We start from the raw sequence: 72089 nt of genomic DNA on the forward strand, positions 1-72089 counted from the left end.
TAGAAAATATAACAAAACATTTTAAAAAATAAATAAGTAAACTTCTAATATTTTCTTTCAAATAAAATCCGCGCATTGCGTGGATACTATACTAATCTAAAAGAAATTTAAAAGTGTCCTACATTGGTTATAAATTTGTGATTCGAAAGTTTCACCAATTAATAAAAGATTAAAAGCTTTTGGATATGCCAAAAGGGCCAATTGAGCTAAGCATCGTGATTCATGAGAAACTATTTAATATATCAATTAGAAGTTGTCTTTCGAAAATAATCTTTTTATTTTTATAATATAATGATAAAATCTACGTATATTCTATTATTTTCAAATCTCACTTGAAGAATTTCATTAAATATAATGTTATTGTTGTTGTTGATTACGTAAACATCTACAAAAACTTTGGCATAAATAAGTTAACTTATTGTAAAATTGCTAAGGTTTTCTTTTAGGCAAATGAGCATAATAAAATTACAAAGAAGGTATACACTTTTATTAGTTTCTTGACATGTGTATCAATATCATGTAATATACTCTATTACATAATGTAGAGGGTTAATTATCATTTTTTTCTATTCTTTTTTAATTTACAGAAATTTCTTAATTTGAATACATTAATTCAGTAATTTGGATATATTAATTCAGTAATTCGGATACATTAATTAGGTTTTATGTATCCGGAGATAACACTTAAAGCATGATACATTGAACATAGAGATAATTTATGAATCAAAATTAATGTATTCGGATTATTGAATTAATGTATCTGAATGGAAAAAAAAAAATTTTGAAATTTTTTGGAAATGAATGAAAGTAATGAAAAATATGATAAATAAAAGAGTGTAATTAGATAATTTTTTTTATTTGTATAATAATATTAATATTATTAAAATAGAATTACAAGTAAATAATTAGATACGAAAGAATAAAGCATGAGTTTATGCGAATGATTAATGTGGAGTGTTTATAATAACTTATAAATCACTTTTTTAAGAAATAAAATCATGCAATCATTATTTATTTAATGGAGTAACATAGTTTTATTTTACTGATACATTTTGTGTTTGGTTTATATCAATTAATGATGTATCATAAAAATGACTTATATATCAAATTGCAATGTATCAACATCATTCGTATATATCAAAAATCTGATTTTTTTTTAATAATTACCAAAAAAGTCAACATAAATTATAATTAAACTTTTTCATTATGAAATTTAAGTAAATTTTTTTTATATAGACAAAATCTTGAAAGTACACCAAGTAAATTCGCTACTATTCAATAACTTATATAAATCACACGAATAAAATAAATTACATTAAGTAAATTCGATGAGATAAGCTTAATTAGAAGGCCTTGACAAAAAATAATGGATGTCTAATTTTTTTAACGTCACACATGTTGCATCAACTCAGTCACCGATGCGACCGAGCCATGAGCGTTAAATAACCAACTTCACAGTTTCCACATTTCATTTTCTTTTCTTCTTCTTGGCTTTTCCCGTCCACTCTCCGTTCTTTCCAAAAAAAAAAAACAGATAGACAGATGAAGAGAGAAACAGAGACCCAGAAATAATTATCAAATAATTTTTTTTCCATATATATATAAAGCACCAAACGAAAACGAATTTTCATTTTCAAAAAAAAAAGATCGTCTCTAATGGCGTCAAGGACGAGGATAATCACCAGAGCATTCAGCAATTTAACCCACAAATCAAAGTTGCAGGTTCTCGGAAATGGGTTTTCTGGTTTGATTCGGGTCGACCCGAATGGAAGTCCGGTGTCGAATTGGGCGTCTTCATTTTCGACGGCCACCGCTTCAGTGGAAGCGCCGCCGTCGGCGGAGGGGCTTGGTGGGTCTAGGCTATTTGGGCTAGTGAAAGAGTATGAAGATTATAGAAGGGCTTTGTACGGTGGGCTTACACATAAGGCTCTTCTTGTTGATGCTGTGGGTACCCTTGTTATTCCATCTCAGCCCATGGCTCAGGTTAGATTTAGTGACAAATTTTGATACTCATTTCTAGTTTTAGACTTTTTTTTTGAATTTTTATTGATTTATATACTCTTCAAAAATATTGTGTTATGCATGTCGGATCGTTTAAAAGAAATGCATTTTTGGAGGATCTAACAGGGTACGATAACATATTTTGGGGAGTTGAAGCAACATAGTATTTGTATTCTCTTTTTCATACCTACTTTGATTTACCATACTTAGTCGAGAGTTTGCATACACTTTATACTTCCTAGGCACCACTTGTGCGATTGCACTGACTATGTTGTTAGTTGTTTTGGTATCTCTATTTGTTCTCCTTATGATGAATATTTTGTTAGTAATAATTTTTCTGGATCTACTAATATTGAAAATTGGGAAACTACAAACCAATTTGTTTCTGTTTGTAGTATATTGTATTCATTTGCTCTGCTTCTGATGAAAAATTTGTCCAAGAAATGAATTTTTGTGGATCTAATGAAAGGTTGAAGAACCAGAAAAGCTAGTTACTTTTTTTTTTCTTGCTTGTCTATGATGTACTCTCTCTAATTGAAAACATCATCAAAGTTCCTCCGTTTTAATTTATGTGGCACTGTTTGACTGGGATTGAACTTTATAAATGAAAGAAACACTTTTGAAACTTGTCGGTCTAAATTGTCTCTGAATATAAAAAAAGTGATATTCTTTTGGAACAAACTAATAAGGAAAGTGTGTCAGATAAATCGGATTTATCTGAACAAAGGGTGTAATATTTTGTTTCTTGATCCACTGTTTACGGCTTACACACTGTCTCATTCTGTGATGTTGTGTTTGAATAATTTGAATACTTTTTTGATCTTTTGGTGTTTCTCTCTGTGTATGTATGTGTGTACACATATTATTTACATTATTCTGTCCCTTTCATTATGGGCATAGCAAAATTCCTAACTTTTTTCCCCTTAAATGACTTCTTAAGCATATTAATTGTTGCTTTTATGGACTTATCTCTGTTTGTTCTTGTTCACAATTTTTTAACCATATTGGATGTTGTAGATTTACAGGCAAATTGGTGAGAAGTACGGGGTGGAGTATTCCGAAGATGAGATATTGAAACGATACAGATGGGCTTATGAGCAGCCTTGGGGTAGATCTAGGCTCAGGTATCTTGTTTTGAACCACTTATTATCTTACTTATTGGTTGTAAATTGTAATTTATATCTGTAGTAACTTGCTTCCTTGTTGATATTTTGTCTTAATTGTTCGTAAAGAACAACATCAGTCACTGCTAACCATATTCTGCTTAAATTCATTGCTGTTTAGCGTGTGTTCATTCCTATGTGATATGTTTGCTGTTGAAATTCAAGACCACATTCCTTTTACATCTCATGACCGGATCCTATTTTGAGATTATTTAAGTTATTTATAATTTGCTAAATTTCTCGTCTACATATTGCAGATATGTTAATGATGGAAGACCATTTTGGAAACATATAGTTAGTGCTTCGACTGGCTGTTCTGACACTCAGTACTTTGAGGAGCTGTATAACTATTATACTACTGAAAAGGTTCTCTCACTTTGAATTACCATTTCTGTTGACAGCAAATTGGTTTATTCTTCGAGTTGACAACAGAACATCTCAACTACTAAGATGGCACTCAATAATTTTACTTTCATTTGTCATTCTTCATTAGGCTTGGCATCTTTGCGATCCAGATGCCGAAAAGGTATTCCAGGCCCTTAGAGCGGCAGGAGTAAAATTGGCTATAGTGTCGAATTTTGACACCAGATTGAGACCAGTGTTGAGGGCTTTGAACTGTGATCACTGGTTTGATGCCGTAGCTGTTTCAGCGGAGGTAATGTGTTTGTCGTCTTTCCTTTTTGTACTATCTGATCCAATAGCTGATATTCTTTTTGGCTTTTAACAGGTAGAAGCAGAGAAGCCTAATCCAACAATATTCTTAAAAGCTTGCGAGTTACTAGGAGTAAATCCAGATGATGCTGTTCATGTAGGCGATGATCGTAGAAATGACATTTGGGGTGCTAGAGGTGCAGGTTGTGATGCCTGGCTGTGGGGAAGTGATGTTATCTCCTTCAAAGAGGTATTTTCACCATAACTTGATTTATTTGGTTAAGTTACTGAACAAAAGGGGGAAAACAAAGATCTGGTAACAAGAATTTGATTTAAATTTCCGGCATATAATGGCCGGCAAACACTTCTATGATGGGCAAGAGTTTCCAATACCACTATGATGGGCAAGAGTTTCCAATACCATCTTTCTACTGCATTAATGTGATCAGAACGGGAGTCTTAGCGTAACCGGTAAAGTTGTTGCCATGTACCATTCTGGTCACGGGTTCGAGCTTTAAAAACCTCTTGCAGAAATGTAGGGTAAGACTGCGTATAATAAACCCTTGTGGTCCAGCCTTTCCCTGGACCCTGCGCATAGCGGAAGCTTAGTGCACTGAGCTGCCCTTTTACTGCATTATTGTGATCTCTCTATGGTTAGATTTTAAGTTGGCATGCCTCGTGACATTCACCACGTTTTCTAACTCATCTTGGTACAACCAAATGCATTGGTCGCGATTCACAAGAATACTTTTCATTTGTAGTTGCACTAAATTCTTAGCTTCGACTGAGCCCAATCTTTCGCCTGAAACTGTTGTGTGACCTGATATTTGTCTCGTGCAGGTTGCTCAGAGAATAGGCGTTGAGGTCTGAAGGGGTAGTATTAGTAGATGCTTTCGTTGTGTAAAAAGCCGCTTCTTGTGTAGAAATCTCCTCATAATCCAATGTATGTATATGTTCTGCTTTTGTAATCAGTATGAGAGATATCACCAAGGCCTTTGTAGGTGGCAATGTTTAGTGTGTGTGAATAAACAGGCTGTAGAACTTTGGTTTCTCAATGCCATATTTTTGTAGCCTCTTTTGTGTATGTTGGAGTAAGCTGTTTTTCTATGCATCTTTTAATTTTAGAAGTTGATCTAACAACCGACGAAAACTTCACTTTGTTTCCTCAGCCTTTTACTTCTAATAGGTCATGAACTAGAATTATTCTTAATGAGTTCATAAGTGATCCTAGTTTTTACATCGGGTAGGATAAAGATCAAAGATTTTGAGCGATCGATCATGCAAAACAACTCAAAAAATAAAGAAGTATTGTTAATTTCTTTATGCTCGTTCCAAGCTTGAGGTACCATTAGTATAAATAAGAATTTCTTTTGTTATGTGATTTCTTCTTCATACTTAGAAATACATTTTGTGCTACAATCCTTTCTAATAGAAAAGGATCCTATGATCCTAATTCCTAAACCAAAAGGCGGATCTAATTGATTTACTGTTTACTGTCTATAAGATCTCGTGCATTGAAATCCACAATTATAAATCCGAATCCATTAGTATGAAATATTTTCTTTTCCAAGTGAATTCACCTAAGATATGAAAGAGTGAAAAATAACTAAAAGTTGGGTCCATAATCTTTCAAGCATTTTCCTCCTCTTTATTTTCTTCCTCTTTATTCTTGGCCTCTTGTTGTTCTTTCCTCTTCGTATGAATAAAATCAAAGGAAACTTACATAAATATACAATATTAAGAAAATATTTATCATCTATAGCAATAAAAAAAAAATCTACTGAACACTTATAATACATTTATAATACAGTTTTAATACATATTGTAGAGAACTATTTATAAAACATATATAATACAAGTTTTATAGATGGATAATACATTTATCACATATTTTAATAGACTTGTAATACATTATGTCGGTTTTTTACTACACAAACATAATATATATTTTAAAACACTTATAATACATTTATATTATATGCATAATTCACTTTTAATACAAGTGTAGATTTATTATAATATTGCTATGTATTGCTATAAACGGTAATAAATAAAAAATATCGCTAAAATCAGTAATTAATTTTTAAAAAGCAGTCAATCAAATAATTTTTTCTAAAATCAATCAATCCTTTAAGTGAAACTTCAACTTCATCACCCTTCATCAGTTGCTCCGCCACCTCTGCTAGTGTCACCGACGTCTTTCCAATCACTTCCTCGATTTCTTTAAACAATGAATGCTGTTATATACCACCAAGGTAATTTTCAGCAAGAAGTTTGAAGCCATAAGGAGTACAATATGCCATGTGAATGTGCATGTCCATTCGTCCTGGTCGCAACAATGCAGGATCGAGTTTTTCTATGTGATTTGTTGTGAAAATTATAATCCTTTGATCTCCACAACTCGATCATAAACCATCAATGAAATTTAATAATCCAGACAATGTTATTTGTAACAACATTAAAAATGTTAGTAATTGACTTGTAAGCAGAGGCGAAACTAGAATTTTTCCATCAAGGGTATTCGAAATATAATGAAGAAATCAAGGAATTCAAAAGCTACTATATACATAAAAACAAGTTTGACCATACGCTAAAAAAATAGGATTTAGCGACGGATAAATTCGATATCTAAACAACAAAAATCTAGCTAATCCTATTTAGAGAAAGATTATTGAGTTAAGAAATCAAGCTGATGTAACCACAGGTAGTTAGTTATAACTAAGTTTGTTAGAGAGTGGTTAAAAGTTAGTTATGCAAATAGAGTGCCAGCTAATGTGACTGTGCTGTAAGTTGTTAGATTGATTAAGTATATAAATAACTCCTATGTGAGATACTTCAGAAGATGCATAAGCATTGAGATATTTTCAGATTCTTCTTCCTCTCTCAAACTTCCTTTTCCTAGCTAGAAGATCTCCCGTTATGGAGATCAACATGGTATCAGAGCTCCGATCAAAAGTTATCACTGTCTAAGAAGTTGTAATCATTGATCGAGCATCGATTCAACAAAAGCTCAGTGAGAAGAAGAAAAATCAGATCACAGTGAGATCATCAATGGCGATAGAAGATGCGTTTGTAGCTCCAAGTTCAACCGCAACTGGTAACACTGGTAGAGTTGAGATAGATCATAATCATCCCTTGTATTTACATCCAAATGATACTCCAGGTAGCTCTCTTATCTCTTTACAACCTACTGGTTCTGAAAAGTATGCACTCTGGAGTCAATCTATGGCACTAGAATTGTTAGGCAAGAGTAAGTTAGGATTTGTTGATGGTAGGCATACCAAGGATAAGTTTGATGTATCATTACATAAGCAGTGGGAGAGGGTAAATGCTGTAGTGTTATCGTGGATCATGGATGTTGTTAGAAAGGAACTGTTAAGTAGCATAATCTATGCTTCGAATGCTCACAAAGTATGGCTCGATATGAAGGAAAGATTTGATACTGTGAATGGATCGAGAGTATTCTTTCTGCATAGAAAAATTGTTACACTGTCTCAAGGAACTATGGCAATTTTTGATTACTTCTCGAGGTTGAGAACTTTGTGGGATAAGTTTGATGCAATCATGCCTTACCCAAGGTGTAGCTGTCCTGAGTCATGGAATTACTCTCAACATTATGGATATCAAAGACTTCTGCAGTTTCTAATGAGCCTAATTGAAACATATGCTCAGTGTAGAAGTCAAATTTTGATGATGTCTCCTATTCCAACACTCAACAAAGCCTACTCCATGGTCATAAATCATGAAAGTCAAAGATCATTGGCCAGTTCATCACAAGTAGGACAAGTTGCTGAAGCCTTAGAATGAGCAACTTTCTTCAGTCATAAGGGAGGTCCTAGCTCCAGATTTAGAGGAAACAATGGGAAATGAGTGGTCATGGGATCTCGAAATAACTATGATAAATGAGGCATGAACAGTGGAAGTAATTTCCCAAATTCAACTTCTGGCAGACAACCCTCTAATAGTGGGTGTCAAACCACAGAAGAAGAGTTCTTAGAATTTGAATTTTGCAGCTACAATGGACACACCAAGGAGAACTGCTACAAGCTGATTAGGTATCCTCTTGATTGGCCAAAGTCTAAGAAAAAAGAGACAAGTCAATATGCAAACCAAGCAAATCAAACTATATCTAATGTTCTATTTTTTCCAGACTTTAAATGTTATGACCCGTATTTTTCACATTAGGACAATTTGGGGATAATGGTAATAAATCAAGGGCAAGGCTATGTTTGACCTTGTTGGATACAAAATTCTTATGACTAAATTGAGATGTGGAAATATTGGAAATTTGTTAAGGGTAAAAATTGAAATTTCTCATGTGGAAATACCATAAAAGATTAAGGACAAAATTGGAATTTCACATGTGGAAATACCATAAAAGTTTAGGGGTAAAATTGGAATTTTACATATGGAAATACTATAAAAGGTTAAGGGCAAAGGTGGAATTTCAACTTGGAAATATTAGAAAAGGTGAGGGGCAAAATGGTAATTTCACATGGGAGCCTCTTAGTCATAAAATCCTAGAGATTTCTAGACATTTTGAGAGAGTTTGAAGAAGAGAACTTAAGCCAAAAAAATGGAGAGAAAATCGGCTAAGAGGGAGAAAAATTAACCCTTCAAATTTCATCCCCAAAAATTATAATTTTCTAGTATTCCTACTAAATCAAGGGTCCTCTATAACATGGTAAATTTATTTTGGAAGATAGAAGGCTTGTTTGGTTGATTTGGGGCTTTGATTAAGTGAAGAAGTTAGAAGAAAAAAAGGTAAGAATTAATTTCTTTTTATTATGTTATGAAGGTTGTTTATGTTGTAGTATGTGGAGATGTGTAAAATTTATGAAAATATGGAAGTTTTCATGGTGGGTTTTACATATGTATAAATCCATGTATATGAAGATTGTGGGGGAAGATGAATTAAATTTTTGTGTAGTATTTTTGTGTAGTATTTTTGTGTAGTATTTGTATAGTAGTTATGATAGTTATTTGATGTTGAAAATGGAAGTTGGATGAAATTTATTGAAGTTGGAAATATGGGTTAGGTGATGTAATTGGAAAAAAATTAAGTTTGTATAATTTGTTAGTTGTGGTTATGATTTTGGGGATATAAATGAAGTTTAAATGGTGTAAGATGGTATTAAACTAGTTTGTAGGAATTATGTATTTTGAGTATGATATTATAAGAATATGGAGGTAAATTATTAAAAGTATGGAGTGTTGTTGTTGGTTGTGAAGTTGAAAGAAGGAAATGAATTTGATTATGAAGTTGGAGGAAGAAAATGAATTATAATAGTTTTGTTGCATTTATGGAATTTTTGGGTGAAATATGGAATTGATGAATATTGGATAGCTTACTTGGAATACTTTTCACTTATGTTGAAATGAGTTGAAATTAATTATGAACATGAAATATTCATATTTATTTGGAAATGCAAAGTTTGGTTGAAAGTTGTTGCACTAATTGGAAAATTACATCAATTTATGTTATGGTGTGTTTAAGTTGATTATTGATGGAATTGGTGTTGATGTTGTCTTGGTTGTTGATATTGTGGCCGAGTTATAATCTCGGGGTTGTCATATATATAGGGGAGATGCTGCCGAAATTTTTGTAGGCAAGTATTGGAAAAATTGAGTTCTTAAAGTCTTATGAATAGTAATTGGTAAATGTGACCAATTGTAGATTTTGGAGGAAACGGGAATTGAATTTGGACAACCGTAAAACGTCAAAAAGGTATGTAAAGCTTTACATTTTCTTCTCTTGGCATGTCCTAGATGTAATAGGAGTTAATACGAACCTCGAGAATCACTCAACTCTTTGAAATCGACGCTCAAAAATTTCCCTTTTCTATTCAATAGAATTGAATTAGGTAATTATGAATAGTTTTGGAAAAATTGTCTAAACTTCTAGATTTTGCACAAATGAATTCTGAATACCTTGAAACTCTTCTAAATAATGTTATGAAGTCTAACGCACGTGATTTGTATACGCCACCTCATTTGACCGAGGTGGGCCCCACTATTCTGAATTTTTCTTCGTTATTCCGTTTGAATTACGGTAGGTAGAATTTGAAAGAAACTCTTTGCTATGCTTCCTAATATTATATGAATAATTATTCCGATAATTCCCATAATATATTTGGAAGTACGGAGATAATTTGGAAAATACTATTTTTACGTAGACTATTGTGATATTGGAAGTACTTGTACTATTATTATTATTCAAGTTTCCTTTTATGATTTGTTATCGAAATTATGCAATCGAGTCTGTATAAATGTTTTGTAATTTAAATTGCATTTAGTTTCTCACTACTCCACTCGTGGATGCCTCAATGCTTCTTTCACTGAGCCTGGGCCAGGATATGTTTTCGTGCGTATTTCTCTGCATTGTTCGCCGTGTCCCGACGTGAGGGGGCAGGTATGACATGTACATGGGGTGGTAAATGTTATGCCACGGAGTTATGCTGTGCCATGTACATATATGTTTGTTATATGATATGATTTGATATGGCCATCTGATATGATATGATTTGTTACGGAGATATTCCCTACTCTGGTGTTATGATGTGCTGTGGCGCCAATGACAGGAGGGTGACCACGTTTTGTTCACCGAGTCCCATAAAATGGGGCCGGATACGGCATATGTATTTGCATATATGATTTGGGATTACGAAAAGTATTTTGAAATTCTAAACATTTATTTTATTTTTTGCACATATTATTCAGATTATGATTTTATTTATTACAATTCATGCTTTACATATTCGGTACATTTTTCGTACTGACCCCCTTTCTTCGGGGGGGCTGCGTTACATGCCCGCAGGTACCGAAGTTCGATTTGCTGATTCACCTGTTTAGGATATTTGCTGCGTCGTTGACAGTGCTCCCTTGTTCGGAGCTTGTATTTTGATACTGACTTTATCTCTGTATATTTGGATATGTTGGTCTGGGGTACGACGGGGCCTTTTCCCGTCATATGACTATGCTATCATCTGTAGAGGTCTGTAGACAGTGTTATGTTGTGGGTTTTATATATATGGTTTGGATTTTTGTGTGTTTTGTGACAACCTTTCAACTCTCGTGCGTATATCTACTTTTATGATATATTTAGCAATTTCTACTAATCACTACATTTGTTTATTTAAAAAAAAAGACTAATTTGGGATAAGGGTACGTTTGGGTGCTCAAAATTGGGCACTAGTCACGGCCTACGGGATTGGATCGTGACATTAAATTTAACATGTTGTCTGTCTCCAAATTGACTAAAGAATTGCAACGCTCAGTGAGAATCTTTCCTGACTTCTGCATATTTCATGATCTCTATACTGGTATGGTGAAGGGGATTGGTATAGAGGATCAAGGTCTATACATCCTAAAGGGAAGCTCCTTGAGTGAAATTCCCACAGCTCAATTAGTATGCAAACATAGTTGAACAAGTTACTGATTCTAGTAGTCTCTAGCATAGAAGATTGGGCCATGCTCCTTTGGAGGTAATCAAGAAGCATGGAAGTCTTAGACATTTATAGCATGAAGGACCTATATGCACTATTTGTCCTCTAGCAAAACATACCAAACTACATTTTTCCCTCAGTTGTTCTAGCACTAAATCTACATTTGATCTGTTGCATTGTGATATCTGGGGTCCCTATAGAGTCACTACTCACAATAGCAAAAGGTTCTTTGTCACACTGGTATATGATTTTACTAGATTTATTTGATTGTTTTTTATTCAATTCAAGTCTAAAATTTTAGGTGTACTGAAGAACTTTCTCACAAGAATAAATAACTTGTTCTTTAAATCTGTCAAAGTATTAAGAACTGACAATGGCTGTGATTTTTTTAGCAATGAATTTCAATATCTTATGTCCACTCTTGGCATTCTATATCAAAGTTATTGTCTCTATACTCTCCAGCAGAATGAAGTAGTAGAAAGGAAGCACATGACCATTTTAGGCATAACTAGATTCTTTAGATTTCAAGCTAGTGTTCCTCTAAAGTTCTGGGAGAGTGTGTTACCTCAACTGTGTATATTCTCAACAAAACTCCTTCTAAGATATTGCATTTCAAGTCTCCATTTGAACTCTTGTATGGTCATCCTCCATCCCTTTCCCACTTCAGAGTTTTTGGTTGTCTTAGCTATGCTTCCACAACTAATTCTTTAGATAACTTTGTAGCTAGATCTGTCCCAAGAATCCTTATGTGGTATTCTTTAACTCAGAAAAGGTAAATCATATATGATTTTCACTCCAAAACTTTCTTTGTTAGGAGGAATATAGTATAACAGGAATCTATATTTCCCTTCCTTCATGCTAAGTCTTTTGGCACTCAACTCTTTCCTGTCATAGAGCTTCCTGATTTCAACAGTCTTATAGTCTCCTCTTTCTAACCTTATCTTCCATGATACAGTCCAGGGGGAGCCTTCTTCTGAGTCTTCTCCTCCATCCAGTTCTCCTATCCAATCATCTAGTCCTTTCCTACCTTTACCTCTTGTCCCTCCTCCTGAACCCAGGAAGTCATCAGAGTCAAACATTCACCAACTTGGATGAATGATTTTATGACCACCAGTTCCTCAAAGTCCTGTGCCTATCATTGTCATCCTATGTCACTCACTCTAATCTATCTCCATCCTAGCAACATGCTTTATCTGTGTAGTCATCTATTCTTGAGCCTACTTCCTTTAAACAAGCATCTAAAGACCCTTCCTGGATCAATGCTATGAAATTGGAAATTGCTGCTCTAGAAGACAATCACACCTGGACTATTGTAGATCTCCCATATGGTAAAACACCTATTGGATGCAAATGGATATACAAGTGAAATACAAGGCATCAGGAGAAGTTGAAAGGTATAAAGCAAAACTTGTGAAAAAGGGATATAGTTAACAAACAAGTTTAGACTATTCAGAAACCTTCTCTCCTGTTACTAAGATGGTTACTGTCAGGTCACTTGTAGATCTTGATGCTTCTAATCAATGGTCTATATATCAAATGGATGTGCATAATGCATTTCTCAATGGTGATCTGTTAGAAGAAGTGTATATGCATATTCCTAAAGGGTTTGCTAGACAAGGGGAGTCTATGAAGGTCTACAAACTCCACAAATCTCTGTATGGACTCAAGCAGGTCCCAAGACAGTGGAACATGAAACCTACTGATGCTCTCATTCAGATGGGATTCACTCAAGAGTCACTATGATTACTCCCTATTCACAAAAAAATTAGATGGACAGCTAGTGATCATCTTAGTATATGTTGATGATTTGTTGGTCATTGGTAACAACCAGGACATGATCATTCAAGCAAGGGAAGATTTGAAGAACAAATTCAAAATGAAAGATCTTGGAGAATTTAAGTTCTTTTTAGGAATTGAAGTGGTCAGATCACAGGAAGGAATAGTAATGTGTCAAAAGAAGTATGCCTTAGAACTAGTGGCAGAAACTGGACTGAGTGGGGAAAAACCAGCTAGTACTCCACTTGTGGTGAATCAAAATCTCAATTCTGTAGAATATGCCAAGTATATACCAAATAAAAGAACAGTTGATGATAATGTTCTAGAGGATCCAACAATATATCAGAGGCTAGTGGGAAGACTATTGTATCTTACAATGACCAAACCTGATATAACATTTGTAGTTTAAGTTCTCAGCCAATACATGCATGCTCCTAAGAAATCTCACATGGAATCTGCTCTTAGAGTGTTGAGATATATCAAAGGTACTTCTGGACTAGGACTGTTAATACCAGCTAAAAGAACCAATCAACTCTATGTATATTGTGACTCAGACTGGGTGTTTGTCTTGAGACTAGAAGGTCAGTTACCGGCTATCTAGTAAGGTTTGGTGGAGCCTTAGTATCCTAGAAGTCTAAGAAACAAGAGACTGTGTCTAGAAGCTCAGCAGAAGCTGAGTTCAGAAGCTTGGCAACTTGCATTGCAGAACTTACTGGTTGATAGGACTATTCAAAGAGTTAGGAGTTCAAGTTCAACAACCTATAGAGCTAATGTGTGACAGCAAGACTGCTATTCAGATAGCTGTAAATCCCATATTCCATGACAGAACTAAGTACATTGACATTGATTGTCACTTTGAGAGAAAGAATCAGTCAAGGAATTGTTAGGACTAATCATGTGCCTACTGAAGAACAATTAGTAGATGTGCTCACAAAAGGATTAGGAAGGCATCAACATGAATACTGTCACGACCCAATTTCATAGGTCATGATGACACCTACTATAACCCTCTAGTAGGTAAGCCAACCCGTTAACCCGGAACTTCAAGTAATGTGTTTGAAGGCAAAAACTATATAAGAGCATTGAATTATAAAAGTAAACAGAATGAATAAGCGGAAGTAAATCAAAACATGTTTTAAACAACTAAAGATCCCTCCTAGAACCTGGAAGTCACAAGTACAGAGTTGCTACAAAATAAAATACGAGTACAAGTCCCGAAAGTGGACCAAAAAGATATAAAACAACTGGCTAGTCTCAGAAGGCAAAAGACGGGCCATCTATGCTGAAGGAGACAAGAATGATCTAAAAACGCCAAGTACTCACCCTAGTCTCCGAAGTTGACTGCAACAGGCTCGATTTATCCACGGCGATAGCTGGTACTCGGTCCTGCATCACGAAAGTAGATGCAGAGTGTAGTATGAGTACCAAGACAACAGGTACCCAGTAGGCATCATAGGCCGACTGAGCAGAAAAGGTAAAAACAATATGAAAAAGAAGAATAGCCTAAATAGGAGTCAACATAAGCATCAAAAGGGAAAAAAGTAGTACCTATGAAAACTACAGCTAACTATACCCAACTGGGCCCCCATAAGCCCAACCGGGACACTCGTGCGCAAGTTAAATAAAAACTCGGACGAACCCCCATAAGCCCGTCGAGTACACAGAATAGCTATAACTACCAAGGCTAGGAACCAAGAATCTGCGATGTTAGGAGCCGAAGTATTATATCATTTCCAAACCCAGAATCTCTAAGAGTTAATCGATCTAGTGGTGACTTAGGGGTCGAGGCTGGGACTGGGACCCAGAGGCTCACCCGAATGTTCAAAGTGGTCAAGGCCAGGACTGGGTACCCGGATGCTTGCCATAATACATAAGTACAGTCAAGGTCGGGACTGGGAACCCGGATGCTCGCCGTAACACATCGATATGATCGAGGCCAGGACTGGATACCAAGATGCTCGTCATACTAGCAAGTCGGCGAAGGCCGGGGCTGGGTACCCGGATGCTCCCCAATAATTCAGAATGGAGGCCGGGACTGGGTACCCGGATGCTCACAAATATTTTATCCTATGGTGCCGAATATTCTCCTTTCCAACTAAACAATAATAGTACCGAGAATCTCCATCCCGATGAGTCAACCCATATGCCGCCAAAACTGAAACCGGAGACCAAGTCAATGATCACGAAATCTAGTGTTGCCGACGCATCACGAAATTCATAATTATACCGAGTTATGGATGATGGTATTTTTAAGATCAAGAGTAACGCCTAGCTAAGGACAAACTACCAGGCACTAGCCCGCTACACCATTCTACAAGGATCTAATTCTACCGGGGCGACGCCGGGATATCTAAAGCAAGTTTACATCCTATACTAAGGCCAACATACCCCACCGTATCAACAACATGATCATTATACTCTACTTATAATACTTAACAAATAACGACAAGATACACATGCTTCTAAATATCCGAAAACCCGATAATAAGCCTAAAGCATGATTTCTAACACCTAAGATATACAATCAAACTACCCAACCCAAATTCCAACTATTTCAACATGCTTTCACACATTTTGGCTCAATCTAAAGAAAGGTAAACCGTAGCCTACCTGTAGGCCAAACACGCGGGCTTCAAATCACTGTGCTGGAGCTTTTCCCTTTCGAACGACCTCGGAACGCTACCAAACTGTCAAAAATAGAACCACAACGTCGATACGGTCGTTTAGACACTAATTTCATAATTTTTGGAAATGGACCAATTTTTGGGTCGAAAACGGGAATTGTGGGGCCCACATACGAAATTCCGGATTTGACCCCCAAAACAGGTTCTAAACGTCACCCCAAGCTCACAAATCAGATTTATAACACAATTCGGGGTGAGAAATTACGCAAGACGATCAAACAACCAAAACTCATAAATTCGGACTAAAGGACTAAAAATGGCAGCATCAAAATCAGTAAATTCTGGAAATACGAGACTCTTTCAACCCAAACAAATTGCACTATGATGATCCTTGCGAAAAACCCCACAATCTAGCCTCAAGAATCACTCAAAACGGAGTTATATTGACCAAGATACACTCTTTCAAAATTCAATAAAATTTCATTCCGAAAATCACTAAATCTGCAGCTAAAAATCAATTTATTACCTCGAACGACGTGCCAAAAACAGATTCTGAAACTTCCACGATGTTCTCCTTAAATTTCCACGCAAGATAGCCTCTGGAATCGCCCAAATCGGATTTATATTGGTCAAGAAATAACTTGTCAAAGTTCTTCAAAAATCCATTCCGGAAATGGACACTGCTGCAAATAATATCACGATTTTTACCTTAATCGAATACTCCAAATCAGTTTTCAATCTCTCCAATGCATTCTCCACGAAAAACCTCACAATTTTGCCTTTTGAATCACCCAATTTGGAGCTCTAGAACTCAAGAAATGAGGGTTCAAAGTTGAGGAGAAAATCTGAAATTTTTTCTGCACTGTTGCTGCAGATTTTCTGGTTTTGCCACAATTTAAAGTCTCCGAACGAACCTTCGGAATTCGTTCGGAATCAGATAAAAATAAACCAAATATGCTACCCCATTAAATTCGACATTCCAGACTCAATGGCGCATTCAGAATTTCCATACGAGATCATTTTAATAAAAAGTGGGCCCCACACCCAAAAGTCATTTTCCACAACGGGTCTCGATATTAACTCGGGAGCCTCGGGAAGCGAACGAAAGGTCGTTCCTGACCAAAATTGACATTCCGGAACTAACCGCGCTGTCAGAATTTTTATTCGAGCGTGTTTTCCAAGAATGTTGACCAAAGTCAACTATAGGCTAAGTTTCAAAGTCAAAAGCGCCAAATGGCCCAAACTCGTATCAATTGCCTCGATAGTCATTCCAACAGTGTTACTAGACTAATTTGGTCATTCCGGAGCTGATGGAACCATCAAAATCTGAATCCGAGATCTCGTTGACCCAAAACTCGAAAAGTCGCAACTAAACTAACTTAGGCCTTTAAAATACCAAAATGGACTCGGGACCTCTAAAAATTCAACCAACACTTCTTCTAGACCAAAAACCATCTCCTGAATCCAATGGAGTTGTCGGAATTCCATTCCGAGCATCGAAACTCCAAAAGTTGACCAAAGTCAAATCTTGGCTTAAAGTTCCTCAAATTCTCAACTCAAGGCCTCAAATCTTCGTTACAGCTCCAAAACTGATTTCGTAAAGTCTCCTAACTCAATTTCAATATTTCAGAGCTGCTGGAATCGACGGAATTCCATTCTGAGATCTGTAGCTCCGATTGACCCCAAATACCACTTTTTAACACTTAAAGCTTATGAAACTCAAAATTTCCAAAGACTTAACTTTTCATAGGATTTTCTAAAAATCAACACCCGATAACAATTAGAAATGACTCGGGGCATCTAAAGAGAGGGGTAAAATGGTCATTTTACAAAAATTCCAAAAATGACCTTGAGGGTCATTACAAATACTGTTGAGTAAACTTGAACTTAAAGATCTATTCAAGCCATCAGCTTGAAGGAGAATGTTGAGTTAAGAAATCAAGCTGATGTAACCACAAGTAGTTAGTTATAACTAAGTTTGTTAGAGAGTGGTTAAAAATTAGTTATGCAAATAGAGTACCAGCTAATGTGATTGTGCTGTAAGTTGTTAGATTGATCAAGTGTATAAATAACTCCTATATGAAATACTTCAGAAGATGAATGAGCATTGAGATATTTTCAGATTCTTCTTCCTCTCTCAAACTTCTTCTCTCAAACTTCCTTTTCCTAGCTAGAAGATCTCTAGTTATGGAGATCAACAGAGATAATGAAGTAAACCTACAAAGAAATCGAGGGGATTCAAAATCTAATATACACATAAAAATAATTTTGACCATACACTGTATTAAAGAAACATGAATTAGCGACAAACAAATTCTATAACTAAACAACAAAAGTTATAATGAAATAAACACATAAAGAAATCAAGAGAATTTAAAATCTACTATACACGTAAAAACAATGTAGATGATACTGTAATGAAACAAGAATTAGTGACAGACAAATTTCTTATCTAAAACAACAAAATTCGTCTAATCCTATTTAGACGACAGATAATGAAGTAAACACAGAAAGAAATCAAAGGAATTCAAAATCTACTATATACATAAAAATCAATTTTGACCACACACTAAAGAAACAAGAATTAGCTATGGATAATATCTGTAGCTAAACAATAAAATCTGTCTAATCTATTGGTTACCAGCAATTTAGCGATGGATTAGCTGTGAAGGGGGTTGGGATGAAAGAGAGATATTAACCTTGTTTCCTTCCTTATGATTTTCTGAAGAAGAACCATTATCAGCCTTTGATCTGTTGCTCAATTTATCTTCCAAATCAATTGTACAATCAATATCTTCCACAACCAAAATTGAATTATTAGCAGTAGCTAATAACAATCGTCGCAAATCGGAATTTTTATTAATATCTGTTAACTCCTAATCATATATATCAATGTCCAAATAATTAGCCATAGCTGTAATAAAACTTAATTTTCCTGTCCCTGGAGGACCATATAATAAAAAACCTCTTTTCCATGCTTTTCCAACTTTCCTCTAATAATCTTTCCTCTTTACAAATCTGTCCAAATCTTGTAAAATTTTAACTTTTTGCTCTAAGTTCATTGCTAATGTCTCAAATTTGGCTGGATGATCAAGATTCACAGGCATCCACACTTCACTTAGATCATGCATCATGTCATGATCCACAGTGTGAATTTTGAGTATCCTGTTTTCGTGTTTACGCGATTTTGCAACGTTGATAACGTGTGGCAATAATAAGAGACAGAGAACGAAAATATGTGGACGTTTATTGCAAGTTTATTGGGCGCGAAGAAAGTCTCACATTGGTAATGGAAGAGAAAAACTGTTACATATAACGTGTAAAGATACTCTTAAAATTACATGGCCAAAGCAACATTATTAATGTTAAGAGTGTCTGAGTAACAATGGACTCTTTTCTCGAATTCTACTCTTAGCAACTCCTATGTTCATGCATGATGTTGTTTAATTAGACCACAAATAATTACAAATGTCTGGAAAAATTGTAATGTTATTTTGACAAGGCAATCTATATTGTTGTAATAAAAGTGAAGGACTACGACAATGATAGAATATCTTGAACAATCAACTCGTTTGCCAAGCAACCTCTAACTTCATCACAAGTGAGAGACGACTGTCAATCTTGGTGATAGGTTGGCCCATCATCTTGGTGACGAGCCATATGGTACTTGGTTTGAGGGGCTTGGCAATCTTCCATGATGGACTATGTGAAGCTAAGTCCGAGGAAAATATTTATTAGTGGTCAAGAAAAAACAATGTGAACTTGACCTGAAAGAAATAATATCATTAAGAGTATTTTTTTACCAACATGCAGGACAAGATTCCTTTTGTTTCTATCAATGACATTATACTAAACTAGAAAATGTAAAAAATGTGAAAGAGTCAAAGACACTAACCTTGCTTTCTTCCTCATGAGATTCATTTGAAGGAGCAGCTCCGCGACTAGACAACTTTTCTTGCAAATCAATGGTAGCATCAATATCCTCCACCACCAAAATGGACTTATTGGCGGTTGCCACCAGCAACCCCCTTAAGTCCGAGTTCTTCTTCACCTCTGTCAACTCCAAATCATATATATCAAAATTCAAAGTAATTCGCCATAGCTGCAATCAAACTCGATTTCCCTGTCCCCGGAGGACCATACTGTTGGGGGAGGAAGCACCACAAGTAAAATTTGATATGACAATTAATATGAAAATAAATTGGACACAAGAATTTTACGTGGAAACCCCTCTAACTGATAGAGGGGAAAAACCACGGGTAGAATGATCTCACTATTAAAATATGGAGTACACTGCTCTCAAATATAAAGAGAAAACAACAATTGACACTTCTTTCTTGTAAAAGGAACAACTACTAAAGAGGACACTCAAGACTACAATATTAATCTTGGTATATAACTCTCTTTGTATTCTTACTCTCTTTCTTAGATGATTTAAATGAGGGCAGAATGCCCTCTATTTATAAGAAACAAGAGAAACGCGTTTTCTACGTGTTTAATTGTCAAAAGAAGAAAAACACGTTTATGCCAACTTCCTTTTCTTCTTTGTACGCGTTCTATTTTTTTTTTAAAAAAAAGAAGCAACAATTGTTGACTTCTTTTTCTTTCATTTTTCAAAAAAGGAGCAATGGTGACTTCTTTTTCTTTCACATACAACAAATACCCTCTTTTCCACGCTTTCCCAACTTTCCTATAATAGTCTTTCCTCTGCACAAATCTATCCAAATCCTTCAAAATTTCATCTTTTTGCTCTGAGTCCATTGCTAATGTCTCAAACATCGCCGGATGATCAAGATTCACCGGTGTCCACACTTCACTAAGGTCATGCATATTCTCATAATCCATAGTGTGGATTTTTAGTGTCCTGGTTTCAAGATATTGCAATTTCGCCTCGTTGATAATGTAAGGCAAGTAACATTGGAGGACAAAGTCCTTGTTTTTTCGATGAAACGTGAGTTCATAGGATCTTACCTCGGATCTCAGAGTTGAATTCATGTCGCGGGGATTGCAAAAAGACTCTCTAGATGTTTGAATTTGTTTACATGCCCAAATCCACTTGAATTTATGAACTTTGTAATAGTCCGTGACTTCCTCATTTCGTTCCATCCTCGTGTTGAAACTCTTTTCCCTCTCGGATTTACTTATTTTGAAACGACGAGTATCAGGAGAGAGCTTCCTGCCTAAGTAAATTTGGGCTGATTCGTAAACTTCATTGCTCACCATTCCATTGAATTCGTCAATCACCATAGTCAGTTGATTAGAGAATTTAATAAGGGTGTTTCTAATGCCAAAAAAGAGATAATCTTGAACTTCTGGTGATAGATTATGTACCAACATGGACATTGCAGCAGCAGAACCAGCTGCTGATATTACAGTTTTGGCAATTGCTATATTTGATTCACCAAAAGAAGACATGTTGATTTTTTGAGTTTCTAATTTTTATATATCTCTTGGAACAGAGGATTAAGATGGGAGCAGAATCTTGAAATACAGTTAATGAAGGATTAAAACTGTGCTTTTCCTTTATGACAAGTTATTAGGAACGTGATTATTAATGAAATGTTGAAGGAAAGAAGATTGTAAAGCAACAAAAAGATTGATGAAAGATTAGAAAACTACAAAAGTTGATTCCTAATGATCAAAGAATATTGAGTACTTTCCACGTGATGCCCCTCATGAAAGTCTGACTGATGAGGACGGATCATGTAGAATTGACAATCTTTTAGACTGACAAGCACTTTCCATGTGACGCCCCCCTCACAAAGGCCATGTTGTTGAGGGAGGTCAAGTAAGATTGACAAAGGTTCCATCGAAATAATTATTTATTTCAGTTCAGAACTTCTAGACTGGCAAGCTTCTGAAGATGGGGTGCACATAACATTTTAGACGAATCTTTCATCGGAAAGGGAGAGGAAATTGAATTTATAGGACATAGCCCAAATATTCACATGGTACGCGTGCTTTTGAGCTCAATGTGACTTAGCATGAAAGACAAATTTGTGCTAGCCTAGATCCAAAGTGAACAATATGTGCCATGGACTTTGGATGTGACATTCCAAGATAATTTGTGTTTATTTCTCATTTGATCAAAGACAATATTTTCTGAGTAATTTATGTACAGAGTTCAAATTCTAGCAAACACAACTACAAAAAACATTAGATCATCAAAAGAACAGCTAAAAGAGAAGGGGAGAGGGGATTGATATTAAGAAAAATATTGTTATTTTCACGTTGGATGAAAAAAGGAAAGCTTTTGGAGTATTAGACTCGGGGTCCATTTCATTACAAGATAATACAAACATCGATTCTGCTATAATATCATATAAAGAAATGGATACTGAGTCTAACTCAATTCTAGAAGTCAACTCTTCAATGAAAGATTATCCAAGACCAATCATCTTTCTTTCATCTTATGTGGGACTCTTCGACGAACAGTTCAAAAGTATATACAACACATGTTTAATTACTTACACTGACATTGCAAATGAATGTTTACACGATAATTGGAATTTTGCCTGCTATAAAAGATTGCTTGCCTTATTTTCACGTAATCAATTCAACTAGTTATGATAGTTTAGCTTCTTATTTACCTTTTAAGTGACCTAATGGAGAAAAAATATTTGATCCACCAGAAGACATGTTGATTTTAGCAGGAATTTGGGATTATGGGGTTATTAGAAAATTAATCAAGATTATAGATAATTGATTGTTGATAGCTTCCTCTTTCTAATTTTTATATATATCTTGGAACAGAGGATTAAGATGGGTGGAGAATCATGAAATGCAGTTAATTAATGATTAAAACTGTGTTTTACCTATTTGACAAGTAATTAGGAAACTAGGAACATGCTAATTAATAAAATGTTGAAGGAAAGAAGATTGAAGAGCCTCAAAAAGATTGATGAAAGATTAGAAAACTAAAAAGTTGATTCCTAATGATCAAAGAATATTGGGGACTTTCCATGAGACGCCCCTCACGAAGGGCTGATTGATGAGGGCGGATCAAGCAGGATTTACAAGCTTCTAAAGATGATGTGCACATCACATCATAATGGGAAAGGAAAGTGAATTTATAAGATATAACTCAAATATTCACATGGTATGCAAGCTTTTGAGCTTAATGTGACTTAACCCGAAAGACAAATCCGTATTGGTCTAGACCAAAGGGGACAATACGTGCCATTGATTTACGTTGTGACATTCCAAGATAATGTGTTTGTTTCTCATTTGATCAAAGACAATAGTATCTGAGTAAAATATGTACAAGAGTTCAAATTCTAGCAAATACCTTTATATAATATATCTTCTCTTTCTCCATGATTCATGTGTCCAACCTCATGAAAAAAGATCCAAGTACAAGGTTGTCAATCATGACATAGGTTGGCATACTATGTAGGAGTAGAAGAAAAGAAAAAAAAAGGGCAAAAATTGCATTAAAGAGAATTAGTCTACGACTACCATCAAGGGTTCAAGTCACGCTGGAGGGAAAATCAGAATACTATTGATCCCTCCTGGTGACCGGAAAAGATTTCAAGATCCATATTCATAAAGGTATCTTTCTGCAATGGCAGCATGAGTAGCTGCACCAATAGGCAATACATCTTCATCAATCATGAAATGTGGTGAATGTCCTGTGTGAATTGATCCTAATGTCTCATTCCTTATGCCTAAATAGAAAAATGCTGCAGGGATTACTTCAGAGTAGAATGAAAAATCCTCTGCTCCCATCATTGGTGAAACGACCTTAAAGTTGGTCGTTCCGACCAAATCAGCCGCCACCTTCTTCACGTGCTCGTACATTTTGTCATCGTTCACCGTCGGAGGGTAGATCGTGTCCTTGTCTTCGAAAAAATCAACTGTTGCACTGCATCTGAATACACTAGCTTGTTCTGTGAAAACCTGTTGTTAAAATGTTATGTGGTGATCAGTACAATTTACTCCTCTACTTCCTTATTGATCCGTTTAAAAAATAATGAAACTTTTCTTTATTTTAAACTTTGTACTCTTAGCCAGAAATCGTATATTTGGTGACTTAATCGGCATCTCGTAGAAAAAGAGTATATAATATAGAATTTGAAAAAGAGCATTTGACTTTCATTTATTCTGATTTAGTTATAGTTGGAGTAGTGGAACTATGTCACTATTAACAGTTTTTACTGCCATAAGACATATCAATAGTGTTTTCTATTCTAAATAGAAAAGAAATCAAATTTGTCTAAATACTAGACATAAGAAAGTGGGCGATAAATGCAGAGAAAAAATATTTTTAGGAGGGATTATTTGTCTTCCTAGTCCTCGACACAAGAAAAGGGTGTAGAAAAAACTTTTTTCTTCCGTCGAAACACGATTAATGATTCTTGATCCTGTTGGTTAGAAATTACCCCCAATGTTTGAACTCCACAATTTTAACTTGTACAGAACTATTGGACATTCCAATAATTGAGTAACTTTATTACACTATTTCCAATTAGCTAATTGACCATATACTATAATATTATAATATTTTATTATGCACGTTTTTGTTATATTATATGTTGTCTTGTTCTACTGTTTTTGATATTTTATTTTTATTTTTCAATTAATGATAAGATCTTTTAGAAAATTGATGCAACATGCATATCTAGGAATGATGATTTTTGTCTTTGCTTATTTTAAAAGCTTTTGGCCTAATCAATTGGGGATCATACCATGTGATGTGTAATTTTTCAATCAAATCGTGCCCCTTTTTTTTTTGGTGGCAACATTGGATCCCTAGGATATTGGCCAAAACAGGCCTATCCTATCTATTTCTGCAGGATTTAGGATAAGTGTTTGACTAGCATGTGATAGTAGATATCGAATTTTTTGATATCTCAACTTCAACATTATAGTATATGATATGCACTATGGGGTGTACATGGATCGGGTTGGTTCGGATTTTTTACAAATCAAATCAAACCATTTGTATCGGGTTATTAAATCTATAAACCAAACCAAACCAAACCAATAAAAGTCGGGTTTTTCGATATCAATTTTTCTCGAGTTTTTCGGGTTTTTTTGGGTTTTTCGGGTTTCTCGGGTTTTTGAGTTTTTTCGGGTTTCTCATAGTATCAAATAAAAAGCACAGACAGTGCTTCTTAAAAAGAGTTCTAGTACAAAATATCAACATATAAGATGGAGGCACAACACTGTTTGAAGTTTTAACTTTATAATATAACTTTATAAGATAAGTTTTTTTTGTATATTATTTAGATGGGCTACTCAAGTCCAAATCTAAATGTAAGAAAGAAAACAAAAATAATGAAAAAAATTTAAAAAATATTTATAAATTACATTTTAATAAATATTTTTATGTATAACATAATTTAAAAGTAGTATATCTATAATCGGGTCGGTTTGGGTTCGGTTTGACTTTTTTTAGTTAAAACCAAACCAACCCTATAATGGTCGGGTTTTTTTTTCAAACACCAAACCAAGTCAAACCAAACCACTAGTCGGGTTTTTTTTCCGGTTTGATTCGATTTGTCGGTTTAGTACGGTTTATCGATTTGTCCTGTACAGCCCTATATGCAGTATAAATCTTTTGGTATATTGAATATCATATTAGTACAAAACTAATTGGTTATACGTTGTTTGTACATTTTTTTTTGAATATTTCAACATGAACAAGGTGTTAATATATGATTATTTAGATGTTTTTAAAAAAGATGATCAGGTCATAACTCTCTATGAGTATATGTAAGTCAAAGTCAATCAAAAATATGAATACCAAACTTCAAGAAACCTATTAATTTGATATGACAATAATGTACACTACTATTTTTATGTCTTTTCAGTATCATATCATATTGAACCATGCCTAGCCCTAGTGGTAACTCATGAAATGAAATGATAGTTTGCAACTAAGACCAATAATTGTTGTTGAATTAACCTATGATATGAGTATTATTTTTAAGAATGTCAGTCTCAATATTAATTATACTGTTTACTAACCTCTCTTATCCTTTTAAGAAGCTGATAAAAATTGGTTCTTGAGAAAGCCCTGAAAGTCCCACTTAGTGTAACTGTGTCTGGAATCACATCAAGATTATCTCCAGCATTGAAAGATGTCACTGAGACCACCTAAAAATAAAATCACAAAACAACCCAATCAATTCTTGAAGATGACGTCGAATTATCATTGTATTTTAACATGTTATAACTAGTAGAGTAACTTTTACTTTATAATTCAAGTTACTAGTTAGACGATATCATTATAGTTATTTTTTTAGGTGATTCAATAACGAAATTACTTGAAAAACTCACTTATAAAATGGAAAAAAACTTTGATACTTATGTATTCTTGAAAACCACTTATGAAGTCTTAGAAAATATTGTTTACACTTAGTATATACGAGGGTTAACTTTGAAAGTAAAATTTCAAAAATTACTTGAAAATCCCACTTTTGAAGCGAAAAAAATAATCTTTCTACTACCAAAAGAGATCAATTTCATCAGATAAAATGAAGCTAGCTTTGATCATAAATTTTGGGAGTAGATTTTAATCTTAAAATATTTTCAAGTTTTCAAAAACTAGCTCAAATCAGTTTTGGGGTTTTCCACTCAAAGAACTTTAATTTTTTTTCCAACTTGAAAGGCATGTTAAAACACAACTTTAAAAACTTAAAAAAATTTGAAGTTTCAACTTCAAAATCTGTGGCCAAACGGAAATGAAATCTTGGTGCAATCCATGATTGTGTTGGGATGGATAGAATCGTTCCGCAAATTTGATTTCGAGTACTAAATATGAAAAAAATTCTCATAAGGATCGCTTCCCTCTATTAAATCCTTATTCAGCATGAATACGGATCAATCGGAGCGAGATGAATATCGAACACTCGATAAAATAAAAAAAGAAATCTTGATGATTACTAGGTGCAAATATACCCCACCTGAGAATCCAATGGATCGGATTCACGAGAAACAATGCTTTGCAAGCTGATAACAGCAGCAGAGGCAGCAAGTACAGGGTCAATTGAGTGGTGGGGATTGCTTGCTTGCCCTGTTTTCCCACTAATGACAGCTTTGAAAAAACCACAGCCAGCAAGTAGAGGGCCTGTTCTTGATCCAATGACACCAGTTGGATATTGATGTGAGACATGTGCAGCAAATATAGCTTCCACATTTTCCAATGCACCATCTCTGATCATCCTTTTTGCACCATTCCCTGCTTCTTCTGCTGGTTGAAATATAAGAAACACTGTCCCCTGGTAGACCATCAGCATCATTAAATAATGTCGGAATCAGAATTTTCAGTAATAGCTGAATCAAAATTTTCAGTAAAAAAACTTATAAACATCAAGTGCATTAGACAGTGATGGAATCAAAATTTTTACAAAGGGGATTCATAAACATCAATCACATTAGATAGTATCAAAATCAGGATTTTCAGGAAGAAAATTCATAAACACCAATAATATTAGATAGTGATAAAATCAGGATTTTTACGAATGACATTCATAAACATCAAGATGGTGTTGGAATCAAGGATTTTCACAAAAGGAATTAATAAGCATCGATAGCATTAGACAGTGACGCAATGAGGATTTTTATAAAGGGGATTCATAAATATCAACAACATTAGAGAAGGATGAAATCAAAATTTTCACAAAAGGGATTAAATGAACATCAATATCATTAGAGAGTGATAGAACCAGAATTTTTATAAAGGGGATTAAATAAACATCAACAACATTAGATAGTGACGGAACCATTAATTTTACAAAGGAATTTGATAAACATCAACAAGATTAGATAGTGATGAAACCTGAATCATCACAAAAGGATTTCATAAACATCAACTACCATAGAGAATGACAGAATCAAGATTTCACAAAGGGAATTCAAAATATAAAAAACTAAGCACAAGAAAAAAATCACTAAATTTAACATATACTTTACATACATAAAAAAATAATTTAAATTAGATATACAGTATAATTTTTTTGACAAAGAAAATTAAATGAACATCTTGCGTCCCTATCTTCACCCTGACACATTAGATCATCAAGAAAACAGCTAAAAAGGGAGCTCTCAAAATCAAAGAGGAGAAGAGTGGATTGATATTAAGAACAGTTTTGTTATTTTGCTGTTTTGCTTTGTCCCACAGAACACATGTTGTAATAGATTGTTATTTAAGTATTCAACTTGACAGTTGAAATTAAATGTTTTTTTCTCTTTTGGCCTCAGTCTCTTTTCAGAATGGTCAGCTACTTTACGTCGAAGTCTCATGTCAGTTGAAGAAAGAGAGCTTCTAAAGTTGAATTGGATTTCAGATCCATTTTAATATATGCTAATACAAATATCAATTTTGTTATAATATCATATAATGAAATAAATATTAAATCTATCTCGATTCAAGAAGTCAGCTCATAAAAAAGGATTATTCAACATTAGATACAAATACCAAACATTCTTCTTTCATTCCATGTGAGACTCTTCAACGAACTGTTCAAAGTATATACACCACATGTTTAATTACTTACACTGATAAAACAAATTTACCCAATAATTGAAATTTAGCCTGCTATAAAAGATTGTTAGATTATTTTCAAGTAATCAATTCTACTAGTTATGATAGTTTAACTTTTTATTTACTTTTTAAGTGGCCTAATAGCGTAAAAACTTGTTGCCTAGCGTATAGAAAGTAAACTTTAAATTATTTACCATGTGTGCACACTAACTTGTATAGAAAAGTGACACGAACCAACAAGGGTTTTGGTGGAGTAGTATATTCTCGTTTATTCTTAATTAAAGATTTCAGGTATAAGCCTTGAGTATTGAGTTATTTTTGTTAAGGAATGTTTTACTTTCAATGTGATTCTCTTTAACACGAATTCGGATTTAGTTTGGCTCAATACGAAAAATCGGATGAAAAAATATAAAAGTAGAACAGAACAAATAAGATAAATGAAAAAGGATGTTGTTTAGATAGTGACAGAATCAGGGGCTTCTGAAGTTGAATTAGACTAATCTTACGTCATGAAAAAGGAAGGTTTAGGGAGTTGAATAAGACTCAATGCCCATTTCAATACACGGTAGTACAAACATCGATTTTGCTACACTATTGTGTAAGGAAATCAAAATTGAGTCTAATTCAATTCAAAAGTCATCTCATTAAAGAAAAATTATCTAAAATCATATAAACAAATCACCCATCTTTTTTTCATTCGAATGTGGGACTCTCGACGAACAGTTCAAAGTGTATACACCACATGTTTGATTACTTACAATGATAATGCAAATGAATGTTTACACAATAATTAGAATTTAGCCTGCTAGAAAAGATTGCTTGCCTTATTTTCCAAGTAATCAATTCTACTAGTTATGATAGTTTAACATTTTATTTAACTTTTAAGTGGCCTAATAGCTTAAAAACTTCTTGTTGGTGTATAAAAGGTAAACTTTAAATTATTTACCATTTGTGTCCACTAACTTGCATTGAAAAGTGACACATACCAACAAGGGTTTTTGATGGAGTAGTAAGTTCTCCTTCATTGTTAATCAAAGGTTTCAGATATAAACCTTGAGTATAGAATCATCTTTGTTAAGGAATGTTTTTCTTCCAATGTGAGACTATCTAACACAAATTCGGATTTAATGTGGATCAATATGAAAAATCATATGAAAAAATAACATAAAAATGGAACAAATAAGATTGATGAAAAAAAAATGTTGTTTAGAGAGTGACGGAATCAGGAGCTTCTGAAGTTGAATTAGTCTTGGAGTCCATTTAGTTGTAAGATAGCACAAATATCGATTCTGCTATACTATCATTTAACAAAATGGACACCGAATCTAACTCAATCCTAGAAGTCAACTCATTAAAAAAGAATTGTCTAAAATTATAGAAAGAGACTACCCATCTTTTTTTCATCCAACGTGGAACTCTTCGACAACAGTTCAAAGTGTATACACCACATGTTTAATTACTTACACTAATATATAATGCAAATGAATGTTTGCACCATAATTGGAATTTAGCCTGCCATAAAAGATTGCTTGCCTTACTTTCAAGTAATCAATTCCACTAGTTATGATATTTAAAGTTTTTATTTACCTTTTAAGTGACCTAACAAGTAAAAAACTATAGAAGATGAACTTTGAATAATTTATTATGTGTGCCCACTAACTTGCATAGAAAAGTGATACGAACCTACGGAAATAGAAAGTTATCTTTGTTAAGAAATCTTTCTCTAATAACCTCATTTCTTATGGATGAAAAAGCAAATAGCAAGAAGAAAAATTCAATTTTGTGACTTGTGAAGTGATGGTTATAATGTGGGCATCTCTAAATTCTATCCAAATTCTAAGTAATTAAAGAAAAGAGAAAACTCCCAAAAAAAAAAAGACCAGCACTATAAAAAGGCGTTTTATCTACCCTATTTATTAACCCATTGGCCCCTTTTTAAAATATAGCACATTGGCATTTTCTTCAAGGTCCTTAAATAGTGAAAATGACTCGAAACAGATATAATGCCTGGCATATAGTTCCATGGTCCCAATTATACTCTCAAATCTCAATAAATTTGTTGGATGTCATCCTCAACAAGTCCTTTTAAAATTAGAAGACAACCAAAATGATGAGGAATTCTTTTTGACAATAATTAAATTTTTTTAAAAAAAATAAAAATAAAGGCTGGATATAATGCAAGTAGCTCTTATTTCATGTATTTGTCACTGCAAAAAAACATTTAATTGTACAGCTTTTTTAAAAAAATAAAATGAAATTTTGACGTGATTAGGTCAAATTTTAATTGTACAGCTTGCCCTGCAAATGGACTGATTTTTTATTTTTTGTCCTTAACAATCGAATTTATGTCTAGCAAAACAAAAGTTCTTTAAGAAAACATGATATAATTTATAAAATATTATAATACAAAAATATAAATTTATGCCTCAGCTAAAAAATATTTGTCCTTAGGATAAAAAATTTAACACCAACACAAAATTGTACAAAACTGGAAATGACCTTTTCTTTTAGTTAGATTTGGGCATGTAACTACCAGTCCAACTGTTGACAGGTTCTACTAGACATGGGACCAATTCTTTGTCTTTCTCTCTCTATATTGAGCAATTTTAAATTAAACATTCCTATGGCTAATTATATTATAGTCATGATAATCATAGTACTATGTAAATATTCCTAAGTCAAATCTGGTACCCACTTTTTCTTGCTTCTTAACTAATTGCTGCATAAAAGTTAAGGGGCTAATAAAATAAACAAAAGGTCCAATATTTGCACTGAAAAAAGGCAAATAAAATATTTGACTTTAGGTCATATATTATTTGTTTATTTTTCAATGAAAGAATATATGGAGGACAATCTGAGTGAGAGATAAGAGTTAAAGGGTTCTGGTTCTTTGAAAATAGACTATTGAAACATATCAATCAGATATTTGGACGTGAGTTAATGATCAGATACGCTAAAAAGATGTATAATTGTTTTCTCTCTCATTTAAGTTCCTAAGTTCTGTTTTATTATAACACCATACCTATAATTTCCTTTTTTGGGTAACTGTAATGTACGGATCAACTTACGCTTATCACAACTAATTTCTAAACTAATTTCTAAAATACTTGTTACCTCCTACCAGTTTAAATACCGAAAGCCATATGGTTTTTCCTTATATGAAAGTTCAAAAATAGAAAGATCACCCAAAATGCACTTGCAATGGAGAATCCAATGCAATAACATTTAGTTAGGCACAAAGCTCTAAACGAAACATTCGAAAGTAGATACTCGGATTATTTTTAATTTAAGTACTATATATTATAACTAATGTTGTTCGTACAAAGTGCCCTTATCTATAAAGGTATCATCATAATAATTAATTAAACTATAAATGTAGATCACTAGATTTACCATTTGGCAAAACAATTAGGTGCTATTCTCATTGTTGCAAATAAAATAGTCCAAGATACCCACGACCAATTAAACTAAAACAAATAATAAGATATCAGTGCTCCAATATTCTCCAAATGTTGTGCCAAAAATTATGGAATCCACCATATGGAGAACAAAAGAATATTTGAGTTTTATTTTAAGGAGGCACAAGAATAACGTGTTCTTTTTATCTGCCACTAACAAGAATAACCTTGAATTGATAGTGTACCCTCTATCAAGGGTGTATCAAAAACAATTTATATAATGTACCCCATAAAAATAAGAATAATTATTGTCAATATATGTCCTGCATTCTCCATATTCTACTTGTGGAACTATACTGATTATGTTATTAGTATTATTGTTGTAGTTAATAGTCTACACTATATTTTTATTTAATTGAGGGTATAGAAAGAGAAACGGAGGAATAAAGTACAAAAGTAGAGAAGGCAAAAGTATATAATGTAAACTAACTAAGTTATTAAAATTCTCCTAATAATCTGCGCTTACACTAATGTCTTTTCACAAAAGTTTGGGGAATAAAGACCATAGAATCGTGTGACTAGAAATAAAAAGATTTATCTTTGTCTCATTTTAAAGAAAAACAACAAAAATTAAAGTAGTAATTTAATGACTACATTAGGTGACATATATAGCAATAATGGCTATTATTGTAAAACAAACCTTCAAGTTCTTCTCACGAGCCTTTAAAATTCTAGCCGCACCAATGAGCATAGCCACATGAGCATCATGGCCACAAGCGTGCATTTTACCCTCAATTTTGCTCTTGTGCTCCCATTCAACAGCTTCCTAATAATTTCAAATTTTAAATAATTTTTTTTTAAAAAAAAATAACTTAATGGGAGTGGTCATAATTTCAAGACAAATACTTTTATTTTAGTGGACAAATAAATTTTCATGTGCTTGAAAATGAACCTTAAAACTAAGTCAAATCGACATCTAGCTGATGTCAGATATTAAGTGAGCCACATGTTGTGAAAGTACATAACAATGAATGAAAAGAAGATCTGACTTCAATATAAGTTACTTATTTTAAAAGTAGATATGAATGTAGATATGAAGATAAAGATTTGACACTTTCCTCAAAATAGCTATGCATGTGAGACTAAATCAAATAGACAGACATATAGTTGAAAGACATGAGATATACATGAGAGACACGTGTTGTGAAAGTATAAAAGAATTTTGGAAGATCTGATACTATCATTAAGCATAAGAAAAATACAGTATTTTGAAAGTAGAAATGAAAAAAGATAAGAAGATAAAATTTAGACGTTTTCCTCAAAATAGATATTGCATGTGAGACTATACCCCACATATAAAAAAATTAGAAATAAAATAGAGTGATAGATCCCCAAATTAATAATTTCAACATTCAATGGTAAACATATATTTATTTTTTTCTCAATTAAACTGCTAATTACTCAGTTTCGAAGTCAATGTTATATTGTACAAGTGACAGGTAAATGAAATGAGTTTCAAGCTTCAACAGTAAGATGGATTTTTTTTTCAAAAAAAAAAAACCAAAAAAAGTTAAATTTTTGATGGTCACTCAACCGATAATTATTATCTTAAAAAATTATTTATTTATTTTTCAATTCTTTTCAATAAAAAAGTAATTTTTTAAAATAATAATTAGTACTTTTTTTATTCTAATTTATGTGGAACAATTAAAATTCTAAAAATCAATCAATTTTTTTTATCGAATTTTTTTTCAAAACTTTAAAATATTTTAATTGTTTTTGTTTGTATTTTATAGTGCTTTTACATCATTTTCAAATATTTAAGATTTTCTTTGAAAAATTAAAAAAATTATGTCTGAATTCATCGTAAAAATTTAAAATTTTAAATTTCAAAATTACAATTAAACCGCATAAATTAGAATAAAATAAATAATTAAGTGACTATCAAAAAAACATGAAAAGGTTACATTTGGAAATTAACAAAAATAAATTAAAAGACCTGAATTGGAAGGGCATCCATATCAGCTCGGAGAGCAACAAACGGCGGCTGGCCGGAGCCGATGATAGCTCTGATTCCGGTGGTAGCCATCGGGAACTGATAAGAAATATCCATTTTTTCAAGTTCTTGACGAATAAGTTTGCTAGATTCATATTCTTGAAAAGCAAGTTCAGGGTGTTCGTGGATTTTTCTTCTCACTGATTTTATCCATTTAACATGCTCTGTTTTCTGGGCAATTCTCAAAATCTCATTTGAACATTCTTTTGTCCAAATCGAACAATCTGATGAAGTAAAAAGATTGATTTTTGATGTTCTTGATTGGTTTTGAAGGTCTATAATTGTGGTTTTTTTCAATAAAGTTGTGGATTTGAAGTAATTGATCAACTCAGGTTGATCAGAAGAAGAAGAAACAGAGGGTTTTGCCCCCTTTAATGGAGTAATCATCATGCAATAGACGAATATGGAAAAAAAGATTGTTTTTTTAAAAGAAATTGGAGAGAACTTCATTTTTTGTTATTGTTGTTGTTGAAGGGAGAGAGATGAAAAAGGAGATGAAAGTTTGTGTTTTTTTGACATGAGAAAAGGGAGATTAATAGATGGATGAAGTTTAAAAGAATGAGTGTGTATGCGTGTGTGAGAGAGAGGGCGAGAGTTGGGACGGATTCAGTGTTTCGATATTAAATTCATTTGAATTTATTATTTTTGATGTGAAATATAATAGGTTGGATTTTTCTCATTTTACTATTTTTGTTATGAATTTATAATAATAATAAATTTTAGATCTAACTCAATCATATAAGATAGCTTAAAAGGTTATAATTATTTAAAATCATATAAGAATACAAATTGTCACCCTATTTAGCAAGGTAACATTATTAACTCCCAACGGTTAAGCCTGACAATTAGAGTGTGGATAAGATAAATAAAAAGTTTGTGTGCATAGCTTTAATGTCGTGATTAAAAAATGAATCTTAAAATTTAACTCAATCCCAATAAACTTGTTAATAATTAAGAATTGTCCAAAACTATATAAGAATACAAATTATTCTTCCACCCATGACGTGAAATTACTAAAATACGTGTTCTTTTCATTACAATTTATGTATTATTCTAGCTGCCTCGTAAATATAAAAGAGAATAATATACAAAAAATATATATTAAGTGTTGATATATAGAATACACTAGCATTTGATCATAAATTTTAAAATTTCATATTTAAATATCTATTTAATCATAAAAAATAATTAAATTTTAAAAATATGATCTTTAAATATTTTCAAATAGAGTCATTTCTTGAAACTTTCTCTAACAAAACTTCCAAACTCTATTTTTCATATTTCAAATTTTAACTCCGAAATTTACTCCCAAATGGAAGTTAAAAGTTTGGAATTTTCTACTCTGTGTGTGTGGGGGAGGGGCTAGGGGAAAGGACGGAGAGCCACAAGGGGAATAGGAACAACACGTGGTGATAACTGTAGGAGGGTATAATAGTACAAACAAAAAAGTAAGGAGAATTTATACTTTCTTTCTTTTCATATATTAAATGTGTATCTTATTAAAATTGTTTATCTCATAATTATTTATTAAATTAAAATAAAATTAATTAAATTTTTATATTTTATCTCTACAATTAATATAATCTTTTGAATATGAACAATTCTTAATACTATTTATTTTTATAAAATATATTATATTAATATAAATAAATAATAAAATAATAAAATATTCGGGAGGAAAGTAGTGATTTGTATCACGTGGTGAAATTGATTTGCGTTAATTTTGAGGGAAACTAACGAAAAGTCTCAGAATAGTTGGAAACGGAAGAGAGGAAAGGTGGGCCTCCACCCGTTTTGTCATTTTCAATTGAATTCAGGTGGGTCGATTTGATGGATAGGTCATAAACATGTTGGAATTAGGAAAGTGATGGATGGTGGAAATTAAAACACTAAAATAATAATATGATTTTATTTTTTTAATTGTTTTTCTATAATAAGTATAAACACGAGGTATACTACCTTGATTAGCGGTGAACATAAATTACCGAAAATCAAATTGTCTAGTCGAATCTAAATTGTACGTAGATAATTTAATATTTGATATGATATCTATGACTAAAATTTCAGAATTTCAATAGTTGGTTTCAGTAATTCAATAACTGATACTATCGAATATTGCAAATTTGACGTTGTAGTAGATATTTCTCTTTTGGTTTTTAGAAACTATTCACTCAATTCACTTTTATTTATTCACATTTTAAAATAACTAATGTTAAAGGGTAAAATATAGAGGAAAAAATATCTTTTTTTGATATGTTAAAAATGACAAATAAAATTAAAAAATTATTTTTAAAAAAGTAAATGGAGGGAATACATAAAGCTTTCTTACATTTAATTTTTTTCTGTGTTTGAGAGAGAGAAATATATTGTACTAATAATAAACAAATTGTTGACAATTCTTTCCCATAATTATTTCTAAAATTTTATTTTCGAAGTATTTTTTTTGTAACATATGTATCGTAACCCGTAAAGGTGATTGAATTAGTTAAGCAAAAAATTTGAGATCGGAAACCTTCGGTATGATTTTTCGACTAGCTCGTCGCAAGTATTCTTAACTCACGTCATGTAAATCGTTTCCTATAATATTATTTTCGTTAGTCTCCAAGTAAAATTGCTACATTACTTGATGTAGCACCGTCGACAAAAATAACAGATAAACTAACATTTTTTTAAAACTGATTAATCAAATTTCTTGATATCATATCAAAATTTGATTTATTGTAGGATTAAACATTGAAAATTTTATATTTAATTTCTACTTTCAATTAACACAACTTCTATAAAATTCGATAATATCAGTCTTTTTAAAAAAAACTAAAAAACATATTGATAGACGTTGATCGGTTTTTGATGCCGACCAAAGAGTTTCAATCATTTTTTGGTAGATATTTCTCAGAAACTTATCGATTGCGACCAAATTTGATAATCGTATCAATTTACACAAAATAAATCTTTGAACAGTAATAAGAAAATCAATATTCTTAAAATGAGACAACCAAAAAGAGGGACATTAATTTTATACGGTGACAAGAGGGAAAGAAGGACGTAAAAATTAATGGGAAAATTATGCGGATAAGTAAATATATATTAGTTAATTAGTTAATATAGCTATAATTTGAATTAATTATGGCTCGCGGCAAACATCTAGCTATAATTGCAGTTTGAGTTTTATATAATTCGCGCGATTATATAGTTAAGTTTTGTATAATTCGCTCGATTTATATAAATGTTTTGAGTCAATCGAATTGTATAGCAAAATATACAAGCACTACAAATTATATAGCGAATTATACAAATATTGTGGATGAATTGTGTAGTAAAATATACAAATGTTATACAAAAACTATGAACTGTACAACGAATTATACAAACATATACAAATGTTACTATAACTATAGCTACGAATTATAAATAGCAAATTATAGTTATGGAGCGTAATTAAGATATTTTTGAGTGATTATATAAGAAAATTTTCCAAAATTAATCATGTTGTCGCAGCTAGTCTATTGATCAATTTATATAGACTAATAGACTAGTACTAATATATAAAGTTAGGTCAAAAAATAAATTTACAATTTGCTGTGATTAATTAGCATACAGTAGACCACGTGTTGATTTTTCTTTTGTGGTGAAATAAATGATATTTTTAGGGTAGGAGGGGTGCAAATAATTTATTTTTTAGGAATGAAGAAAAAAATCATAGTAGGAGGCATGTTTTCGTTTTTAATAATTCTTATACGATGTAAATATAGACTAATTATTGATTCGTAATTTTGGATCTCTTATATTATATTTGTAAAGGCCACAGGGTTGAAAGGAGACAAATGCTTACAAAACAAACTCAATATTTGCTTTGGATTGAAGCTTTTTCCTTTTAAATATTGAAATTTCTTGCGAAGTCCGTATCTACAGCAAGATAATTTATTTATTTTTTAATAGATAATAGCACAAGAGACGATTTACTCTAATATTATAATCGAGTGAAAGAGGTTTCATGAAAAAAAAAGTTGCAGATTAAATTCTTAGCTTGCCCTTAACTATATTCATTGATAAAGGTTTAATATCTACCAACTACAATTTTTCTATTGAAATTTTGTGTCCTTTAATTTGGATTTAGCTGATATTTATATTCTTCAAATTTAAAGTGTGTACAAATAAATACTTAAACTTGTATATAACATAATACACATAGAACGCTACGTAAGATATAAAATTATCATATAGGATACCACATAAGTCAAATGTGTCTATTTTTTTAATTCTATATAAATTTAAGTGCTTATTTATACATACCTTAAATTAAAGAATATAAATATTAATTGAGATCAAATTAAAATGTACATTTATATATAATGCCAAAAAAAAAAGGGAACAATACCTGATATGTGTTAAGAGTAATGTCCATCTCACGGTCAATTTCATCACTTTAGCTTTTTGGATAGATACAAGCTCAACTTTTACTTGGTCATAAAAATGAATGAGTTGAATTTTTTTTTAAAAAAAGGAATTATAATAGCTCTTTATATTTATTAAAGAAAAATCATTTTAACGCATAAGAATCTTTCTTTTGAAATATTATTTACTATTTTCTAAAATTCTATCCTCAACAAAGCTTAGTGTGATGTTCTATTCATCTTGTGCAATATTTATTCATCATTGTTTAATTTCCAATTAAATTATTTTTTCACACCAATAAAGAATTATCTGGAGTAGAAGTATATAATATTAGTTTTAGATATCATGCTCATAGAAAAATATTACTATGTATGTTGTACAAAATGACAACATTCTATAATAATGTTGTTTTATTTAGTCAACATATATATTAATATATGCCTAATCCTGTAAATTTTGTAATGACTGTTCTAGTAATTAATAAAAATTATTAGTTATCAAAACAAAATATTTTTTTATTTTTTATTAAGTGGTACTTTATCTATTTGCGTACAATTTAGTGGGGCCACCTACTTTGTTGAAGAGAAAGTGTGACCACCAGCAGTATTTACTAATTAAACGTTGACAATCAAATCAAGAAATAAGTAGTGCCTTTGAAAGACTTTTAATAGACATGTGACACTATTAAAATTCAACATATTTTATTTATTTAACTAAGCTTACCATCATTAGTGCTTAATGAATTCTTGAAATGGTGTAAGTTGGATGGTTTTCTTTATCAAGCTTAACAATCATTGGAGCTTAAGAAAATTATGTCCCTTAAATAAATAAAAATTAAAGAGGAAGGGATCACAAGTCAAATTTGTGCTTAAATTTAAATCATTAAAAATAAGCGATAATATTAGCCCATGAAAAAGAGTTAATTAAAATATTTTGGGTTTATTGGTGCACAATCCAAAAAAAATTGGATTAAGTTCTTTACGATAAAACCTAGTTTAGCCTTGTAATTCGCCGCCTCAATTAATTAACTCAATTCATTTCGTTCACCCAAAGTCAACTCCACCAACCCATTTAACATCCCTACCTTATGGATAAGTTTGAAATAAGAAGGTAATCTCTAAAGAACCAAATCAAGTTTAGTGTAGGGATTTACCATGTTTCCCCCCCAAAAATAATAATCTTCTTTCAAGAATAGACTTTTCTTAATAGAGGTGGGCATGATGCGGTAGATATTGAATCCTATATCAAAATTGAAAATTTTGATACCACAATTTCGGTATTACAATATTTGAAATGGTATTTGATATGCATTTAAAAGAAATGGTATTCAATATTTCTTTTTAAAAATTGAATATTATACCAAGTATAAAGTTACATATAAAATTTATATATATTATTATAATACTAGCACATATATAAAATAATATAAATAGAAAATTAATTAATTTAGATGTTGGAACTCTGACTACTCTAAACTAATTATTTAAAATTGCAATGTTCTTTTTGGGTGATTGATTAATGAAGATTTTGCTTATACTTTCTTGAAAACCTGAAGTCATAATTCTCTATTATATATGTAAGTTGAAGTCAACTAAACTATATTTATAGATTTACTGTACCGCAAAATATTAAAATCGGACTTTAAAATACCAAATCATTTTGAATTAGTTTAGTTTGCTTAATGGTCTGGTATTTTCAAAATTTAAGAACCGAAATTATCAACCAAAATTTTTAAAACCGTAAAATACCTACACCTATTCCCGATTGATTGGAAGCCCATACATAAGCGGCCCATGAACCATGTTGGTAAACCAAAGTTTGTTTAATGGGCTTAATGTTATCGATCTGACCCAAATTCTCAATATTGGGCCTCAGTTTGCAACTAGAGCTTTCTTCTTTTAGGTTCCTATTATTGAATTCTTTGTAAAATGGCCAAAATGTAGTTAAATAGGAATATCAATTTTCATATGATTAAATAGTTTGCATGTTGATATCAATTAGCCCCTTTTATCAAGACCAAAATGTACAAGTTTACTAGAGAAAACTGGTTAAAGTTAAATAGCCGATTCTTGTAATTGAAAAAATAGCCATTATTCTGGAGTTTCAAATTCCAAAAGTAAAATTCTAAGATATTTTTTGAGACATGACTATTTTGGAGTATCACTTATAAAATTTGAAACTTTGAAACAATAGTTATTTTTTAAGATGACCCTGAGAAGTGAAAAGTAAAAGCTATTTTTATAGAGTAAAAACTATTTTTTTTGTAACATTTGAGAAGATTGTCATTCTGATATAACTTTGCAAATAATAGCCTTTCACATTTTTTGGATACTTAATGGACTCCTTATCTTTCCTGGAATTTGGGGAGATTCTTTAATTTGCCCCAAATTATTCTTTTTCTAATTTATGAGAATGTAGTTCAATAATATTTTTCTCTTTTTTTGGTACTATAATTAAAATATAATGACGGTTGACTTAATGATTGTATCAACCCTATGAATTATAGAAAAAATAAAAGGAATATAATGCAAGTTAAACACTATTCACAATTGATAGAAATGTTTAGTCGAAAACGACTAATTATTATTAATTTTAAGTTTGTAACAATAGAGTATCAACATTAATTTTACTTTTGGCGTGGCAATTCTTTTTAATTAAAAAAAAGTAGGTATATTTTGAAATTTAGTGGTCCTCACTTCATCTATTTGTTTCTTAACACAAACCATTCTTATTAATGTTTTAAAAATAAAGTATCGAAAATTAGTGGACCAAATTGAAACGAAAGAAAAACCAAAGCATTGATATGATTCGAAAAAGTCTAATTTTAATTGTACACAATATAATAATAAAAAATTAATATGATATAATTTTTTTTGAATATTTGATTGAATAAAATTATCGATACCCTTATCTTATTTTAAACATCTTATTTTAGGAATAAACGAGAAATTAGATCATTTTTTTCCGAGAAAGACCGTCTTTCTCTCATGCAAGCTCTTTTTTTTTTTACTTCAAATAGACTGTTCTATGGTGAACTTTCCTCTTCTTTTTTTTCTTTTTTTTTGTTGGCTTTAGTTCTACCATTTGAAAGTTAGTATTGCTCATTTTATCTATTATTGTTTCTTAAAATAATAACTGTTCTTTTTTATTGTTAAATTGAAGTTTCTGAGAATCTTAGTAACACTTCTGTCATATTTGACGTTTCAAAAATAAAATATTAAAAATTAATCGAATTAAACTGAAACAAAACAAAAATCAAAATGATTAAGACATTTAGAAAACGACTAATTTTGATTATACACGATAAAATAACTAAACTGCCAGTATACTATAAATTTCTTGAAATAATTGATCGAATCTAACCATTGATCACTTCACATCTACGTAAGCAAATACAAAAAAATATAACAACTTGTATTATATTCTTGATTTTATTAGTTATTCCATCACCCTAAAGAACCTTGCATAATATTTTAACATTAAAAATGTAGACGTGGCATATTTAATTAATTAAACGTGTTTAAGCGTGACTAATCCACTAATTACTCGAGCTTTAATGTTTAATCTATTTGAGGCTTGTGCTTGTCATGTGATCCCACACGCAATGACCCCTACAAGCATATACAATTTTTAATATAATAAATAATTAATTATTTAATTGTATAATTAATGAAAGGGATAATAGCGCTGTTAGTCCCTTAGTTATTGGTAAATTTTATTTTGGTTCTTGTAATATTTTAATACTCACATTTAACTTCTAATTTATTAAAAAGTGTGTTTTAGTCCTTTTATGTAGGAATATATTTAGATTACATATATCTTTTTCCTCTAATGGAAATGAAAAAAAATCAATTTTATCTATTAGAGGAAAATAGTATATGTGAGTCATTTTTATAACGGTAGAGCCACTTTTGTAATGAGGGTATATCAACTCTACATGACAAAGTTGAAAGGTATATCAGACCCTTTTCCCTTAATTAGTTGAGCATTAACCCCTTGATGTCTTACATGTCTTTTTCTACCCTGTCGAAACAACTTTCTTTCTTTAGATAATGAAGTCACGACTCTACTAAGTGCCATCTCGCTTGACCTAACCCAGATGATTGTTTAAGATATTCCGAGAGAGTGCGTCTTGCCTTGCCCAAAGTTTAATGTGTTTAATTAGATATCAGAGGGATCAAAATTAAAATTCTTCAATAATTTAAGGACCAAATGTGCAATTATCCCGAATAATTAAATATTCCTTAATTAGAGTAACTATCATGCTGAGCTATGCTCTGATGAAATCTATTGGAATAAATCCTCATATATAAACATTATGTCAACATTGTCTTACAAATTAGTACTACTAATTAGTAATTAAAGTACAAAAAAAGTGTTGATTAGCAAAAATGCTAACCATTTCTTCTCCTATGTTTTCTACTAATAATAATTTTGGTTGGCTTTTGGAGGATCCAATTAGTCAACAAATTAACATTAATCCCCTGGAAACTCTTCACTCATCATCATCATCATCATCTCACAAGAGCCTTCAACACTCTGATTCAAATAAATTTGATCATCAAATTATTAACGGTGGTGATTATCATCAACCTGATCAGACGGTGAAGAAGCTTAATCATAATGCAAGTGAACGCGATCGTAGAAAGAAAATCAACGGCTTATATTCTTCTCTTCGTTCTTTGCTTCCTTCTTCTGATCATTCGGTATAATTTCTGTTCTTTTACAATTCGATAAAATTTCATCTTAGAAATCTGTTTATTTTGAAATGTACTTTTGTAAGACTCGTGCTTCACAAAAAATTGCTTTTGAAGAGTAACACTTTATGTTTGGCTAATCTACTTCTGTTAATACTAAAACAACAATTTGTGCTTGACTAAGATTTTACAAGTATTCACGAGGAAAAATAACTTTTTCTGCTTCCGAAAAACATTCTTTCTACTACTCAAAATAACTTATTTTTTTCTAACAAATATTTCAACTCTCCAAAAACTTGATCAAATAGACTACTATTAATTTGGATATTTTTTTCTTTCTATCACATGCTTACGAGACTTGTTTATTCTTCATGTTTGCAGAAAAAACTAAGTATTCCATCAACAATATCAAAAATTCTCAAGTACATACCAGAGTTACAAAGTGAAGTGGAAAGATTGGTTCAAAAGAAAGAAGAATTTACATCAACAATTGTTTCCAATAAAGAAAATTCAGCTGATTTTGACAAGCAAAAAAGAAAAAGAGGAGGAATTGAGAATTCTTCATTAGTTATTTCAACAAGTAAATTAGGTGATAAAGAAATAGTGGTTCAAATATCAACTTTGAAGATCAATAAAGGTTCAATTGGTGAGGCTATTTCAGTATTAGAAGATGAAGGACTTGTTTTACTCAATGCAACTTCTTTTGAAACTTTTGAAGATAGAGTATTCTATACCTTGCATTTTCAGGTATTATTAAATATCCATTCTGTTTGTCTGTTGGTGCATTTGTTTTGTATCTTGTTATTTTACTGTTATATTTTTTCTTGTAATTCTGCTTCAAAAACTTTTCTTTTGAGTTGAGGGTCTATCGAAAACAACCTCCCTATACTGCACTTATAGGATTCCGTATGTTGTTGTATTAAATTCACTTACCGCTTAATCTAAAATAATAAAAAAATACATTTTATCACAAGTCCAAAACTAAAATATTCTAATAAGAATCAAAAAGAGCAATTATTTCTTATACTATATATAATTATTTGTCTTTAGACAATAGTTAAAGAATGATCTTATGGTTATATTAGTAGATTTTTGTTTGTTCTCTATATTTTTAATTTTTTCCTATTCATTTTGGGTATTTGTTCAACAGGTTGAAGGAAGTATGGTGGTTGAGGTTGACATGTTAAGAGACAAGCTTTCATCTTATTTTGAGAAGGAAGACAAGTTATAATTACTACAATGATTTTCTAGTTTAATTTTTAGAAGGATTTAATTTATATAAAAATGACATTGTATTTTCAGTTTAATTTTCCTTTTTGCTGTTTTTTAGTAGGACATGATCAGAAAAAAAAATTATATATGTAAATACCATTTTATTATCCTATCATTGTGAGTTGTGCCTTCATTTCCAAGAGAGGCAATATCTTGTAATCATAAACACGTTAACTATAGTAATATTCTTTGGATCTTGAGTCATTTGCATTTCCACAAGTTTGGGATTTAGTAGATTTCTATAAAAATTTCTTTTGATAGGTAATGTACATCGAAGCTCTTGTAGGTAGACACGGATCTAAGATTTTGAAGTTTATGATCAATTTTTATTACGATTTTAAGCTAATATACGATAATAATTAGGTTCACAGATAATAAATATATAGGATTTGAGCAAAAACTATTGAGTTTCCGTAAACCTACGCTCAACAAAATGGATCCGCCCATGCTCATAGTGAGTTGTTATGGATGAATCCAAATTGGTTGGGGTAGCTTGAAGCCAAATCGTGGAAATCTTAAGAATTCGATCAGCAAAACTGGTACAATGTCTTGTTGAAGTATGTTGACATTTTCATTTAGAAGTTTAAGTTATTGAAGAGAAGCACATTTTTCTTTAATTAATTCATGTACAGGCTAGATTGACGTTGAGTCTACCTCAATAAAAGAAAATAACTCATGAGCTGAGATTTATCGAAAATCATATATAACGAATCAAATTATCCCATTCTACACCAATTTGGAACATTAACACACCTGTTAAATTAAAGACTGTATTTTGAGATGAAAATAGTCTTTCAACCATAGAGAAGAATTATAATTATTTTCATTGTATCACATTGAGCTCTACCAAGTAACTCAAAATTAAGAGTCATTTGCACTCCCTTTCACGTATTGTCTGCTTGGTCCAATTAATTTTATGAATTTGTCCATTTGGCTATATCAACATCGAGCCTAAAAATTGGATTCATGGTAATAGGGAAAATATTTTTCATTCCTTAGTCGGAAACAAATATGGCCATGAAAGAGGAATTAAGTAAAACAGAACTGACTAGGTGGTAGAGTCGTGAAAATGCTTGTTTCGAACCATAAGCAACTCTAAATTCAGGGGCACTTTCTATAGCCGAATGCGAGAAAGGGTCGTTATACCAATACTAACGTGTACTGCACGAATTTTTGCTTATGCCTGACAAAGTTCTTTAATTTCTTCTCTCATCATCGATGTAAGATTCATCTGAAATATCATATATATATATACACACCTTTTGCAAAAGCTTGTTAATCTAGAAGTTTGCACTACTAGAAACAAAATTATTTTCCACAGTGAATCAATGGAAAATTTATATTATAAAACATGCTTTTTCCCACCAAACTAGCTTACTAAAAAAACGCATATTGAAAAATATATTCTCATTGAAATACTGACAATAGCCACTGAACATTTTTTCTCTATTATCCACCTTTATCGGTCCGCGCTCCCTACATTAAATTTTAACTAGTTTAGGATACGTATTTTGCACGTGTGGACCGTCCTAATTTATAAAAATTATATATAACATGAATAATTATTACACGTGTGACGCATATCAATGAGTACACATAGTTTTGAAAAATTTGTAACGTTATCCTTGCTTTATGAAGATAGAGATGTTATTTCAGATAAATTTCCCTCTCAAATAAAGCATATCAAAAATAGTGAGGAAAGAAATAAGTTATAAAGGAATCCCATAGAAAATAATGGATAAAGAAACAACAACAACAACCAATCAGTAAGACAACCAAAGCAATGAAGCATACACCATACAACAACTTCAAGCATGAAAGATTCAGTTAAATTGAAGAATCAAAATTCTAAAATCAATAATTTAATTGAATATCAATTTTTTTTTTAAAAAAAATGTTAAAACCAAATCTAATTAATTCTATTCGGTTCAATTTTTAATTTGTCAGTATTTATGTTCCTATTAATACAAGATATCCTTTTTTACCTCACAATGACCCCAAAACTCCAACCAATGACCATCCTATTTGTGATGATTGACCCAATTCTAGATCATCTTCTGGAATCGTATAACTGTCAAAAGTGAGTGACTGTTCATCGGAAATTGATAAGGAATGAGATTCGGTATCTACTCTAGATATGATCCCTCTCACGGTTAAAAAAGTGGTTAACTATCTCGAAAAAATCCATATCAGCCATCCGAATTGTCTCAATTACAGCCAACTCCCCCTTCTTTCACCCATTCTATTTTCATAGTTTTTTTTATATGCATACTATATAAATATGCCATTTAACTTGATTTCAATTACTATTTATGCACTCTAACTTTGGATGCATACAAATAGACACTTAAATTTATATAAAGTTGAACAAGTAGACACATATGTCCTATAAAAGAAGTATTATTCTAGAGACCCTCAATTTTTGGACTTATTGAATAGCTTGGTTCTTCATCAACAATTATAGTAAGCTTGAACATTATAAAATAATAAATATAAGAATATAAGAATTGTTATGTGGGTAATCTCTTTGTTGAACAAATCCAATGGCTATATCATTCGGCGGCAACATGCTTATTTTGTCCAATTTTTTTATTAAAAAATTCCAACTAAAAAACAAAGAGAAATTATCAAAATGGGAGAATCTATTAACAATTGTTGATTATGTATTAACTCATATATAATTTTAAAACTTATTAATTAAAAAAAATAAAGAAAAGTGAAAGGATGATGATAATATGAATGCAAGAAGATGACTTGAAACAAAATCAAAATAAAAGACTTGTAAAATTTGATCCAAAATAGATAGATAATAATAAATTTTAAAAATACGTATGATGATCGTGGTGCAAAGGAAAAAAAATCTTTGTAACATATACTATAATTCCAATTCTGCTTGGGTTAGTAGTGCTTGTATCGAATTAGTCTCTCAAATTATTTTAATTAGCACTCTAAAATTATTACCTTACCGTATTATGTTTGTCAGATTAACCAACAATATGTTAAAAAAACAATTCAAAGTAAGGCCACACCGTTGGTAGTTTTTCTCCTTAATAGAACTCTAACTAAATTTAGTCAATTTTAAAATATAAAATATTAGGAGTTTTTACCTAGTACAAATAGATAAAGATTTAATAATTACTTGGTTATGAATATTTTAAAGAAACTCCTATTATTAGAAATTTAAATTTAAAAATTATTATTCCTTATATAAATCTTTTCTGTAGAAGATTATTTATTAAAATATTCCACACTTTGACTTTATTAGATTTTTAAAAACTAAATAACTATCCGAAATATTATTATAAGAGTATGGTTACAAATTACCATTCGAATTAGATTCAAATCAGGAAATGTTTAAGGAGTTGAATTTTTAATCAATTTTAAAGTATTAAATATCAGGACTTCTTATCTATTACAATAAGTAAAGATCTTTAATTAATTTCAAATATTAAATATTAGAATAATAATTATTTAAAAAAAATGGTGAAAAAATAATTTTATTTAAAACAGAGTCTTTTAATGAAAAGACAAAAAGTTTAAAAAATAATTTTTACGAATCTTAATGCTTTTAATATAGTATAGATTAATTAAACATGCTTACATGCACGTGACATGGCCACTAACTACTCGAGCTTATAAGTAAAGTTTGACTCAAGGCTCGTGCATGCCAGGGTTTCCACTAACTACTCGAGCTTATAGGATTTCGTATGTTGTTGTATTAAATTCACTTACCGCTTAATCTAAAATAATAAAAAAATACATTTTATCACAAGTCCAAAACTAAAATATTCTAATAAGAATCAAAAAGAGCAATTATTTCTTATACTATATATAATTATTTGTCTTTAGACAATAGTTAAAGAATGATCTTATGGTTATATTAGTAGATTTTTGTTTGTTCTCTATATTTTTAACTTTTTCCTATTCATTTTGGGTATTTGTTCAACAGGTTGAAGGAAGTATGGTGGTTGAGGTTGACATGTTAAGAGACAAGCTTTCATCTTATTTTGAGAAGGAAGACAAGTTATAATTACTACAATGATTTTCTAGTTTAATTTTTAGAAGGATTTAATTTATATAAAAATGACATTGTATTTTCAGTTTAATTTTCCTTTTTGCTGTTTTTTAGTAGGACATGATCAGAAAAAAAAATTATATATGTAAATACCATTTTATTATCCTATCATTGTGAGTTGTGCCTTCATTTTCAAGAGAGGCAATATCTTGTAATCATAAACACGTTAACTATAGTAATATTCTTTGGATCTTGAGTCATTTGCATTTCCACAAGTTTGGGATTTAGTAGATTTCTATAAAAATTTCTTTTGATAGGTAATGTACATCGAAGCTCTTGTAGGTAGACACGGATCTAAGATTTTGAAGTTTATGATCAATTTTTATTACGATTTTAAGCTAATATACGATAATAATTAGGTTCACAGATAATAAATATATAAGATTTGAGCAAAAACTATTGAGTTTCCGTAAACCTACGCTCAACAAAATGGATCCGCCCATGCTCATAGTGAGTTGTTATGGATGAATCCAAATTGGTTGGGGTAGCTTGAAGCCAAATCGTGGAAATCTTAAGAATTCGATCAGCAAAACTGGTACAATGTCTTGTTGAAGTATGTTGACATTTTCATTTAGAAGTTTAAGTTATTGAAGAGAAGCACATTTTTCTTTAATTAATTCATGTACAGGCTAGATTGACGTTGAGTCTACCTCAATAAAAGAAAATAACTCATGAGCTGAGATTTATCGAAAATCATATATAACGAATCAAATTATCCCATTCTACACCAATTTGGAACATTAACACACCTGTTAAATTAAAGACTGTATTTTGAGATGAAAATAGTCTTTCAACCATAGAGAAGAATTATAATTATTTTCATTGTATCACATTGAGCTCTACCAAGTAACTCAAAATTAAGAGTCATTTGCACTCCCTTTCACGTATTGTCTGCTTGGTCCAATTAATTTTATGAATTTGTCCATTTGGCTATATCAACATCGAGCCTAAAAATTGGATTCATGGTAATAGGGAAAATATTTTTCATTCCTTAGTCGGAAACAAATATGGCCATGAAAGAGGAATTAAGTAAAACAGAACTGACTAGGTGGTAGAGTCGTGAAAATGCTTGTTTCGAACCATAAGCAACTCTAAATTCAGGGGCACTTTCTATAGCCGAATGCGAGAAAGGGTCGTTATACCAATACTAACGTGTACTGCACGAATTTTTGCTTATGCCTGACAAAGTTCTTTAATTTCTTCTCTCATCATCGATGTAAGATTCATCTGAAATATCATATATATATATACACACCTTTTGCAAAAGCTTGTTAATCTAGAAGTTTGCACTACTAGAAACAAAATTATTTTCCACAGTGAATCAATGGAAAATTTATATTATAAAACATGCTTTTTCCCACCAAACTAGCTTACTAAAAAAACGCATATTGAAAAATATATTCTCATTGAAATACTGACAATAGCCACTGAACATTTTTTCTCTATTATCCACCTTTATCGGTCCGCGCTCCCTACATTAAATTTTAACTAGTTTAGGATACGTATTTTGCACGTGTGGACCGTCCTAATTTATAAAAATTATATATAACATGAATAATTATTACACGTGTGACGCATATCAATGAGTACACATAGTTTTGAAAAATTTGTAACGTTATCCTTGCCTTATGAAGATAGAGATGTTATTTCAGATAAATTTCCCTCTCAAATAAAGCATATCAAAAATAGTGAGGAAAGAAATAAGTTATAAAGGAATCCCATAGAAAATAATGGATAAAGAAACAACAACAACAACCAATCAGTAAGACAACCAAAGCAATGAAGCATACACCATACAACAACTTCAAGCATGAAAGATTCAGTTAAATCGAAGAATCAAAATTCTAAAATCAATAATTTAATTGAATATCATTTTTTTTAAAAAAAAAAATGTTAAAACCAAATCTAATTAATTCTATTCGGTTCAATTTTTAATTTGTCAGTATTTATGTTCCTATTAATACAAGATATCCTTTTTTACCTCACAATGACCCCAAAACTCCAACCAATGACCATCCTATTTGTGATGATTGACCCAATTCTAGATCATCTTCTGGAATCGTATAACTGTCAAAAGTGAGTGACTGTTCATCGGAAATTGATAAGGAATGAGATTCGGTATCTACTCTAGATATGATCCCTCTCACGGTTAAAAAAGTGGTTAACTATCTCGAAAAATTCCATATCAGCCATCCGAATTGTCTCAATTACAGCCAACTCCCCCTTCTTTCACCCATTCTATTTTCATAGTTTTTTTTATATGCATACTATATAAATATGCCATTTAACTTGATTTCAATTACTATTTATGCACTCTAACTTTGGATGCATACAAATAGACACTTAAATTTATATAAAGTTGAACAAGTAGACACATATGTCCTATAAAAGAAGTATTATTCTAGAGACCCTCAATTTTTGGACTTATTGAATAGCTTGGTTCTTCATCAACAATTATAGTAAGCTTGAACATTATAAAATAATAAATATAAGAATATAAGAATTGTTATGTGGGTAATCTCTTTGTTGAACAAATCCAATGGCTATATCATTCGGCGGCAACATGCTTATTTTGTCCAATTTTTTTATTAAAAAATTCCAACTAAAAAACAAAGAGAAATTATCAAAATGGGAGAATCTATTAACAATTGTTGATTATGTATTAACTCATATATAATTTTAAAACTTATTAATTAAAAAAAATAAAGAAAAGTGAAAGGATGATGATAATATGAATGCAAGAAGATGACTTGAAACAAAATCAAAATAAAAGACTTGTAAAATTTGATCCAAAATAGATAGATAATAATAAATTTTAAAAATACGTATGATGATCGTGGTGCAAAGGAAAAAAAAATCTTTGTAACATATACTATAATTCCAATTCTGCTTGGGTTAGTAGTGCTTGTATCGAATTAGTCTCTCAAATTATTTTAATTAGCACTCTAAAATTATTACCTTACCGTATTATGTTTGTCAGATTAACCAACAATATGTTAAAAAAACAATTCAAAGTCAGGCCACACCGTTGGTAGTTTTTCTCCTTAATAGAACTCTAACTAAATTTAGTCAATTTTAAAATATAAAATATTAGGAGTTTTTACCTAGTACAAATAGATAAAGATTTAATAATTACTTGGTTATGAATATTTTAAAGAAACTCCTATTATTAGAAATTTAAATTTAAAAATTATTATTCCTTATATAAATCCTTTCTGTAGAAGATTATTTATTAAAATATTCCACACTTTGACTTTATTAGATTTTTAAAAACTAAATAACTATCCGAAATATTATTATAAGAGTATGGTTACAAATTACCATTAGAATTAGATTCAAATCAGGAAATGTTTAAGGAGTTGAATTTTTAATCAATTTTAAAGTATTAAATATCAGGACTTCTTATCTATTACAATAAGTAAAGATCTTTAATTAATTTCAAATATTAAATATTAGAATAATAATTATTTAAAAAAAATGGTGAAAAAATAATTTTATTTAAAACAGAGTCTTTTAATGAAAAGACAAAAAGTTTAAAAAATAATTTTTACGAATCTTAATGCTTTTAATATAGTATAGATTAATTAAACATGCTTACATGCACGTGACATGGCCACTAACTACTCGAGCTTATAAGTAAAGTTTGACTCAAGGCTCGTGCATGCCAGGGTTTCCACACGCATTGCGTATTACAAACTTGACACATTTTTAATGTAAATAAGCATTGGCTATGGAATTACACAACTACTCTATTACTTGTTATTTTAAGAAATAATATTAATTTATCTCACTTGTTATGGTCGATGATGTATAGATTCTCATTATTATAAATATCACGACAATATTAATGTCGTAGTGACAAATTAGTAGTAAAGAAGAAAAATTAAGTGTTAATTAACAAAAAATGCTAGCCATTTCTTCTTCTCCTTTATTTTCTACTACTAATGATAATTTTGGGTGGCTTTTGGAGGATCTGATAAGCCATGAATCAACAAATAGTGGAGAAACTTCAAATTCATCTCAAAAAAGGCTTCAACAATGTGATCCAAATAATTTTTTTGATCAGATTATTATCAACGGTGGTGATCATCATCAACCTGATCAGACGGTGAAGAAGCTCAATCATAACGCAAGTGAACGTGATCGTAGAAAGAAAATCAACGGCTTATATTCTTCTCTTCGTTCTTTGCTTCCTGCTTCTGATCATACGGTATGATTTTTTATTTTGATTTTTTCAATTATTACTCTTTTTTATATACTGAAGGATATTTTTAATGGTCTGATATTTTTCGAGAAAAATCATGCGATTTTAATTCAAATTAAAAGTGTATTTTGAGTTATTTTAGAGTCCAATAACTAATGTCAGAGTTAATGGTTCAATGAGACGAATAAATTGAGAAAGTGATGACATAAGGCCTGATTTATTGTCTTTATCGATATACAAGCTGATTTTTACTATCTTTACCGATAGCTTGAAAATGTACACACACAAAAAGAAGTCTATGGGCACTTTGGTGGTCATAAATACATGGATGATGTTGGTGTCACATAGTAAATTTCAAATTATCCCATGAATCTTGATGATGGGCATGTGGAACTTAGTTCAAGGAGGGTGTATGCGAACAAAGTCTCATACAGATAGCTAAGAAAAAGAAGAAGCTATATATGATAGTTTTATTGATGTGAGACCTTTTGAGAAAACGCGGGAGCTTCAATTCAAACGTACAATATTATAAAAGAGTATCTTTAAGTTGTTTTAGCCCGACATTATATTAAACCTAAACCTATGTACACTTATATATAGTTATCAATTTTAAAGTAAGATTTTTCATCATATGCTCATGAGGCTTCTCTATTCTCTTCATGTTTACAGAAAAAACTAAGTATTCCATCAACAGTATCAAGAATTCTCAAGTACATACCGGAGTTACAAAGTGAAGTGGAAAGATTGATTCAAAAGAAAGAAGAATTTACATCAACAATTATTTCCAATAAAAAAAATTCAGCTGATTTTAACAAGCAAAAAAGAAGAAAAGGAGGAATTGAAAATTCTTCATTAGTTATTACAACAAGTGAATTAGGTGATAAAGAAATAGTGGTTCAAATATCAACTTTGAATAATAATAAAGGTTCAATTGGTGAGGCTATTTCAGAATTGGAGGATGAAGGACTTGTTCTACTAAATGCAACTTCTTTTGGAACTTTTGAAGATGGAGTATTCTATACCTTACATTTTCAGGTATTATTAAATATCCATTCTGTCTGTTGCTGCATTTACTTTGTATCTTGTTGTTTTACAGTTATATTTTTTCTTGTAATTCTTCTTCAAAACCTTTTCTTTTGAGTCGATGGTCTATCGAAAACAACCTCTCTAGACTGCACTTATATGATTACGTAATGTTGTTATATTAAATATCTTTTTGTCTTCTTTTTTATAGTATGGTGTCTAAAATTCACTTACCGCTTAATCAAGAATTATAAAAAATCATTTTATCACAAGACCAAAACTAAAATGTACTACTGAGAATCAAAAAGAGCAAATATTTCTTATACTATAAAGAATGATCGTATGATTATATTAGTAGATATTTATTTAATGTATTATTAAATATCCTTTTAATTTATTTCTATTGCTTAAATCCCCACCCAGTATATCGATATAATGTGGATTATATTGCTGGGATCCTCCAAAAATATTGTCAGATGTGTGTCGTATAGATCTTGATGAAGTTGATTTTTTTTTTTATGTTTTCCTAATTTGTGTTGTTTTGTTTTGGTCAACAGGTTGAAGGAAGAGTTGAGGTTGACATGTTAAGAGACAAACTCTCATCATACTTTGAGAATGAAGAAAACCTATTATGACAATGTATTTCTAGTTTTATACAACAACAACATACCTAGTGAAATCCCATAAATGAGGTTTGAGGAGGGTAAGAAGTACGCAGACCTTACCACTACCTCGTGAAGATAGAGAGGTTGTTTCCGTAAGTGTATTTCTAATTTTATGTTTATTGAAAAATATTGTAATCACACTTTTTTTTTCTTTCGAGGACAATACTCGAGCAATACAAAATGTAAATGTCTTTTTATTTACCCTGTTATTGTGATCACCATTTCCGCAAATCTTACATTAATTGATTTTGTAGTCCTTTACAAATTCGTTTGAGTTATATGTCTGAAAGCGTGATAATAGCATTTGAAATACCTAAATTTCATTTTTTAAAATTAAATTAACTTTAATCCAATTTAATTTTGTACCTCAATATCCCTAATGTGCCATTGCCACTGTCCTATTGCCTTTGATTTTTCTATGTGCTAAGCTCTAATTTAAGAGAGTGAAGCTTTACAATTTACCACCGCATCGTCAATGACCACACATTATTCAACCATCACTATGAAAACTTTCAATTACTAACATCACCAACTTCATCATTACAATCAACGGCGTCACTACCAACCACCACCATCATGTCAGTTACTACAACACTAACCACCTCCACCATCACAACAACTTTCATTATCATTACTAGCCACTTACACCAACCATTACCATCATAACTCTTACAAACCATCTGCACTATCACTAACGAGCTTAAATATTTTATTTTTAAAATTTATAATTTTTCTTTATTTTGAATGATATATTTATTATATTTACAAATAAATTAATTATTCACATTCAGATATTGAAAAACAAACAGTCTTAAATTATTCATTAGTCAAATCTAAAAACAACATCTTAATTATTCAAATTTGTATTCAATTCAGACGTCTTAAGAACTAGCGGCGTAGTGATACATAGGTCTCGTAATCGATAGATTGTAATGTCTATTGGGGATTTAAGTACAAAAGAACAATATAAGTATGATATTGGTCTTTTGGAATAGTTGTTACTTATTGTTTCATAATGTTATTATATTTTAAAAAAATTGATTCTTTTGATAACCGAGAACTTGCTACTTTCCTGTTTATTACAGATTTTGGGGACAGGAATGGATACACAAGAAACATCCCCGTCTGTTCTTCTCTGCTTCGATCACGAAAGATTCATATTTAACGATGGAGAGGTAACTCTTGAGTGATAGTAATATGTTATAACTTATAAGAAACACTTGTAAGGTGTTAATCCTTAAAGCATTGCTCATGACATAGGGATTACGACGTTTCTGCATGGAGCATAAGATAAAATTATCTCAGGTATGTCTCAGATGCGCAATTTCAGTTTCAAAGTAGTACAAAAGTTATTTGTTATTGCTAAACAATCGAGTTACAGGTAGACCATATATGTCTTACTCGTGTCTGCACAGAGACAACAGGTGGACTTCCAGGTTTGCATCTTCACCTTCGGGAATAATGAACTACTTTCAAAGAATAATTCTCTAAGAATCAAATCTCTTGTGAAATCATTTTATTAGGCGATTTTGCCAGCTTATCGAGTGTGTTAGCTCACAGATTTTTTAGTTGTTGAGGGTTCGGGTAATTTTTTTTTGGATTCATCCATAGTAGCATCCGTAACGACTTGGAAAATGACTACAGTAACCGCGGGAGCGCTTTAGAGGGGTTTAGGAGCATTTTATTGGAGACGCAATAGGAGTTAGGTGATTTTGCCAGCTTATCGTGTGTGTTAGCCCACAGATTTTTTAGGTGTCGAGGGTCCGGGTTAATTTTTTTTGGATTCATCCATAATAGCATCCGTAAAGACCTGGAGAACGAATACAGAAGCCCTATGAGTGCTTTAGATGAGTTTAGAAGCATTTTATTGGCGACGCAACAGGAATTAGGCTGTAACACCCTAAATTGTTTTCGCAAAGACTCGAACATTTCTTCATGTGTGTGTAGACTAGGACCAGAGGACTTGTAATCTTACACATGAGTTAGGATTAATTCCTAAGAAATTGAAGTGTGTTAGATATGTTTAGGGGTGATGAGGTATCTCTAACACCAAGTCGAGTCCAAAGAATCCCAATCGATTAAGTTTTTGGACGAATTAGTACAAGGGTCAACTTCAAATGACCATGTCTTCTAAAATAGGATGAATTGGATGGCCCATGACCTATCAAATTAAAGGTCTTATAGTCTTCTTTCCAACGCCGCCAAGATTGTACATTTTGGAGTTCGGAGTCAAAAGTTATGACCATCCTAAGACGGACTAGTCCTACCGAAATTTCAGGCCTGAGTTGTGACTGCAAGAAGCCTGGGCTTGGCGCCGTAGTGGCGCGACGCGCCACTATCGTGCCAGGATTAAGCCTCAGTAGTTTGGTCCCTGGTGCGGCGTGCCACTACGATATGTGCAGGGTTTTCAAGCCTATTTTCCAGAACCCAGAAAATATAGGCTTGGTGCTGTAAGGGTGCAACGCGCCACTATAGCGCCATAAAATAACCTCAGTAGTTTAGTCCCTGGCGCGATGCGCCACTATTGGGGATTTAAGTACAAAAGAACAATATAAGTATGATATTGGTCTTTTGGAATAGTTGTTACATATTGTTTCATAATGTTATTATATTTTAAAAAAATTGATTCTTTTGATAACCGAGAACTTGCTACTTTCCTGTTTATTACAGATTTTGGGGACAGGAATGGATACACAAGAAACATCCCCGTCTGTTCTTCTCTGCTTTGATCACGAAAGATTCATATTTAACGATGGAGAGGTAACTCTTGAGTGATAGTAATATGTTATAACTTATAAGAAACACTTGTAAGGTGTTAATCCTTAAAGCATTGCTCATGACATAGGGATTACGACGTTTCTACATGGAGCATAAGATAAAATTATCTCAGGTATGTCTCAGATGCGCAATTTCAGTTTCAAAGTAGTACAAAAGTTATTTGTTAGTGCTAAACAATCGAGTTACAGGTAGACCATATATGTCTTACTCGTGTTTGCACAGAGACAACAGGTGGACTTCCAGGTTTGCATCTTCACCTTCGGGAATAATGAACTACTTTCAAAGAATAATTTTCTAAGAATCAAATCTCTTGTGAAATCATTTTATTAGGCGATTTTGCCAGCTTATCGAGTGTGTTAGATCACACATTTTTTAGTTGTCGAGGGTCTGGATAATTTTTTTTTGGATTCATCCATAGTAGCATCCGTAACGACTTGGAAAATGACTACAGTAACCGCGGGAGCGCTTTAGAGGGTTTTAGGAGCATTTTATTGGAGACGCAATAGGAGTTAGGTGATTTTGCCAGCTTATCGTGTGTGTTAGCCCACAGATTTTTTAGGTGTCGAGGGTCCGGGTCAATTTTTTTTGGATTCATCCATAATAGCACCCGTAAAGACCTGGAGAACGAATACAGAAGCCCTATGAGTGCTTTAGATGAGTTTAGAAGCATTTTATTGGCGACGCAACAGGAATTAGGCTATAACACCCCAAATTGTTTTCGCAAAGACTCGAACATTTCTTCATGTGTGTGTAGACTAGGACTGGAGGACTTGTAATCTTACACATGAGTTAGGATTAATTCCTAAGAAATTGAAGTGTGTTAGATATGTTTAGGGGTGATGAGGTATCTCTAACACCAAGTCGAGTCCAAAGAATCCCAATCGATTAAGTTTTTGGACGAATTAGTACAAGGGTCAACTTCAAATGACCATGTCTTCTAAAATAGGATGAATTGGATGGCCCATGACCTATCAAATTAAAGGTCTTATAGTCTTCTTTCCAACGCCGCCAAGATTGTACATTTTGGAGTTCGGAGTCAAAAGTTATGACCATCCTAAGACGGACTAGTCCTACCGAAATTTCAGGCCTGAGTTGTGACTGCAAGAAGCCTGGGCTTGGCGCCGTAGTGGCGCGACGCGCCACTATCGTGCCAGGATTAAGCCTCAGTAGTTTGGTCCCTGGTGCGGCGTGCCACTACGATATGTGCAGGGTTTTCAAGCCTATTTTCCAGAACCCAGAAAATATAGGCTTGGTGCTATAAGGGTGCAACGCGCCACTATAGCGCCATAAAATAACCTCAGTAGTTTAGTCCCTGGCGCGATGCGCCACTATTAGGGATTTAAGTACAAAAGAACAATATAAGTATGATATTGGTCTTTTGGAATAGTTGTTACATATTGTTTCATAATGTTATTATATTTTAAAAAAATTGATTCTTTTGATAACCGAGAACTTGCTACTTTCCTGTTTATTACAGATTTTGGGGACAGGAATGGATACACAAGAAACATCCCCGTCTGTTCTTCTCTGCTTTGATCACGAAAGATTCATATTTAACGATGGAGAGGTAACTCTTGAGTGATAGTAATATGTTATAACTTATAAGAAACACTTGTAAGGTGTTAATCCTTAAAGCATTGCTCATGACATAGGGATTACGACGTTTCTGCATGGAGCATAAGATAAAATTATCTCAGGTATGTCTCAGATGCGCAATTTCAGTTTCAAAGTAGTACAAAAGTTATTTGTTAGTGCTAAACAATCGAGTTACAGGTAGACCATATATGTCTTACTCGTGTCTGCACAGATACAACAGGTGGACTTCCAGGTTTGCATCTTCACCTTCGGGAATAATGAACTACTTTCAAAGAATAATTCTCTAAAAATCAAATCTCTTGTGAAATCATTTTATTAGGCGATTTTGCCAGCTTATCGAGTGTGTTAGCTCACAGATTTTTTAGTTGTTGAGGGTCCGGGTAATTTTTTTTTGGATTCATCCATAGTAGCATCCGTAACGACTTGGAAAATGACTACAGTAAGCGTGGAAGCGCTTTAGAGGGGTTTAGGAGCATTTTATTGGAGACGCAACAGGAGTTAGGTGATTTTGCCAGCTTATCGTGTGTGTTAGCCCACAAATTTTTTAGGTGTCGAGGGTCCGGGTCAAATTTTTTAGGATTCATCCATAATAGCATCCGTAAAGACCTGGAGAACGAATACAGAAGCCCTATGAGTGATTTAGATGAGTTTAGAAGCATTTTATTGGCGACGCAACAGGAATTAGGCTGTAACACCCCAAATTGTTTTCCGCAAAGACTCGAACATTTCTTCATGTGTGTGTAGACTCGGACTGGAGGACTTGTAATCTTACACATGAGTTAGGATTAATTCCTAAGAAATTGAAGTGTGTTAGATATGTTTAGGGGTGATGAGGTATCTCTAACACCAAGTCGAGTCCAAAGAATCCCAATCGATTAAGTTTTTGGACGAATTAGTACAAGGGTCAACTTCAAATGACCATGTATTCTAAAATAGGATGAATTGGATGACCCATGACCTATCAAATTAAAGGTCTTATAGTCTTCTTTCCAACGCCGCCAAGATTGTACATTTTGGAGTTCGGAGTCAAAAGTTATGACCATCCTAAGACAGACTAGTCCTACCGAAATTTCAGGCCTGAGTTGTGACTGTAAGAAGCCTGGGCTTGGCGCCGTAGTGGCGCGACGCACCACTATCGTGCCAGGAATAAGCCTCAGTAATTTGGTCCCTGGCGCGGCGCGCCACTACGATATGTGCAGGGTTTTCAAGCCTATTTTCCAGAACCTAGAAAATATAGGCTTGGTGCTGTAAGGGCGCGACGCGCCACTATAGCGCCATAAAATAACCTCAGTAGTTTAGTCCCTGGCGCGATGCGCCACTATTGGGGATTTAAGTACAAAAGAACAATATAAGTATGATATTGGTCTTTTGGAATGGTTGTTACGTATTGTTTCATAATGTTATTATATTTTAAAAAAATTAATTCTTTTGATAACCGAGAACTTGCTACTTTCCTGTTTATTACAGATTTTGGGGACAGGAATGGATACACAAGAAACATCCCCGTCTGTTCTTCTCTGCTTCGGTCATGAAAGATTCACATTTAACGATGGAGAGGTAACTCTTGAGTGATAGTAATATGTTATAACTTATAAGAAACACTTGTAAGGTGTTAATCCTTAAAGCATTGCTCATGACATAGGGATTACGACGTTTCTGCATGGAGCATAAGATAAAATTATCTCAGGTATGTCTCAGATGCACAATTTCAGTTTCAAAGTAGTACAAAAGTTATTTGTTAGTGCTAAACAATCGAGTTACAGGTAGACCATATATGTCTTACTCGTGTCTGCACAAAGACAACAGGTGGACTTCCAGGTTTGCATCTTCACCTTCGGGAATAATGAACTACTTGCAAAGAATAATTCTCTAAGAATCAAATCTCTTGTGAAATCATTTTATTAGGCGATTTTGCCAGCTTATCGAGTGTGTTAGATCACACATTTTTTAGTTGTCGAGGGTCTGGATAATTTTTTTTGGATTCATCCATAGTAGCATCCGTAACGACTTATAAAATGACTATAGTAACCGCGGGAGCGCTTTAGAGGGGTTTAAGAGCATTTTATTGGAGACGCAACATGAGTTAGGTGATTTTGCCAGCTTATCGTGTGTGTTAGCCCACAGATTTTTTAGGTGTCGAGGGTCCGGGTCAAATTTTCTTGGATTCATCCATAATAGCATCCGTAAAGACCTGGAGAACGAATACAGAAGCCCTATGAGTGCTTAAGATGAGTTTAGAAGCATTTTATTGGCGACGCAACAGGAATTAGGCTGTAACACCCCAAATTGTTTTCGCAAAGACTCGAACATTTCTTCATGTGTGTGTAGACTAGGACCAGAGGACTTGTAATCTTACACATGAGTTAGGATTAATTCCTAAGAAATTGAAGTGTGTTAGATATGTTTAGGGGTGATGAGGTATCTCTAACACCAAGTCGAGTCCAAAGAATCCCAATCGATTAAGTTTTTGGACGAATTAGTACAAGGGTCAACTTCAAATGACCATGTATTCTAAAATAGGATGAATTGGATGACCCATGACCTATCAAATTAAAGGTCTTATAGTCTTCTTTCCAACGCCGCCAAGATTGTACATTTTGGAGTTCGGAGTCAAAAGTTATGACCATCCTAAGACAGACTAGTCCTACCGAAATTTCAGGCCTGAGTTGTGACTGTAAGAAGCCTGGGCTTGGCGCCGTAGTGGCGCGACGCACCACTATCGTGCCAGGAATAAGCCTCAGTAATTTGGTCCCTGGCGCGGCGCGCCACTACGATATGTGCAGGGTTTTCAAGCCTATTTTCCAGAACCTAGAAAATATAGGCTTGGTGCTGTAAGGGCGCGACGCGCCACTATAGCGCCATAAAATAACCTCAGTAGTTTAGTCCCTGGCGCGATGCGCCACTATTGGGGATTTAAGTACAAAAGAACAATATAAGTATGATATTGGTCTTTTGGAATGGTTGTTACGTATTGTTTCATAATGTTATTATATTTTAAAAAAATTAATTCTTTTGATAACCGAGAACTTGCTACTTTCCTGTTTATTACAGATTTTGGGGACAGGAATGGATACACAAGAAACATCCCCGTCTGTTCTTCTCTGCTTCGGTCATGAAAGATTCACATTTAACGATGGAGAGGTAACTCTTGAGTGATAGTAATATGTTATAACTTATAAGAAACACTTGTAAGGTGTTAATCCTTAAAGCATTGCTCATGACATAGGGATTACGACGTTTCTGCATGGAGCATAAGATAAAATTATCTCAGGTATGTCTCAGATGCACAATTTCAGTTTTGAAAGTAGTACAAAAGTTATTTGTTAGTGCTAAACAATCGAGTTACAGGTAGACCATATATGTCTTACTCGTGTCTGCACAGAGACAACAGGTGGACTTCCAGGTTTGCATCTTCACCTTCGGGAATAATGAACTACTTGCAAAGAATAATTCTCTAAGAATCAAATCTCTTGTGAAATCATTTTATTAGGCGATTTTGCCAGCTTATCGAGTGTGTTAGATCACACATTTTTTAGTTGTCGAGGGTCTGGATAATTTTTTTTGGATTCATCCATAGTAGCATCCGTAACGACTTATAAAATGACTATAGTAACCGCGGGAGCGCTTTAGAGGGGTTTAAGAGCATTTTATTGGAGACGCAACATGAGTTAGGTGATTTTGCCAGCTTATCGTGTGTGTTAGCCCACAGATTTTTTAGGTGTCGAGGGTCCGGGTCAAATTTTCTTGGATTCATCCATAATAGCATCCGTAAAGACCTGGAGAACGAATACAGAAGCCCTATGAGTGCTTTAGATGAGTTTAGAAGCATTTTATTGGCGACGCAACAGGAATTAGGCTGTAACACCCCAAATTGTTTTCGCAAAGACTCGAACATTTCTTCATGTGTGTGTAGACTAGGACCAGAGGACTTGTAATCTTACACATGAGTTAGGATTAATTCCTAAGAAATTGAAGTGTGTTAGATATGTTTAGGGGTGATGAGGTATCTCTAACACCAAGTCGAGTCCAAAGAATCCCAATCGATTAAGTTTTTGGACGAATTAGTACAAGGGTCAACTTCAAATGACCATGTCTTCTAAAATAGGATGAATTGGATGGCCCATGACCTATCAAATTAAAGGTCTTATAGTCTTCTTTCCAACGCCGCCAAGATTGTACATTTTGGAGTTCGGAGTCAAAAGTTATGACCATCCTAAGACGGACTAGTCCTACCGAAATTTCAGGCCTGAGTTGTGACTGCAAGAAGCCTGGGCTTGGCGCCGTAGTGGCGCGACGCGCCACTATCTTGCCAGGATTAAGCCTCAGTAGTTTGGTCCCTGGTGTGGCGTGCCGCTACGATATGTGCAGGGTTTTCAAGCCTATTTTCTAGAACCTAGAACATATAAGCTTGGTGCTGTAAGGGCGCGATGCACCACTATAGCGCCATAAAATAACCTCAGTAGTTTAGTCCCTGGCGCGATGCGCCACTATTGGGTTGCAGGATTTTTAAGCCTATTCGACTTGTCGCTATAGTGGCGCGATGCGCCACTATCGCGCCAGGAGCGTTTTAGCCTGTTTTCCAGATTTTTGGAGAAAGGGCAATTTGGGTATTTTCCCAAATTATATATACACAAGCCTTGAACGTTTTGGACCATTATTTCAGTCCCCCTCACTCTCTAAAAGTCTTAGAAATTTCCCTCTCTTCTTTTTCTTCTTCTCCATTTCCAACAAGGATCGCTTCAAGAACTTCAAGAATTCAAGCCTTCCATTGAAGACCCAACATCAAGGTTTTCTTCAAAGTCTTCTCTAAGGTATGTAAGACTAACCTAAAATATGGATTGAGTTCTTTCATATGCCCATAGATGTGTTAGGTAGAAGTTGTGAAAGATTTGAATCTTTTATGAAGATTTTTCTTAAAATTTTCCTAAATTCTAGAATATTTTCATATGCTAGAAATTGATGAATGATTTTAATGACTTGAATTATTAAATAGTCAACTTTCATATTATTGACTACAAATGTATCTTTGTATATAGATTTATAGGTATTGACGATATTCTTGAGTTGAGTTTTGTTTAGAGTATGGATTCATGTTTCATTCACATGAACCCAAGATGAGATTCCTTTTGTCATAATTGTCTTGAGGTTGAGGTGGATGGTTTTGTGTATATATGTGTTGATTGGAATGAAAAGAATGAATTGAATAGTTAAGAATGTGCTTTTGTTTCTATAAATGGAATATAGAATTAAATAAGGAGTTTGGAGTAGATATATAATGATGATGTGATGATGATGTTTGATGATAATGTGAATGAAGATATATGATGATGATGTGATGATGATGTTTGATGATGATGTGAATGATGATATATGATGATGATGCGATGATTATGTTTGATGATGATGTGAATTATGATATTTGACGATAATGTGAATGAAGAGGTTGTGTTGATGAGGATGTTGTGTGATGAAGTAGATTCGAGTTTAATGTGATTTACATAATTTGATTTGATCGGAGTCTTAGGAGCATTTTAAAAATAAATAATCTCCTTAGAAGGAGTTTTAAATAAATGTTTGTGAGCATTTTTGCATAAATTATTTATACGTTATTTTGAGTTTTAAAGAATGATTATTTTCATCTATGATTTAAAAAGAGTTTAAGCATGAGTTGAGTTTAAAAAGTTTTTAAATTATTTTTGAACATGAGTATTTTGAGTATAAATGAGTTGAGCCTTTTTACCTTAAAAATGCCAATTTTCGAGATTGAGTTAAGATTGTATAAATTTTAAAGAGAAAAGTTTGATGATTTGAGATGAGTCGATTTGAAAGAAGGTCCAAGGAGACCAGATTTGATTGAGTTTTGAAAAGAGTCCAATGAGACTAAATGAGTATTTTGAGTATTTTACTCACTTGATAGATATGAGAATATTGAGTCTTGGGTGGAGTATCGAGCACCGAATTGGGTAAGAGTATAGTCCATACTCGAACCCCATGAACTACGCCGCCAAATGTAGGAGGGGATTGAACCGTTAAAGTCGAATGCTTCCCATGGGATCGAACCGTTAAAGTCGGATGTTTTCTATTTTACTGTCCTGACATGATAGGACTTGGTTGGATTGGATCCATGATTGGTTGAGCGTTCATACCCTGGTAAAGTATGGACGGACGTGGCAACAACATCAGATTGTTGTACTATCACTCGCTCATATGATGATAGTTGTCGGTTAGAGAAGCTCCCAATTGAATGGATTGTGCTTGATATGATTGGTTTGATTGTGATTGTAGATGATTGATTTGAATTGCAAAACATTGCATAATTTAATTTGCATATTTATTGAGTTGAGTTCTTTGAGTTGATTGTTGAGTTGATTGTATATGATGGATTGGATTAGGTGATATGTGATTGGGTTGAATAGAATGATATATGATTGGATTGGATTGAATAATTTTATTGAATTGTATCGTATATGATCAGATTGGATTGGATGGTTTATGATTGGTCTTTGTCTAAAATGTATTCTTACTTTAAACTTATGACACTTTGATTGAGTCTCTCTTATCTTTCTGAGTTGAGATATTTGAACCAACGTTACTCTTCCTTGAGGTATGTTTCATTCTGCCATATTACATACTCGTACATTCCATGTACTGACATCCATTTGGACCTGCATCGCTTCATGATGCACAGACAAGTTTAAGAGATCGTTAATAGGAGCACCATTGAGGATCTATACACACTCAGCGTATTGGTTAGTCCTTCCCTACATTCGGAGGACACCGCTTATGTTATTCTTGCGTCGAGTTAGCCCTTTTTCATTTTGATTTGAGGTAGCCATGAACATGTCATTGGCACCAATTAGGTAATAGTGATAGAGGCTTCATAGACTAGATAGTGATGAGTTGATTGAATATTTTATTTCCTTGAAATTATTCTTGTCAAACTATTTTAATGACAAAGATTGAAGTTTGATTTGTTGGGCAAACTATTTTAATGACAAAGATTGAAGTTTGATTTGTTGGCCCATGGCCTTTCTCTCTTGAGTTAGATGGTTGATTTGGGATTTGTCGACCAAATATCCTCTTTATTTTAAGTCTTCCGCTGATTGAATGAATAAACGGATGTATGATCAGGCTATGTGGTTCGCTTGAGAGTCAGAAATGGTTCCTGAGTGCTGGTCACGTCTAGGGTACCCTCTCGGGGCGTGACATAGGCAATTTTGTCAGCTTTTCATGTGTGTTAGCCCACGGATTTTTTAGGTGTCGGGGGTCCATGTCACATTTTCTTGGATTCTTCCATATTAATGTCCATAACGACCTAAGGAACTACTCTAGTAGGCCCGGCGGTGCTATAGATAGGTTTAGGAGAATTTTATTGGCGATGCAATAGGAATTAGGTGATTTTGCTAGTTTTTCGTGTGTGTTAGCCCATAGATTTTTTAGGTATCGTGGGTCCGGGTTGAAGTTTCTTGGATTCTTCCATAATAGCATCTGTAATGACCTATGGAAGGACTCCAGTAGCCCCGACGACACTTTAGAAGTGTTTCGGAGCATTTTATTGGCGACGCAATAGGAATTAGATAATTTTGCCAGTTTTTCGTGTGTGTTAGCCTACATAATTTTTAGGTGACGGGGGTCTGGGTCAAATATTTTTGGATTTTTCAATAGTAACATCCATAATGACCTAGGGAACGACTTCTGTAGCCCCGACGACTCTTTAGAGGGGTTTAAGAGCATTATATTGGTGACACAATAGGAATTAGGCGATTTTGCCAGTTTTTTATGCGTGTTAGCCCATAATTTTTTTAGGTGCTGGGGTTCTGGATTAATTTTTCTTGTATTCTTCCATAGTAGCATTCGTAACGACCCCTACAGTGCTTTAGAAGGATTTAGGAGCATTTTGTTTGAGACGCAAGATGAATTAGGCAATTTTGCCAGTTTTTAGTGTATTAGCCCACAAATATTTTGGGTGCCGAGGGTATGGATCAAATTTTCTTGTATTCTTCTATAGTAGCATTCATAACAACCTGGGAAATGAATCCAGTAGACCCAATAACGCTTTAGAGGGGTTTATGAGCATTTTATTGCGACACAATAGGAATTAGGCGATTTTGCCAATTTTTCATGTGTGTTAGCCCAAAGAATTTTTAGGTGTCGGGGGATCGGGTCTAATTTTCTTGGATTCTTTTATAGTAGCGTCCGTAATGACCTAAGGAAGGACTTCAATAGCCCTGGCAGCGCTTTAGAAGGGTTTAAGATCATTTCATTAGCGACATAATAGGATTTAGGCCATTTTGCCAGTTTTTCATTTGTGTTAGTCCAATGATTTTTTAGGTGCTGGGGTCCAGTTGAATTTTCTTTGATTCTTTCATAGTAGCACTCGTAATGACTTGGAAAATGACTGTAGTAGCCCTAGTGGTGCTTTAGAGTGGTTTAAGAGCATTTTATTGGAGACACAACATGTATTAGGCGATTTTGCCAGCTTATCGTGTGTGTTAGCCCACTAATTTTTTAGGTGCCGAGGGTACGAGTCAACATTTGTTGGAATCTTCCATAGTAGCGTCCGTAACAACCTGAGAAACGACTGCAGTAGCCCTGGCGATGCTTTAGAGTGGTTTAGAAGCATTTTATTGGAGATAGAACAGGAATTAAGCGATTTTGCCAGCTTATCGTGTATGTTAGCCCACCGATTTTTTAGGTGCCCGTGGTCCAGGTTTAATTTTCTCGTATTCCTCCATAGTAGCATCTGTAACGAACTGGGAGAGACTCCAGTATCCTTGGCAGGGCTTTAGGAGCATTTTATTGGCCACGCAAAGGAAATTAGGCGATTTTGCCAGTTTTTCGTGTGTGTTAACCCATTGAATTTTTAGGTGCCGAGGGTCTAGGTCAATTTTTCTTGGATTCTTCCACAGTAGCATCCATAAAGACCTAGGTAATGACTCCACATGCCCCGAAGACACTTTAGAGGGGTGTAGGAGCATTTGATTAGCGACGCAATATGAATTAAACGATTTTGCCAGTTTTTTTGTGTGTGTTAGCCCATGGATTTTTTAGGTGGCAGGGGCTCGAGTCAAAGTTTCTTTTATTTTTCCATAGTAGCATCCATAATGACTTGGAGATCAACTCCAGTAGCTCCGACGACGCTTTAGAGTGGTTTAGGACCATTTTATTGGCGACGCAACAGGACTTAGGCAATTTTGCCAATTTTTCGTGTTTGTTAGCCAACATAATTTTTACGTTCCGAGGGTATGGGTCGAATTTTCTTGGATTCTTCCATAGTAGCATCCATAACGACCTAGAGAACGACTCCAGTAGCCCCACAGAGCTTTAGAGGAGTTTAGGAGCATTTTATTGGTAACACAACAAAAAATAGGCCATTTTGCTAATTTTTCGTGTGTGTTAGCTCACAGATTTTTTAGGTGCCAGGGGTATAGGTCGAATTTCCTTGGATTCTTTCATAGTAGTATCCATAACGACCTCGGGAATGACTCCAGTAGCCCCACAATGCTTTAGAGGGGTTTAGGAGCATTTTATTAGCGACGCAATAAAAAATAAGCCATTTTGCTAATTTTTCGTGTGTGTTGCTCACAGATATTTTAGGTGCCGAGGGTCGGGGTTGAAATTTGTTGGATTCTTCTATAGTAGTGTCCGTAACAACCGAGGGAATGACTCCAATAGCCCCATCAGTGCTTTATAGAGGGTTTGGAGCATTTTATTGGCTACACAATAGGAATTAGGCGATTTTGCCAGTTTTTCGTGTGTTAGTCCACAAATTTTTTAGGTGATGGGGGTCTGGATTGAATATTTTTGGATTATTTCATAATAGCATCCGTAAAGACCTGAGGAACAACTCCAATAGACCCGACGGTGCCATAGAGGCTTTAGGAGAATTTTATTGGCGACACAATAGGAATTAGGCTAATTTGCTGGTTTTTCGTGTGTGTTAGCCCTCAGATTTTTTAGGTGCTGGGGGTCCGGGTTGAATTTTCTTGGATTCTTTAATAGTAGCGTCCGTAACGACCTGGAGAACCACACCAGTAGCCTCGACGGCACTTTAGAGGGGTTTATGAGCATTTTATTAGAGATGCAACAGGAATTAAGCAATTCTGCCAAATTATCGTGTGTGTTAGCTCTTAGATTTTTATGTGTCGATGGTCCGTGTCAAATTTTCTTGGATTATTTCATAGTAGCATCCATACCGACCTGGGGAACAACTCCAGTAGCCTCGCCGACCCTTTTGAGGTTAGGAGTATTTTATTATGGGCGCAATAGGAATTAGGCGATTTTGCTAGTTTTTTGTGTGTGTTAGCCCACATATATTTTGGGTGTCGGGGGTCCGGGTTGATTTTTTTTGGATTCTTCCATAGTAGATTCCGTAAAGACCTGGTGAACGACTCGAATAACCCTGGAGGTACTTTAGAGGGATTTAGGAGCATTTTATTGGAGACGCAACAACAATTAGGCAATTTTGCCAGCTTATCGTGTATGTTAGCCCATAGATTTTTTAGGTGCCGATGGTCCGAGTTGAATTTTCTTGAATAGTTCCATAATAGTGTCCGTAACGACCTAGGGAACAACTATAGTAGCCTTGACATCCCTTTTGGGTGTTAGAAGCAGTTTATTGGAGACACAACAGGAATTAAGCGATTTTGCCAATTTTTTTTGTGTGTTAGTCCACAAATTTTTTAGATGCCGAGGGTCCGAGTCAAATTTTCTTGGATTCGTTCATAGTAGCATCCATAACAACATGGAGAACGACTCCAATAGCCCCGGCAACGCTTTAGAGGAGTTTAGAAGTATTTTATTAACGATGCAACAGAAATTAGGCGATTTTACATATTTTTCATGTGTGTTATCTCATAGATTTTTTAGGTGTCGGGGGTACGTGTTGAATTTTCTTGGATTCTTCCATAGTAGAGTCTATAACGACTTGGGGAATGACTATAGTAGCCCCAACGGCGCTTTAGAGGGGTTTACGAGTATTTTATTGGAGACGCAACAAGAATTATGCAATTTTGCAAGCTGTTCGTGTGTGTTAGCCCCACAGATTTTTTAGATGTCGGAGGTCCGGGTTGCATTGTCTTGGATTTTTCCATAATAGCATCCGTAACGACCTAGGGAACGATTCCAGTAGCCTAGAGGCACTTTATAGGGGTTTAGGAACATTGTATTTGTGACGCAATAGGAGTTAGTTGATTTTGCCAATTTTTCATTTGTGTTAGCCCACAGATTTTTTAGATGCTGGGGGTCTGAGTCGAATTTTTTTGTATTCTTTCATAGTAGCATTCGTAACGACCGGGGAGCGAGTCCAGTAGCCTCGGCAGTGCTTTAGAGAGGTTTAGGAGCATTTTATTAGCGACGCAACAGGAATTAGGCAATTTTGCTAGTTTTCGTGTGTATTAGCCCACAATTTTTTTAGGTCCTGGGGGTTCGGGTTGATGTTTCTTGGATTCTTCCATAGTAGCGTCCATAACAACCTGGGGCACGACTCTAGTATCACCGACAGCGGTTTAGAGGCGTTTAGGATCATTTTATTGGTGGTGCTTTAGAAATTAAGTGATTTTGCCTGTTTTTCGTATGTGTTAGCCTACAATTATTTTGGATGCCGGGTCAATTTTTCTTGAATTGTTTCCATAGTAGCATCCATAGAACTTGGGGAAAGACTCCAAAAGCCCCAGCGGTGCATTGGAGGGGTTTAGAAGCATTGTATATGCGACACATTTGGAATTAGGTCATTTTGGTAGTTTTTCGTGTGTAACGTCCACAAATTTTTTAGGTGTCTGGGGTCCGAGTCGAATTTTGTTTGATTGTTCCATAGTAGCATCCGTAAGAACCTGAGGAATGACTCTAGTAGCCCCGACGACACTTTAGAGAGGTTTAGGAGCATTTTATTGGCTACGTAATAGGAATTAGACTATTTTGCCAATTTTTCGTGTGTGTTAGCCCACAGATTTTTTAGGTGGTGGAGGTTCGGGTTAAAGTTTTCTTGGATTCTTCCATAGCAGCATCCGTAACGACGTAGGGAATAAGTCTAGTATCTTCGGCAGTGCTTTAGAGAGGTTTAAGAGCATTTTATTAGCGACGTAATAGGAATTAGACAATTTTTCTTGTTTTTTGTGTTTGTTAGCCCACAGATTTTTTAGGTGCCGGGGGTTTGGGTTGAATATTCTTGGATTATTCTATAGTAGCATCCATAACGACTTGGGGCATGACTCTAGTATCCCCGACAATGCTTTAGAGGTGTTTAGGAGTATTTTATTGGCATCGTTTAAGGAATTAGGCGATTTTGCCGGGTCAGGGGTCCGGGTCGAATTTTCTTGGATTCTTCCATAGTAGCATCCATAACTATCTAGGAAATGACTCTAGTAGCCCTAGCGGCAGTATAGAGGGGTTTATGAGCATTTTATTGGCTATACAATAGAAATTAGGTGATTTGGCCAGTTGTTTTTGCATGTTAGCCTACGTATTTTTTAGATGTCGGGGGTCTGAGTTGAATTTTCTTGGATTCTTTAATAATAACATCCGTAACGACATGGAAAGCGACTCTAGTAGCCCCGACAGTGCTTTAGAGACTTTAGGAACATTTTATTGGCGACGTAACAAGAATTAGGCAAATTATCCAGTTTTTTTTTTGTGTGTTAGCCTATAGAATTTTTGGGTGCCGGGGGTCCGGATTAAATTTTCTTGGATTATTTAATTGTAGTATCTGTAATGATCTGGGAAACGACTCTAATAGTCCTGACAGTGCTTTATAGGGCTTTAGGAGAGTTTTATTGGCGACACAATAGGAATTAGGCAATTTTGCCAGTTGTTTGTGTGTGTTAGTCCATGGAATTTTTAGGTGCCGAGGGTCCAGGTCGAATTTTCTTAGATTCTTCCAATATAGCGATTTTGCCAGCTTAACGTGTATGTTAGCCCACAATTGTTTTGGGTGTCGATGGTTTGGGTCGAATTTTCTGGGATACTTCCATAGTTGTGTCCATAACGACATGGAGAACAACTCCAGTAGCCTCGACAGCCTTTTTGGGGGGTTAGATGTAGTTTATTAGAGACGTAACTGGAATTAAGCGATTTTGTAGGTTTTTCGTGTGTGTTAGCCCACAAATTTTTTAGGTGCCGAGGGTCCAGGTCATATGTCTTAGATTCATCCATAGTAGAATCCATAATTACATGGGGAATGACTCAAGTAGCCCCGATAGTGCTTTAGAGGAGTTTAAGAGCATTTTATTGGTTAAGCAAGTAGGAATTAGGCGATTTCGCCAGTTTTTCATATGTAACACCCAAAGATTTTTTAGGTACCCGGGGTACGAATTGAATTTTCTTGGATTCTTCCAAATTAGCGTCCTTAATGACTTGGGGAACGACTCTAGTATCTTCGGCGACACTTTAGGCGGTTTAGGAGTATTTTATTTGCGATGCAACAGGAATTAGATGATTTAACCAATTTTTTTTGCGTGTTAGCCCACGTATTTTTTGGGTGCCGGGGGTCCGGGTTGAATTTTCTTGGATTCTTCAATAATAACATCTGTAACTTCATGGGGAGCGACTCCAGTAGCCCCGATAGTGCTTTAGAGACTTTAGGAGCATTTTATTGGCGACATAACAAAAATTAGACGATTTATCCAGTTTTTTGTGTATGTTAGCCTATGGAAGTTTTAGGTGCCGAGTTAAATTTTCTTGGATTCTTTAATTGTAGCATCTATAAAGAACTGGGAAACGACTCTAGTAGTCCTGACACTGCTTTATAGGGGTTTATGAGAGTTTTATTGACGACGCAATAGGA

General features: G+C 33.3%; 4 protein-coding genes and 1 long non-coding RNA gene across 6 annotated transcripts; 4 read left to right on the top strand and 1 right to left on the bottom strand.

The window, feature by feature from the left end:
• Nucleotides 1-1462: 1462 nt before the first annotated feature.
• Nucleotides 1463-4926, top strand: LOC129877259 (uncharacterized). The gene is made up of 6 exons (XM_055952747.1): nt 1463-1983; nt 3019-3125; nt 3422-3530; nt 3658-3819; nt 3892-4065; nt 4656-4926. The coding sequence occupies exons 1-6, from the start codon at nt 1657-1659 to the stop codon at nt 4683-4685; spliced, it is 909 nt and encodes a 302-aa protein (XP_055808722.1). The 5' UTR covers nt 1463-1656; the 3' UTR covers nt 4686-4926.
• Nucleotides 4927-8372: 3446 nt separating this feature from the next.
• Nucleotides 8373-10933, top strand: LOC129877567 (uncharacterized). Of its 2 annotated transcripts, none has more exons than XR_008763557.1 (3): nt 8373-8579; nt 9493-9543; nt 10633-10933. It is a non-coding gene; the product is annotated as an uncharacterized LOC129877567 (long non-coding RNA). The 2 variants fall into 2 exon arrangements; XR_008763556.1 differs by lacking the exon at nt 10633-10933 and adding an exon at nt 10112-10626.
• Nucleotides 10934-22935: 12002 nt separating this feature from the next.
• Nucleotides 22936-34181, bottom strand: LOC129877250 (IAA-amino acid hydrolase ILR1-like 6). Its single transcript, XM_055952740.1, has 5 exons — nt 33548-34181; nt 32249-32374; nt 26571-26885; nt 25633-25761; nt 22936-23559 (listed from the first exon to the last, which is right to left on the bottom strand). The coding sequence occupies exons 1-5, from the start codon at nt 34052-34054 to the stop codon at nt 23191-23193; spliced, it is 1446 nt and encodes a 481-aa protein (XP_055808715.1). The 5' UTR covers nt 34055-34181; the 3' UTR covers nt 22936-23190.
• Nucleotides 34182-42390: 8209 nt separating this feature from the next.
• LOC129877325 (transcription factor ORG2-like) lies at nt 42391-44018 on the top strand. Its single transcript, XM_055952812.1, has 3 exons — nt 42391-42705; nt 43078-43443; nt 43847-44018. The coding sequence occupies exons 1-3, from the start codon at nt 42391-42393 to the stop codon at nt 43925-43927; spliced, it is 762 nt and encodes a 253-aa protein (XP_055808787.1). The 3' UTR covers nt 43928-44018.
• A 7929-nt stretch (nt 44019-51947) lies between these two features.
• Nucleotides 51948-53905, top strand: LOC129877870 (transcription factor ORG2-like). Its single transcript, XM_055953403.1, has 3 exons — nt 51948-52253; nt 52917-53282; nt 53828-53905. The coding sequence occupies exons 1-3, from the start codon at nt 51948-51950 to the stop codon at nt 53903-53905; spliced, it is 750 nt and encodes a 249-aa protein (XP_055809378.1).
• The last annotated feature ends 18184 nt before the right edge of the window (nt 53906-72089 follow it).

This window comes from Solanum dulcamara, chromosome 12, assembly GCF_947179165.1.
Source record: "Solanum dulcamara chromosome 12, daSolDulc1.2, whole genome shotgun sequence".
NCBI classification, from domain to species: Eukaryota; Viridiplantae; Streptophyta; class Magnoliopsida; order Solanales; family Solanaceae; genus Solanum; species Solanum dulcamara.

What these genes read in the sequence shown, in the direction of transcription:
- LOC129877259 (XM_055952747.1), top strand. Translation starts at nt 1,657, where the DNA reads ATGGCGTCAAGGACGAGGATAATCACCAGAGCATTCAGCAATTTAACC. An exon ending in CATCTCAGCCCATGGCTCAG is followed by an intron (nt 1,984 to 3,018) that starts GTTAGATTTAGT and finishes TGGATGTTGTAG; the next exon opens with ATTTACAGGCAAATTGGTGA. An exon ending in ATGTTATCTCCTTCAAAGAG is followed by an intron (nt 4,066 to 4,655) that starts GTATTTTCACCA and finishes TGTCTCGTGCAG; the next exon opens with GTTGCTCAGAGAATAGGCGT.
- LOC129877250 (XM_055952740.1), bottom strand. Translation starts at nt 34,054, where the DNA reads ATGAAGTTCTCTCCAATTTCTTTTAAAAAAACAATCTTTTTTTCCATA. An exon ending in CTCGTGAGAAGAACTTGAAG is followed by an intron (nt 26,886 to 32,248) that starts GTTTGTTTTACA and finishes ATGGTCTACCAG; the next exon opens with GGGACAGTGTTTCTTATATT. An exon ending in CCGATCCATTGGATTCTCAG is followed by an intron (nt 25,762 to 26,570) that starts GTGGGGTATATT and finishes TTTTATTTTTAG; the next exon opens with GTGGTCTCAGTGACATCTTT.
- LOC129877325 (XM_055952812.1), top strand. Translation starts at nt 42,391, where the DNA reads ATGCTAACCATTTCTTCTCCTATGTTTTCTACTAATAATAATTTTGGT. An exon ending in TTCCTTCTTCTGATCATTCG is followed by an intron (nt 42,706 to 43,077) that starts GTATAATTTCTG and finishes TCATGTTTGCAG; the next exon opens with AAAAAACTAAGTATTCCATC. An exon ending in TCTATACCTTGCATTTTCAG is followed by an intron (nt 43,444 to 43,846) that starts GTATTATTAAAT and finishes TTTGTTCAACAG; the next exon opens with GTTGAAGGAAGTATGGTGGT.
- LOC129877870 (XM_055953403.1), top strand. Translation starts at nt 51,948, where the DNA reads ATGCTAGCCATTTCTTCTTCTCCTTTATTTTCTACTACTAATGATAAT. An exon ending in TTCCTGCTTCTGATCATACG is followed by an intron (nt 52,254 to 52,916) that starts GTATGATTTTTT and finishes TCATGTTTACAG; the next exon opens with AAAAAACTAAGTATTCCATC. An exon ending in TCTATACCTTACATTTTCAG is followed by an intron (nt 53,283 to 53,827) that starts GTATTATTAAAT and finishes TTTGGTCAACAG; the next exon opens with GTTGAAGGAAGAGTTGAGGT.